Source organism: Triturus cristatus, chromosome 8, assembly GCF_964204655.1.
Source record: "Triturus cristatus chromosome 8, aTriCri1.1, whole genome shotgun sequence".
Lineage (NCBI taxonomy): Eukaryota > Metazoa > Chordata > Amphibia > Caudata > Salamandridae > Triturus > Triturus cristatus.
In genome coordinates, this window is record NC_140591.1 from 1,324,636,949 (window position 1) to 1,324,709,037 (window position 72,089).

Below are 72,089 nucleotides of genomic sequence, written 5' to 3' on the forward strand. Positions count from 1 at the left end.
TTTTTTCAGTGAATTTGAAAGGTTTTTTAAATGATAATTTCTAACTATAACGTGCCTGAAACCTATGGTTTTTTAAGTGAATTTCAAAGGTTTTTTAAATGCTAGTTTCTAACTATGCCTACAGAGGTAGGACATGTGAAGAAAGAAGAAAAAATACACAGAAAGAACCAAAAGAAATGCAGAAAGAAGCAACAGAAGTCCACAAAGACAAAGAAAAGTGCAGAAAGAACCAACAGAGGAGCAGAAAGAGGCCTTGTTGCAAAATCGTCCTCTGCCCACAACTTTTTCAGATGGGTACTGGATCTAACTGACTCTGACTAACCAGGCCTAGAGCCAGTGCTATGCTAAAAGACACTTAGAATACAGTGAAAACACCAACATACACTAGGGAACACTATGCGTTGGGGTACCCCTGTGATTAGCATGACCTCCACTGTAAGTCCCTAGTACATAATATGGCTGGGGGATTAAAACTACCTCTTAAAACATGCTACGGGGCGCGCTTGCACAGTGGTGAAGGGGGAGCCTGAGGTGACATGTGTGCAAACACGCCCTGTGGCCATTTTAAGTTGAGAGATTAAGTCCCCTTGAATCCTGATGGTCCCTGGGGTCCAACTAGCCAACCAGGTACCTCCAGTAGGCGCCACAGAGCTGTGTTGCAAAGAGGAGTAAAAAGGGGCATGGTCTGGCCCACCTCTCCGCAACGCAGCGCAGTGTCACTTACTGGAGGTACCTGGTGGGGTTTTTGGCCCCCAGGGACCCTCAGGATTGAAGAGGAATTATTTCCCCAACTTAAAACGCACCACAGGGCATGTTTGCACACATGTCGCCTCAGGCCCCACCCCCTCCCTTCACCACTGTGCTAAGGCGTCCCGTGGCGCATTTTAAGTTGGCGGATTAAGTCCCCTTGAATCCTGAGGGTTCCTGGAGTCCAACTAGCCCACCAGGTACCTCCAGTAAGCGCCACAGATCTGCATTGCAGAGAGGTTTAAAAAGGGGTATGATCTGGGCCACCTCTCTGCAGTGCAGCGCAGTGCGCATACTGGAAGCACCTGGTGGGCTAATTGGCCCCCAGGATTGAAAGGGAATTAATTCCCCTACTTTAAACGCGCCACAGGGCGTGTCTGCACACATGGCAACTCAGGCCCCGCCCCCTCACTTCACCACTGTGCAAACGCACACCGTGGTGCGTTTTAAGTTGGGGGATAAAGTCCCCCTCAATCCTGAGGGCCCCTGGGGGCCAACTAGCCTTCCAGGAATCTCCAGTAAGCACCACAGAGCTGCGTTGCAGAGAGGAGTAAAAAGGGGCATGGCCTGGACCACCTCTCTGCAACGCAGCACAGTGGCACTTACTGGAAGCACCTGGTGGGCTAGTTGGCCCCCAGGGACCCTCAGGATTGAAAGGGAATTAATTTCCCAACTTTAATCGCACCACAGGGCATGTTTGCACACATGTCACCTCAGGCCCCGCCCCCTCCCTTCACCACTATGCAAACGCGCCCAGTGTCACGTTTTAAGTTGGCAGATTAAGTCCCCTTGAATCCTGAGGGTCCCTGGGGTCCAACTAGCCCATGAGGTACCTCCAGTAAGCGCCACAGTGCTGCGTTGCAGAAAAGTGTAAAGAGGGGCGTGGCCTGGACCACCTCTCTGCAACGCAGGCCTGTGGCGCTTACTGGAGATACCTGGTGGGCTAGTTGGCCCCCAGGGGTCCTCAGGATTGAAGGGGACTTAATTCCCCAATTTAAAATGCGCCAGAGGGCGTGTTTGCACACCTCATCTCAGGCCCCGCCCCCTCCTTTTACCACTGTGCAAACGTGCCCCATGGCACGTTTTAGGTTGGGGGATTAAGTCCCCTTGAATCCTGGGAGTCCCTGGGGCCAACTAGCCCACCATGTACCTCCAGTAAGCACCACAGAGCTGCCTTGCAGAGAGGTGTAAAAAGGGGTGTGGCCTGGACCACTTCTTTGCAACGCAGCCCTGTGACGCTTACTGGAAATACCTGGTGGGCTAGTTGGCCCCCAGGGACCCCCAGTATTGAAGGGGAATTAATTCCCCATTGTAAAACGCGCCACAGGGCGCGTTTGCAGTGTGTTGCTAGGAGGGGGCGGGGCCTCGGCACGATCTCCGTGTTTTTTTTTTTATTCAGAAGGGGGGCTGCGTGGCTTTACGTTTGTGGGGGCCTGGTGACCCCATCCCCCAGGGCCTTACCCCCATTTATATAAAAAATGGGAAGGGGGCCGCGTGGGACCCCCTCCCGTGGCCAATTCCAGCCCCGGGGACCCCATCCCCTGGGGCATCGCCACATAAATATTAATTTTTAATTATGGAGGGGACTGCGTGGCCCCTCTCCTGAGGCCTCTATTGGCCCCGGGGACCCCATCCCCGGGGCCTGGCCTTTATTTATTTATTTGTAAATTTGGGCGAGGGAGGCCACGTGGCCCCCCCTCCCGGGCCACTTCTAGCCCTGGGGATTCCATCCCCCGGGGCTGCTCCTCTCCATTGGGGACCGTGGGAGGAACCCCAATACCCCCACGGTCCCGCCGGCTCCACGCGGCCTGCCGGAGGCTGGTATTGCTTTTTCACATGGGGAGCTGCTAACATGCAGCTCCCCGTGTGGAAAAGCAATCTGCTGTTTCTCATTGAAGCGAGAGCAGGTTTCCCTGCTCTCACTTCAATAAAGCAAAGCAGTTTGCAATCACAGGGCAGGAGCCGGCCCTGGGGGGGTGGAGGTCCCCAGGGCCATCAAGGGCTCTGGGAGGGTGGGCGGCGTGGCCCCCCTCCCACCTATTGCACAGCCCCGGGGGTGGTGGTCCCTGGGGCAGTGGGAGGGCCATGTGCCCCCCTGCAATTATAATCAATAAAAGCCCCAGCGGTGGCGGTCCCCGGGGCTGCGGGGGGGCCATGTGCCCCCCGCACATATTTATGGAAAGCCCCGCAAATACATTTGTGAATGCCCCCGGGACTTGGCCCACCCGGGGGTTAAAGAATAACGAAGCGTGGGCTCCATTTTTTTTGGGCCGAAATTCACGCTGGGTGCGCGAATCTCGATGGTTTTAAAAAAAATAATCTTTTTTGGGCCCTGGGGCGTCCTTGTGGGACCCCCTGAGCAGGCCTAGGGGGTCAGGGTGTTTCTACCCTGCCCCCTTTTCTTTTTTTTGCATTTCTTTTTCTGTTTTCTTGTGCCTCGGTTACCGAGGCACAAGATGGCTGCCAACACTTCCTGGTTTGAAGTGTTGACAGCCAATTAGAATGCAGCTCGGGATCGGGAGGATGCGCGGATCCTCCGCGCCTCTAAATATCGAAACTTTTATTTTTGATTTTCTCAGCAACTACTGAACGGATTTACACCATTTTTAAAAAGATTGCTTTGTGAGCCAAGCAGTACCTTTTTGCCAAATTTGGGGCAAATCCGTTCAGTAGTTTTGGCTGTATCCTTGCATAAAGTTTCCTATGGGAAATTGATTTTTTGACTCTTATTTTATGAGTTTCTCATCAACTACTGAACGGATTAACACCATTTTAAAAAAAAGGTTTCTTTTTGAACCAAGGGCTACCTTTTTGCCAAATTTGGTGTAATTCCGTTCAGCAGTTCCGGCTGTAGTCGTGTCTAAGGCTTCCTACGGGAAATAACATGGAGAAAACGAGTTTTGGAACTCCCCTTTTTTTCTCGGCCCCCACTTGGCGAATCACCCTGAAACTTTCAGGATAGGAGCTGACCAGAGCGGGACCAACGTTTTGAAAATTTCGCGAAGATTCGTCAACCGGTGCAAAAGTTATTGGGAAAAGAAAAAACGCTTTTTGAATAGAAACAAGGTCCTAACTATAACTACCTACTGGGAAGGAAGGAAGGAAGGAAGGAAGGAAGGAAGGAAGGAAGGAAGGAAGGAAGGAAGGAAGGAAGGAAGGAAGGAAGGAAGGAAGGAAGGAAGGAAGGAAGGAAGGAAGGAAGGAAGGAAGGAAGGAAGGAAGGAAGGATGGATGGATGGAGATATATATATATATATATATATATATATATATATATTATCTACTGGCAGTCGCCAGTAGATAGTTATAGTTAGGACCGTGTTTCCATAGGAAATCCGCAACATTCTATTTGGAATAACTTTGGTGCCGGTTGACGAATCCTCTCGAAATTTTCAAAATAGGTGGGGCGCTCCGCTCCGCTCCTACCCTGAAAGTCTCGGGGGGATTCGTCAAGCGGGGGCTGAGAAAAAAGGGGGGTCCCAAAACGCGTTTTCCCCATGCAATTTTCCATAGGGACCTTTAGTCCAAGGTACAGCCCGAACGGCTGAACAGAATTACTTGAAATTTGGCAGAGAGGTAGTCATCAGCTCAGGGAAGTGCCTTTTGCAGGTCTGGTGTCAATCTGTTCAGTAGTTCCTGAGAAAATCAAAAGTAAAATCATATATATATGTGGGCGGAGCCTAACCACACATCTCATCCTGAGATCTGATTGGCTGTCAGCACTTCATCCAAGAAGTGTTGGCAGCCATCTTGGGACCAATATACATGATAGCACCTCATTAAAAAGCATTGCAGTTAATAGAAGGTTTTAAGACTTTAGTTACATTATAAATCATTTGTTGATGGTACCATACTCATTTTAGGAATTGTGGTATGTTCTAAGGTGATTTCACCATGTGAAAAAGCCTTCTGCTGGGATATCATGATTGAGAGAAAAATGTTTTCTCATGCTTTTCCCACAGAGGTTTGGAAGGTGATCTATAAGCTAAACTGAGAGCTTATTTTCTGTAAATTCACATTATCTTTCTCAGTCATGTGAGAATGAAGTCTGACATTCTCAGTAAAACATGTACATCCAACAAGGGCAGAGACTGTCAGTTGATTCCTTTGTGTTCTACTGCAGCTTCCCAGAGTGTTCCAAAGAACAACTAGAGCGCTAACAGTCCTACTTATGATAAACGTATGGCACACCTGAAGCCATCTTGCTTGGATTAAAGTGGTAACTCTTAAAACATTTAATTTAAAAAGGAACAAAATGAGGGGGTTCATTTTTCCATAAAAAGTATGATTAGTGCTGCAGAAAGAAAAATTAGGGCACATTTTGAGTGACTTCTCAAATCCTCTTCTATTTCATTAAAAAATTCTGACATGCAGACTGAAACATGCACTTTCAATACCAGCAGCAGTTTTCCCTGGTGAGCAGTAGCTTTACTACAGTGATCTAATGAGCAAAAAGAGTGCCAACATTCTGAATTTATGGCAAATGTGTGACACATCTGAATGCCTTCTTGATGGAATCAAAGTAAAAAACTGAAAGTATTTCCTACTGAGGAGACTGCAGTAAATGAGGAAATTAGGAAACTTCATAACAAATAAGTCTCCCAAGATGGCCACCAGAGACAAAAGAGCCCAAATGTAGCCCAAATATCACCCAGATGTAGCCCAAGTATAGCCCAATGACAGAATGTCCCAGAGTGTTCTTAAAAACAACTAGAGCGCTTACTGTCTTCATTATGACAAAAGTATGGCACACCTGAAGCCATCTTGATTGGAATAAACTGGTAACACTTAAAACATTTAATTTAAAAAGGAACACAATGAGGGGGTTCATTTTGCCATAGAAATTATGATTAATGCTGAAGAATGAAAATGAGGGCACATTTTGAGTGACTTCTCAAATCCTCTTCTATTTCATTAAAAAATTCTGACATGCAGACTGAAACATGCACTTTTAATACCAGGAGCAGACTTCCATGGTGAACAGTAGTTTTACTACAGTGATCTAATGAGCAACTAGAGTGCTAACTTTCAGAATTTATGGCAAATGTGTGACATATCTGAATACCTTCATGATGGAATCAAAGTAAAAAACTGAAAGCATTTCCTACTGAGGAGACTGCAGTACATGAGGAAATTAGGAAACTTCATAACAAATAAATCTCCCAAGATGGCCACCGGAGACAAAAGAGCCCAAATGTAGCCCAAAATCACCCAGATGTAGCCCAAATATAGCCCAATGACAGAAGTGTGCAAAACACTTATTATTTTGTGTTTTTGCAGTGTTATATAGTGCAGACTTGTCAGGTATTGGAGTGCTTTACATGAGCATTGGTTACATCACACAAGAAAAAATTCATTTTGGTTGTAGACATGGGGAGACTAAGTGATTTGACCAGAATCACAGAATGTCGAGCTGAAGCAGAAACTCCAACCTGGTTCCCCAATTGCAAAGTCTGCAGTTCTGGAAGTAACACCACATCCTCTCCCCTAAGTGCAACATTTAATCAAGTGGTCAACTGGATAAAAAAACATATAGATAACAAATAATTTAAAAGTGCTTTGTCGCTATTTGAAAACTCAGACAATATGTCCTTTTTTAGTCTTTTAGAGCACTAACCATAATTTTGATGCCAATAAGACCCTCTCATATATGTAATTTCTAAAGGAAATGCTCTAGGTATTACAGTTTTGATTACATCAAGATGACGTCAGGCGTTCCACACTTTTGTAATAAATATAGAATGTTAGCAATCTAGTTGTTCATTAGGATACTGTTGAGAGGCAGAGGCCAGGGGCACGGACTCTGAAAATTGAAGGCAGGTAGGAGGGTGCAAAGGCAACAATTTAACCACACTGAGCAGGCAGGAACGGCCGTGGCAGCGCAACAGACTATGGAGGGCAGTGGAAAGGGGGGCAGGGGCAACAAACCAACAATACAGGACTTGCAAGAGAGGCTGTGGCAATGTAATAGACCATTGTGGGCAGAAGGAAGAGGCAATGGTAGTACAACCATACATGCCAACAGACCCGATTCAGCCAGGAAACGTCCAATGTTTTTAAGCTCAAATGGGCTTTATTTGATCTGTCTCCTGTCTACAATCTCCTCTTTTTCAATGTAACTCAAAGGGGAAAATCAATACCCCAGTTTTTTTTCAAAATCTCCCTCTTACCAAGTTCAAAATGTTCGCAAGTATGGTACATTGGATCATGGAAGGAAATGGGGTAGGGACATGGACTTGGATAACAGAGGACAGGAGGGACATGGAGAGGTGCACCAAACTGACCCTGCAGGGCAGGCATCAGGGTTTGCAGCAGCACAATACACCACACAGGGCATGCGGGACGGGAGTGCAGCACAACAATCCATAGAAAGCAAGAGGGAGGGGACAGGACCATGCACATGGACAACAGAGAACAGAGGGGCAAGAGGCAATGGTAGCTAGCTGACCATAACGGACAGACAGGAGAGAAAGCTGCAGCATAACAGACCATAAAGGGCAGGTGGGACAGATCAGGGGCATTACAATGGAACAGACAAGCCAGGAGGGAGGGAGTAGTGGTCTGCACATGTAAACAGAGGGATGGGGGCAAGGGGGCAGGAGCAGCAAGATAGCCATGGAGGTCAGGCAGGATGGGCACTAGAAGCAAGACACACCATGAAGAGCAACAGTGAGCCTGTGATGGCATACACACAGACCATGGAGGGAAGGTGGGAGGGGGTCAGGGGCAGCTAACTGACCACACAGGGAAGGTGGGAGGGGCCATGGCAGCACAGAAGACCATGCATTGCAAGTGGGAGGGTTAGTGGCAGCACAAAGGCTATGATGGGCAAGAAGGAGGGTGCAGGGGCATGCACAAACGACGATGGAGGATAGAAGGGAGGGTCAGGACCTGTGCACAGACAAGAAAGTTCAGGGGAAGGGGCCTCACAACAGACCGCACGGGGCAGGCAGGAGGAGCAGTTGCAGCACAACAGACCAAGGAGGGCAGAAGGGTGTGGCAGTACAATGGACCATGTAGGACAGGAGGAAGAGGATAGGGGCATGGCATGTGGACAGGCAGGGTGGAGGTGGCAGGGACAGGTTACAGTCATCTGACAATGCTAGGCAGGTGGGAGGGGAGTGGCAGCTCAACAGAACACTCAGAGTAGATAGCAGTGGCAGGTCCATGGAGCATGGTGGGCAAAAAGGATGGAGCAGGGGCATGCACAAAGACATCGGAGGGCAGGGGGAAGAAGAATAGGGGCAGCAAGCTAAGCACAGAGTTTAAGCAGGAGGTCAATGATGAGGCATAGAATTGGGCAATGGAGGGCATATGCACTGTGACAAAGATATGGATCCCAGATTGTAATATGTATGGCATAGCACTGTGCGTTATAACATAGGCATTGAGGAAGGCACGTTAGATGGGGCAATATAACCCGTGCGAAGACAAGTGTGGCATGACATATTCATGGGGTGGTGTTACAGTGCACATGGGCTAGAGAGTGTCATAGCATATGCACTAGTTGGTGGAATACAACACAGAGGTGTGTGGCACTCGGCAGGCAATGGTGGGTGTAACACAGCATTGGGCTCTGCCAGGAGTGCGCTGTGACTCTCAAGTGATGTTCGTCCCCTTTCCAGAGAGTAAAATAAAAAGTATTACACATCCGGCACTGGATGTGTGTTTTATTAACCGTGAGGGGGGTTTCTTACATAGTTTTGGTCAAATTTTTGTCGAATCCCCTTTGAATGGCTTGGTGTGCATGTGTATTAAATCTGCCCGTCAATAGCTACCCATGTTTGTATAAATAAACGACAAGGGTGTCTACCGGGATTAGACACGGTAGGGCATCAGACATGTCAGAGCTTCACTAGTGGTGTAAATACATTCCACGTGGATTCATTGTATGCATAGTCAGCTTTTAATGAATATCACACAAATCGTCATGGTGATAGGTACGTACGGTTTGTCCAGCATGTCCTAGGTGTGTCTATAAATATATATTTTTTAAAAATAATAAAAAACAGTGGCCGGCCCTGGGGATTGGGGTCAAAAAAATATAATTAGGAGACAGGCCCTGAGGGATGGGGTCATCAGGGCCAATAAATTAGAATAAGAAGGGGAACCACACAGCCCCCCTTCTTAAAAAATTAAAATAAATAAAAGACTGGCATCGTGCCGGAGGCCACGCCCCCTCCTTGCAACACTCTGCAAACGCGCCCCCTGGCGAGTTGTAAGTTGGGGAATTAATTCCTCTTCAATACTGAGGGTCCCTCAGGGCCAACTAGCCCAACAGGCAACTCCAGTATGTGCCAGGGAGCTGCGCTGCAGACAGGTGTTCTGAGGCCAAGCCCCTTTTTAAACCTCTCTGCAACGCAGCTCTGTGGCGCTTACTGGAGGTACCTAGTGGTCTAGTTTGACCCTAGGGACCCTTAGGATTCAAGGGGACTTAATCTCTCAACTTAGAACAGCCACAGGGCGCGTTTACACAGTGGTGAAGGGAGGGGACGGGGCCTGAGGTGACGTGTGCAAACACGCACTATGGCACGTTTTAAATTGGGGATATCATTTCCCTTCAATACTGAGGGCCCCTGGGGGCTAACTAGCCCACCAAGTGCTTCCAGTAAGCGCCACTGAGCTGCATTGCAGAGAGGTGGTCCAGGCTGTGCCACTTTTTACACCTCTCTGCAACGTAGCTCTGTGGCACTTACTGGAGGTACCTAGTGGGCTAGTTGGACCCTAGGGGCCCTCAGGATTCAAATGAACTTAATCTCCCAGCGGACACAGGGCGTGTTTACACAGTGGTGAAGGGAGGGGACGGGGCCTGAGTTAACGTGTGCAAAAACGCCCTGTGGCCTGTTTTAAGAGGTAGTTTTAATCCCCCTGCCCTATTATATACTAGGGGCTTACAGAGGAGGTCATGCTAATCACAGGGGGACCCCAACGCATAATGTTCCCTAGTGTATGTAGGTGTTTTTACTGTATTCTAAGTGTCTTTTAACATAGCACTGGCTCTAGGACTGGTTAGTCAGACTCAGTTACCACCAGTATCTGTCTGAAAAAGTTGAGGGTACAGGATGATTTTGCAACAAGGATTCTTTCTGCTCTTCTTTTTGTTCTTTCTGCACGTTATCCTTCTTCCTGCACTTTTCTTCGTCTTTGAGGACTTCTGTTGCTTCTTTCTGCACTTCTTTTTTTTCTGTCTGTGCATTTTTTCTTCTTTCTTCACATGTCCTATCTCTGTAGGCATAGTTAGAAATTAGCATTTAAAAAACCTTTGAAATTCACAGAAAAAAACATAGGTTTCAGGCACGTTATAGTTAGGAATTAACATTTAAAAAACCTCAGAAATTCACTGAAAAAACCATAGGTTTCAGGGGTGTTATAGTTAGCTGGACTTTTCACTTGTACAAAACCATTGAAATTCCCCCGTTATAGTTAGTTCAGCTAACTATAACTCGCGCGCCCGCAATGCACTGCTGATGACGTCACATATTACATCACTCATGACATGGTCAGTGACATCACTCATGACATCACTGATGACATCTCAAATGACATCACTGATGACATCATCCTTGTGATAGAGTGGCAGACCTCCTCTCACCCTAATATAACCTTTGATACACACATTCAAAAATAGAGACTACAATTTTCAAAACAATGGACATACCAATACCAGTTACAACAACCTCTTCAGTAATTCTAAGATCCACATACACATCCACTCATTCACCAACAGTCCTATACAGTCACTCATACATGTACTCACTCATCATATGTACTCATACACCTATACATCCTGTTACACAATGCCACTCATCCATAGAGTTACTCACACACATAGTCACTCATGCTAATAAAGAATCAAACATACATTTACTTCCATATACAGTTATACACACACCACCACACTTACTTCTACGGAAACTTACACATACTTAGTCTTTTAAACAATCACTTATAGAAACACATACTTATTCATACAGGAACTCTTTCAATCTCTCACTCTCACATATACTCACTTATATACACCAATAGTCACGTATACTAGTTTAAAACATATGTATTTACTCATAAAGACACTATTGAGACAGTCATTCACTCACTAACACACCCATACACACACTCATCCACCCATACAGTCCTGCACACATGCTGTGTTCAACACATACAAACAGTGAGTCACTCATTCATGCACCTATGCACTACGTAATACCCCCACCGAACCATGCAGACACTCAGACTGATACTCAAAAAACCAACTAATAACCTATATAGACACCCATGTAGCTACTCACCAACCCATGCAGCCACTTATACACAAAGTGAGAGACTGATACAGATATTTACATATTTAAACATTACTCACTAAGCCATGTATTCACTATGATACACTTAATCAGTCAGTTACACAATCAATTTTTCAAAAACAAATCATCCATTTAGACACTTATATACCCATTTATTCTTCCATCGACCTTGAGATATACATATATAAAACATATTTAATTTTCAGAAAAACAGACATTCACTGGATGATGTCATCAGTGATGTCATCAGTGATTTCATTTGAGATGTCATCAGTGATGTCATGAGTGATGTCACTGACCATGTCATGAGTGATGTAATATGTGACGTCATCAGCAGTGCATTGCGGGCGCGCGAGTTATAGTTAGCTGAACTAACTATAACGGGGGAATTTCAATGGTTTTGTACAAGTGAAAAGTCCAGCTAACTATAACACCCTGAAACCTATGGTTTTTTCAGTGAATATATATATACACACACACACACACGTATTGGGCCCGATTCACAGAACTAACTTAAGACAAAATCCTAAACTTACTACCATTTTGGTATTCACAGAAGACACTTACTCACTTCGGTATTCACAGAAGTTAGGAGTCCTAAGTTTAGGACTCCTAAATGCCTTCTGTGAATACCGAAAGTCTTAAAATTAGGATTTTTCTCAGTTTAGGAGTCCTAAAGTTAGGACGCCTAACTTTACTACTACTAAACTGAGAAAAATCGTAATTTTATGGCTTTCGGTATTCACAGAAGGCATTTAGGAGTCCTAAAGTTAGGAGTCCTAACTTTAGGACTACTAAATTGAGTAAAATCCTAATTTTAAGACTTTCGGTATTCACAGAAGGTATTTAGGAGTCCTAAAGTGAGGAGTCCTAACTATACTATTACTAAACTGAGAAAAATCGTAATTTTATGGCTTTCAGTATTCACAGAAGGCATTTAGGAGTCCTAAAGTTAGGAGTCCTAACTTTAGGACTACTAAATTGAGTAAAATCCTAATTTTAAGTCTTTCGGTATTCACAGAAGGCATTTAGGAGTCCTAAAGTGAGGAGTCCTAACTATACTATTACTAAACTGAGAAAAATCGTAATTTTATGGCTTTCGGTATTCACAGAAGGCATTTAGGAGTCCTAAAGTTAGGACTCCTAACTTCTGTGAATACCGAAATGAGTAAGTGCCTTCTGTGAATACCAAAATGGTAGTAAGTTTAGGATTTTGTCTTAAGTTAGTTCTGTGAATCGGGCCCATTGTTTTTTGTGCTTGCATTTATACATTGTTTAGCAAGATGGTGGGACTGTTTATTCTGTTCACTGTCCTTATGCTGCTTATTACTCTAATCTGCTTCTGTCTATTGATCATTGCAGCACATATATTCTATACAAGAAATACGATGGTTCAATAAACATTGAAAAATGCCCCTTCCTGTATTCCTTGTATATTTGCCTGAGAGAAAGAGAGTACGAGTGACTGAGCAAAAAGGTTCTAGATCTGTCACAGCGATTCCTCTAAGGGATCAGGGTTGTTATGTTTTGTGGTTCTAAAACCATTTGCTACCTGTCTAGCTTTAGGGGTGCTTATGGAGGCACTGTGAGCCTTTAGGACAACATGTCCAGAGGGGGTGCTCGGAATCAGTCTGGCACCATCCCAAAGTTTATGTTGCCCAACAAACATGCAGTTCCTACTGGAAAGTTGAAGTTACATGACACTGGGTCCATCAATGGCAATAGAGTCACCTTTAAGATTCCAACTAGAAATAGCCTGAAGCACGGATGTGTCTTAGCCTCCTGCCTATTCAATCTATGCTTGCCCAACCTCGATCGACATCTGGCACAAGTTAAGGGACTCCCTCCCAAATTGGCATCCGACAAAATTGGTCACTTGCAATATGCTGACGACATAGTCATCTTAAATCAGACACCTGTTGGGCTACAAAGGTCAATGAGCGGAACTTAAGCAAAACAAAGGTGGTCTGCTTGGTCAACTCGAAGAAAACATTTCTCAACTGGTTTGTTAAGGACAATCTTATAGAAGTTGTGGCTTCCTACAAATACCTTTAAATCCTCATTGAACGCGAGATGACTTTCAAACAACACTTTCCCATGATACGGGCGAAAGCACATTCACTAACCTTCGCCTTTAATCAGCTGCAAAAATAGCTTAGCTGCCCATCACACCAGAACCTACTTTCAGTTATGGTCGTACAGCTCCTACCAATGGTAGCATATGGCTTGGAAATTATCTATGGAAAAGAAGTGGCCCTTCTAATCTTGTTACTAGCAAACTTTTATAAATCCATCTTTCATTTGCCTAGCGAGACCTCTCAAGCTCAAGTACGGCCTAATGAATTAACAGCTGCAAAGAATGAATGATTTTACAGAACCCTCTGTGCCTCTGAAAGTGGCTCCCTAAACATTTAGTGTTGACAGGAAATAGAGTCTCACGTGTAAAAACCTAAATAAATCTTGGGGAGCATATCTGTTTTCTGCAATAGATGCACTAGGTACAAAGAAAGCCTTGGCTATACCCCTGGAAAGAGCATCCTTCTTCCAGGTAAGCAATGATTCAACTAAAGTCCAGTCACAACTCCAAGACAAGAACACGTTCGCAATGAAACGCCATGCCTGGACAGTTAACACATCATACCAGCTTTTAAAACAGTAGGTATATATGACAACCCACTTTTCACTTGCACTAAAACATCAGTTCATGTTGTTTTGCCTTCGGCAATTTGAAATAAAAGACCTCATTCTGTCATGGAATACCCAGCTGACAAACTTAAGCTGCTGCTTATCTGGGTACAAACAAGAGACGGTAATTCACATTTTTGTACACATGCCTGCATCCTTGGAATTAAGAAGAAAGGGGAAACATCCATTACAACGCAGTCATTACATCGCACTGCTTTTAGAACGCAACTGCCTTTACATCGTATGCCATTAAAACGCATGCCATTACAACGCATGTCACTACAACGCATGCCATTACAACGCATACCATTACAACCCATGCCCTTATAACGCATTATAAGGTAAGTAATGAAGACTTTTAGTTTTAGGGTGGGTTTGGGTTTTGGGGTAGATGGGAATAGTAACTTTTACCCCTACACTATCCAACACTTTCCCTTCTGTTGCACTCACTGGAGTTGGAATAGTAATTTTTAACCCTACACTATCAAACACTTACCCTACTGTTGCCCTAAAAGTATTATGTGTTGTAATGTATGTGTTGTAAAGGTATGCATTGTAATGGAATGCGTTGTAATGGTAGTTTTTAAAAATACGTTGTAATGGCATGTGTTGTAAAATCATGCGATGTAATGGTGTTTGCAATGTAAAAACCGGGTTGTAAAAGCATGCATTGTAATTGTTTGCGTTGTAACGTCATATACTTGAAGGAAGCTACTTAGATCACTCTCTTTGCAATTGCATGTGCACACCTGCAGGCTAGCTGTAATCTGGCATCATAAATCTGGAATAAAGCAAAGCAGCACATTTCATGGGCATTGCATGGGTGCTCCCACACAACTCCCATAGTTTTTGGTCCATTACCAGATTTACCAGAACTGGTAAACCTGGGAATAGGCCAAAAAGATACTCATTCCCAGAGAGGCGTAGCAAGGAGAAATATATTTATTTTTCCTCATTACTTCCTCTTTTTATGTGTGCTGCATTTGCCCCTCATGATTATTTTTGTGCAGGGAGTGTCCCTTCCTGCACAAAAACAATTCTGCATTCAACGGAGACACCCTTGCACCATATTGCAAGGGTGCCTGCATTGGCACTAGGCTGCCAAAAGGGCGCAAGCTCAGGGGAAAAAGGCAGGAATGTGCCCAATTGCCTTAAAATACGCCACATTCCTGCCCCTTCCCTATCACTTAGTGCAGCGCAGCAAGGAGACTTTCTGCGCTGCACTGCATGAGTTTTTCCTAAATGTGCCCAATTTGGAATTATCACTTATTAAATGTAATAAGGTAACTCTGATGTTAGCCTATGGGAGAAGTAGGCCTTGCAGTATTGAAAAACGACTTTAAGAGTTTTTCACTACCAGGACATGTTAAACTAAAATGTATATATTTCAATTTTTAAATACATTGCATCCTGCTCTCTAGGCTGTTCTGGGCCTACAATTGGGATGAATTATATCTATTAAAAAGAAAGGTCTGGGCCTGGCAAAAAGGTTTATTTTTCCTTGTCTAATGGCAGTTTAAAACTGCACACACAGACTGCAAGAGAGACTCTTGACCCTGGCCTGGGACACACTTAAAGGGCTACTTAAGTGAGAGGCACAATCAGGGCTACAGGTCCACTGATAGCATTTAATTTATAGGCCCTGGGCACATGTAGTGCCACTTTACTAGGGACTTACAAGTAAATTAAATATGCAAATTAAGTATAAGCCAATTTTACCATGTTTTAGGGAGAGATCAAAAGCACTTTAGCACTGGTTAGCAGTGTTAAAGCGAACCAAGTCCTAAAGTCAGCAACACAGGAGGATGGTAGGCAGCACGTTAGGGGGAAAACCATGCCAAGGATTCCCGGTTTAATAGGGGGTCTATCTGAGCAAATAACTGAACTGATGGCAGATCTAGTATAGCATGGCGAACTACAAATATGAACTTCCATTGAGTATATCTCCCAGGACAGATCTGTGAGACACATCATGGAAAACATATCTGTCAAGCTTTTAATGACCCTCTTATACAACATGCCAGAAAATTATGACAAATAGAAGATTAGAAGCCATACCAGGAGCAGCATCTTCTGTACTTATCTAGCCCCTTTCCAGTGGCATGTCACTCCAATTAATGTGACACATTTACTTCTACACAACCTCACAGGCTCAGATTGTACAGGACAGAGTATTCATTCTAGCACATAGATCACTACTCACTCTTACAGTCTTTACAAAAACAGAGATGTGAAATGTGCTAAATTACTAGATTACCGATAATCTTCCCATTGCTTACAATTGCAGTGGTGAAGTCCCACCTCACCGCACGCAGAATCCCGCACCCCAAGGAGTAACTTTCTTCCTTTCCCTCATTATGCACTACCACTTTAAACTAGGGAATAATGCTACCAAGACATCCTGTTGTTCCAAGTACCTAAATACATTTTCACCCACAATCACATAAGCAATGGAACGAGGAATGTGAAATTGGAATAATACAGATCCCTGATTTGTTGCCTTCTTCATTCACATTAGGATGTTGGACGGACCTCTGTACGTCTGCTATCCATTCGGAATGGGGACCGCCTGCCTACAAGGCGGCGGACCCATGCGCCAAGTTATAATGCGATCGCATTGAGGGGGTGGCACTGTTCTCAATGTGGATCTTGTGTGGCAGCTGCAACCTGGTGAGAGAGAGAATGCACAACATCAGCCAATCCATTGCAGTAATCGAGTATCATATCATCTGTGATGCTCGTAAGTGCATTTGCAGGTACATTTGCGGTCGCAATGTCTATTCATTGTACAAAAAAATGACATGTTACATATCTCTGCACTACGTGGCAGGCACCATGCTGTACTCTGTTGCAATGGTGACCGAGTTCCCTCCCTGCCAATACAGCAGTCCGTCCGCTGCATTTCCATGCGGAAGCACGTTAGGGTTAATCATAACAGAATACTCTGTCTCTGCCATGATTAATCCTCTCTGACAGGCCTGGGGAGTCAGGGCCATGGAAGAAATGGTCACATGTCTGCCCAACCAATTTCGATGGGTGGACATATAGTCTGTCTTCACTGTTCTTTGGTAAAGCACAGTAAAAACGTTACAATGCTCCCCTTGCCATGAGTGAAGGCTGCCATTGCGAGGGGAGCATTACTTTCTTCTTTTCAAAAAGAAAATCCTGTTTCAATATTTCCTTTTTGAAAAAAGAAAAGAATACTATTTGCTACAGGGCTGCATCTTTCTGATGCAGCCCCGTAGCAAACAGTAAAATGTATTAAAATGAGCCGCTTTGACCGTGGTTGCTGCCAATGCGTTTATAAATGATCACCAGTATTTGGATTAAATTATTAAAAGAGGACAAAGGGCAGGAATCTTCCAGTAGGATCATTGAGAGGTGGAAGAAGAGGGAAAATATTGAAATCAACCAGTACGTATGGGATAAGATAAACAAATTTAATAAAACAATTTTCCGCTGCGCCAATTTTAGACGCATGCAATTTTATAATTAAATGGTTGATTTATAGAACTCCTTCTTATCTCCACAGTATCCTCCCCCTAGTTGCCGATAAATGTTTCCGGTGTGAGGAGAAAGGGAACTGGAAACATATTGGCTGGGAATGTCCAAAAATCCAGCCATTCTGGAAGGAAATTTAAAAATACCTTTCCCTGGAGCTTAAAGCCATTATAATCTTTGACGACTTAGTTCCTGTACTAGGCTGCTCTATGAGCCACACTCCATACGACGAGTCCCTTTTCATAGCCTCTTTAATAGCCAGATCCCTTATTTTGCAGTCCTGGAAAACCGATCAAGTACCAACCTTTTAGGCTTGGAAGGCAAAATTATTACGAATCCAGGGCAGGGAAAGGAAATACGCACTGAGATCAGGGGCACTTAAGAAATATGAGAAGTTTTGGAGGGTGTTTGAAACCTAGTGTTTTTTTTTTTTTTATCTTCTGACAGCATTTAAAAAATTTTTAAATGTTCAACTATATTATCTTCACTAACAATCTGCTAGATTGTTTCTTCTTATGCACTTTGCACTTTATAATTAAGATCTGAATCGTTGAATCTATTTTTACACTTTGCACTTTATAATTAAGTTCTGAATTGATGAAATTTGAAAATATTTTTGTACCAACATGCTCCGTACCGTATTAATTAATTCTATTACAAATGTGTTCTGTATCGATTGATTTTGTTTTTATGAACTCTCAATAAAAAGATATTTAAAAAAAAAAAAAAATGATCACCAGGTAGGCGGTCATTTATAAATCTGGCAGTGGAGCCGTTTCCGACAGGCAGATGTAATGGCCGGCACCAAGGCAAGGGACAAAACTCCTTTTCCCAGGATATTAATCAGGCCCTGTGTCCAGAAAGAGAGAGATGAAAGAAGGAAAGCAACCCCTATGTAGGGCCGAGTAGGAGGGCAAGGCATAAGGCAGTCACAGAGTACGTAACATGGCCTACGTGAGGTAGATAGGGTAAGGGTTTGTCGGTCGCCCAGTGTCTGAGCTTCAAGGTTACAGAAGAGGCATCAGCAGGAGCCCAAATGGCATAATGTGGTGTCAGCGCTAGCTAAAGGCAGGGGTGAGGATGAGTCTGGGGCAGCCGCAGTCTGAAGGATGATGCCGAGGGAAAATGAATTATTTATTTAATTTTCCCTCTACATCATCCCTCGAAATCCCACCACAGCTGTTACCTGCATGGACCGCGGCTGGTCTGGGGTGGTTATTTCCTGCTAAGGAGCAGGGTGTCCCACCACATTGCAATAACATATTGATGAAGCCTAGTGGCCTCCTCACTGTGGAGCAAGGTGCTCTCAGACTCAGGCCCAGGCCAGGGTCAAGAGTCTCCACACCACCGAAGTCGGGGGCTGGTCAGATCGCCAGCGGCACTATAATGCATCAGGCCAGAAATATAGCCAAGTCTAGGAAGCATGTCTCGACACGCTGCCCCGTAGGGCACAGGAAGCTGTCTATGGCGCAGGCTTCCCAAGTATAGAGAGGGACCAGGTCTGTTGCGTGAGGTGGGAGGAGATCACCGACTAGTAATGTGTAAGTGAGGCACACGCCCAGAACATGTGGTAAAGGTCAGCGTGACACGTGAGTCAGAGGAGCAGGTTGCAGTTGCAGTGGGAAGGTATTGATTTATTCTCTTTGGGGTTAGGTCGGACCTGTGGAGCGTGAAGAATTGCAAAAGCTTACATCAGGCGTTTCTCTATAATGTTGCTGGGTATTCTAGGATTCTATCCCATTCTTCATCAAGAAGTGGTCTGTCCAGCTATGCCTCTCATTAGTCACGTAGGGTTACCTAACTAGGATTTTACAGTGCCCCACATAGCCAGGTAATGAGGCGGTTATGAGTTTCTAATCTATGAAGGTATCGAGGAGGATACTGGACCGGGGTTCAGTGTCAGCAAGATGCCATGTAGCGCAAAGCGCACAGGACATGGCATGATGTATGAGAAAATGTTCCCACAGGGTGTTGCAGAGTTCTGCAAGTACATCATAGGGCATGCGGATGCTGTCCTTAAAGAGGTTGCACAGGGTCGTGATGCCCCCTGTCTACCAGTCACTGAGCAGCGATGCCGGCTTCGGTCCCCAGCTGTTCAGAGATCCCCACAGCGGGATGGCCAAGGCGTATATCGGCATCGATTTAGTGATCCCCTACTTCTTCTGTAGCCTAAGAACATGAGGAGTTGGTGGTGGGGGCTTCAGTCTGGACAAGATAGAAAAGGCAAAGCATGTGGCCCAAGTGCCAAGGTGGAGAGGTCAAGGCAGTGTCATCCAGATGGCGCTCGGAAAACTACCAGCACACCTACTGAAGTTTGGAAGCTAAGAAGTATTGCTCATAGTTAGGGGCTATGAGTCCTCCCCACATTGTGGGTGAGAATAGTTTAATTAGGGCCACTCTGTGGTGGCCCTCACTCCAGATAAGGTCACCAAGGATAGAGTTTAATGAACGGAATAAGGCAGCAGGTGGTACAAGAGGGGAGTTGGAAAAAGTGCTGGAAATTATCTTTTTGAAAAGTGCCACTGAGAAGGGCAGTGTGCACCAGAAGGGACTCTGGCTATGAATGCCAGACACTGTCTGACCAAGGTTACCGTCCCATAGTGCCTCCTCCTCGTGGTAAATCTGAATTCCAAAGAAGCAAAACGTTTGCCAGAGCGACAGCACACCTCCTACATTCACACCAGGATCATCCATAGTAGGGTGCAGTGGGAATAGGCAGGACCTCTGCCAATTAACTGGGAGACCAGAGATTTGGGTAAACTTCTGTGTTCCTGGTTCCACTTTTTTCCTCCATTTTCCCTCCTCCCTGGCACATCATCCTCCCGTCTTCCTCTTTTCCATCCTTACTCTCCACTTGTAGCTCCTTCCTTCTCCTACTTCTGGGCTGTGTTCCTTGAAGAACAAAGCACAACTCCACCTCCTGCTCAGTGAAAGTGCTCTTTTTTAGTCCTTCGTCCCTTTCCTCCTCTTCTGTCTCTTTTCATTGTTTTTATTCTGTCTTCCTTTTCCTGTCCAAGTTATCTTTGCTCTTCCAACTTCACGGCCAGACATGGCATTGGATCCACTACCTGCAATCCCCCAGATACAGGTAAGTCCTCCCTCAAACATGAATACATTATTTGAGCACACCGAATGTTACCTCTAATGTCCCACCACAACTTTCTAAAGCTCAGTGTGGGAGGGACGGGGCTAAGAAGGCAGCATAGTAAGATGCAGAACGTGCTTCTCCGCCTGACCCATTGTAATATGTGGTCATCCACTGCCACTAACCCCGCTGTGTCCAAACACAATCCCCAGGAATTACTCTGCTGCCCCTTGTGAGGTATCCTGCAAAGCCAGGATGGCAGCTGATCCACGGTGGGAACAGCTAAGAGACACAGAGGAGCCACACGCTGCATTCAAAATGGTGGCTGGGCTTCGCTGACTGGAGGACTGGTGCCCAAAGAACCCCTTGTGGAACAGAGTACTGGTGATGCTACGCCTGGCAGGACGAGGTGCGAAGGGATAGTGTGAATCAAAGTCAGTGATGCCAGAAATACTCCATCAGGGCATAGACTGCATGATGCCAGCCACATGTTGACCAGAGCCCATTGACCAGAGTATCTGAGCCCTTGTGAAACACCTGGGAAGGCAGTAGTGAGGGGCATGACCGCCGGCCCTCGGACAACAACCCATAGACAGGTGAGTGCATAGAAAAGCCCATCTAGTGTTGGTGAAGACCTGAGAGCAGCAATACCCGTGGATGAAGCCTGTGGAAATACAATGCAGACACAATGCCTATCAGTGGAGACCAACAGATTAGGCAATAGGCGGCCAATACTGGTGACAGCTTAAAATGGCCCCACTGGGCTGGACTGCAAGTCAGTCGCAGCTCATTTGCTAAGGCAGAGAAGCGTCGCCCCACTGCTATTCAGCAGTGTAAGAGAAACATAAAATGATAATAACTCAGGGAATTACACATTAGCAAAGGACGGGGCACTTCACCTTTGTTTTGTCGATCTAACAAGTGCCTTCGACCTAGTCAACCATCAAAAATTATGGCAAACACTTAAAGGATTAGGGACGCCCATTGCCATAGTTAAAATATTTGTCCCAGATTTATAATTTCCTGAACTCCAGGGTATGGTTTGGTAATATGGGGGAATGCACATTGGATTTTAGAGTCACTCGTGGTATCAGACAAGGGTGTGTGTTAGCACCCCTTTTATTTTCTCTTTACATTAATAATATAGACCATTTTTTACAAAACCTAGCTGCAGATGCCCCGAAAGTTGGAACACGCCCCACGCCAGTATTACTATATGCAGACGATGCTGTCCTAATTTCTAGGACATCTAACGGACTGCAACTCCTAATAAATAATTTTGTATCTTACATGACTGAAAAACATTTACAGCTAAACTTAAAGAAAACATTTGTCATGACATGTGGGAGTAACAGATCTAAGAGTAGACCACACCACGTAGGCGGGGTTATTATTAACAGAGTCTTATCTTTTTCATATCTGGGGATACTTTAATAGGAACGGTTCATGGAACACACATATTGAATCATGCCTTTGCGCAGGGGGCCGGTCTTTTCGCTGCCTGGCAGCCAAGTTATGGAACTCCCTGCCTGTTCAAATCCGTAGGATGGACTGCTTGCTGGCCTTCAGGAAAGTGATTAAAACTTTCCTTTTTCCCCCAATTTAGCCTTCTTGGTCAACCTTTCTATTCTTGATGTTCTACTGTTTTAGTGTTTGGGACCGCTCTCTGATGCTGCAGCGCCGGGACGCCCTTTTGCTGGGACAGCTGTGTGCTATAGAAATCCGAATAACATAACATAACAACATGACATTTTTAAGAATCACGGACAGTATTTTTAGATTCTCCGCGAAACTAGGAAATAAACCCATTCGTGAAATCCTAACCTTGTCCCGGAGCAAATGTGTCTCAGGGCTCTGCTATGGAGCTGCAATCTGGGGGAGAGCTAACACCGTCTCCCTACAAACCCAAGAAAACAACTTTTTTTAAAGATTGTTGGCAGTCCCTAAGGCTACAGCTAACTATATAGTCCACAAAGAATTGTCGGTTTCATATCTTAGTGACACGATTAATATGGCTGGCCTGACATTCTGGAGAGGGATATGGGCAAAGGAGGAAACAAAATGTACTCAAGACATAATAATGGACTGTTTAAACCTAGACCATAGCCGGAAAATACCATGGTTGGAGCACATTTTTAATCTGTTAGCGAGCTATAAAGTTGAAACTGATAAAAGGAACCCTACATCTCTTCTAGAGCTCAGTAAAAGCGACCTGAAGCTCAAATATGTAAATGTTATGGAAAACAAAAGGATCCGGGTTGCCAGCAAAAAATCTAGTGTTGTCTCATATGACGTTACAGCCCTACCTAATGCTGGTAAGAAATACCCAACATAGATTTTACCTAACCAGATTAAGCATGGGGACATTACACTTTTTATTTGCATTTCCAAAAATGGAAAAGTGGGGTCATAAATTACCAAATTGCCTGTGTGACGGAAAAACAACACAATCCACGTTGCATTTTTTTCTGTTTTGTAGTTTTTATAGAGATATCCGCAAATCAATTTTAAAGCCCCTTTTTTTAATCGAATAGGCTTTTTAATTATAAACAAGCTTTTAACTTTATTTGCTGTCTGGTAAACTTGAAAATTATAAACTCTGTGATCCGATATGTGCAACTAACTATTAGAAAAAGAAAGGATTACACATATTTGGATGCTATATGAAATAACGAAGGAAAATTGTTAGATCCTCCCATTTTAGTACTTATACAGAAATGAAAATGCACTTGCACTTTATGTAATGTCATGTACTTACGATTCTCTATACTGTCTAGACAATGTATTAAGGTAACATGTGGCACTATGCACTTTACGTATCCTTATGCACTAAATAGGCACCAGCACTTCTTTAGAATGAATTATCTTGTACAAATTGTTTGCGTAATAACTAGAACTGTTTACAATCTCTAATGGCTGCTTCATTACACTTCTATGTTTTCTTTTATACATTGTATATGCATTAGTATTAAGCTTTGTTATACCTTAACTTGCATAAATACAATTTGCTATTTTTACTATTTTAATTATGATGAATGTAGGAATGTTTTTCTTTGAATAGCATGCTTTTATGGTGGTTTTACTTGCACCGAATAAAGCTGAATTTGATTTGATTTGATAATAACTCAATGTTATTATCATTCAATTGTTTCTTGTTGCGGACGTAGCAGCTTTGGGAAGTGGGACAGGCAGGGCTGCTCTACTGAAGGAGCATGGGAGAAGTGTTTTTCAATCTCTATGTGTGCATGAATGTTTAGCCAGCCGTCTCAGGCCAGCCAAACATTCATGCCCACATAGAATGTTCTCCACCAGGGTGCATTACAGCCTGGGTGGAAAACATGCCCAGGCCCCCATTCCGTGTCTGAACGCTGAACCACGGAGCTCAAACCAATCACAACACTGCATTGCAGCGTTGTGATTGGCTCAGCGGAGCCTGGGTGTTTTCGGTTTCTTTCCTGTTCCGTCCAGGGGAAGGTGTGGAGAGACATGACGAGGACGACAGAAAGGAGGTAAGTTTTTAATTTTTTATTTACCCTCATCCCCTCCCCCACTCTGCCTCCCTGCTCACCACCCCCAATCAGTGCTGGCCGCCACTGGGCTTTAGGAAGCTGAGATCCCACACAGAACAGAAACAGGCCCTGAAAATCTGTAAGGGGCTATTAATCAAAGTCAATAGCCTAATCCCTCCAAAGAGACATTATTTTTACCGGAGAGACGAGCCAGACCCAGCTCGCTATTGGTATGCTTCCTCGTGCAACTGAAAGCTGAGGACAAAGATTGCCAGGAATTATTCAGCATATTCAATATAGCTAGCCACCAGAATAATAAGATATAATTCACTGAGTGGACTAGGGGATTCAAACCCTCCAAGCAGGAGCTTCCCAGTGGAGAGGCAGTATGGGACCCCCCTCTAATAGGATTTTTGATTCTGTACTCCGGCCAGCCAAGACATGATACTACTAACATCTCTTGATGGTGCGCACAATTGTGATGGCTAGAAACAAGAAAGACTCTTTCATCAAAGACATGCTGTCGTGCACTGGGTCAACCAAACTAGATTCCATGGCTAAAGAAGCTAGTAATTTCCTGCTGTGCTACTTAACACCACTGCAAGATAGCAGCCCCCCATCCCAAGGAACCACCAATTACTAGCACGTTTATGGGGGAATTCTTCAGGAGCCTGTGCGACGACCTCCAGATGCTGAAAAACGAGGTCCACAAGATGTCCACACACTTAAACAAGATGTTTTTGACCTCTGAGCCAGAGTATCTTCCTCTGAAAACACAGGACACACCCAGGAAATAGAGGTTCTAAGGCAGAGGTCCTCTTGCTGAAAGATCAAGTGCCAAATTCCCAACTTCTCCTAGAGAACTATGAAATCTTTTCCGGGTGACAGAATATCAGGATAACAGGTGTCCCATGGAACGTGGAGGACTTAAACTTCAAAGCATATGTTAAAAGAGTGTTTCTCTAGATCTACCAGACCTCAGAGAGGAAGAAATTTAACTCGTTCATACCCACTTCACAGGGACAATCAGGGGCAGTGGAGAGTAAGCATCAGACTTCCTGACTTGCCTACACTATTTACTACAGAAGGAAACTGGTTTGGCAGTGACCAGGGAAATGAAACAGATCATCTTTTCATAGCTCAACGTGGCCCTTTTTCAGGATTTCTCAACTATCACCTTACAAAAGAGATGAGAGTTTAAAGGAATTACAGACTTTCTGATAAGTAAATAAATCATCATCTTTACCTGGCAAGGCAGTCAACATTAAATGAGATCACTAGCAGAGACTTGCCGAATACTCAACTTTGCAGTCCATGAGTAGAGACCATCGAAATCGGGAGGGAAAGCCCGGGCCGCCTCGCCAGGTTCTACAAAGCCAGAGAAATGGAATCGGTAGTGAACCACACAACACACAGCAAACCGTCCAGGAAGATATGGGAAGCAGAGCTCCAGACCCTACCATTGCGATTACGCAATGGTAAAGACTCTCAGGAAACCTGCAATAAAGACTCAGCCTGAGTCAAAACAAGGTGAAAAAGGGGAGAGCACGGGAGCTTTCATTAAGCAATTGACCCATGAGTCTGATCGGAGGAGCAGCAGGAGATAAGTTAGGGGTGAGAAAAGGGACAATCATACTCACAAATAGGTCAGTTACTGACTCATTCACCCCATAAAGTCACATCAGGGGGCCATAACTGCATTTGTTTCTGTTAAAGGTTTTGTTGTTGTTCAGTGAGGGAGATCCGGGGAGCTCGTATATGCACTCACGTCTAATGTAGGCAGTCACACAACCAAACCCCAAGCAATGGATGCCCTCGGGAAACCATGCTCTACACTACACAACAAGGTCCAGAGTAGACTCAGAGCACATACTAAAGGGGCGCATGTCTGACCTTAAGATTCTGTGCTTCAATATTAGAGGCCTCAATGCAACTGTTAAGAGAGCGGCAGCCCTCTCGCTGCTAAGAGACTCTGGCCACCAGTTATGTCTCCTGCAGGAAACCCACTTAATCAAGAAGGTCCAAATAGTTTTTGCAAACTTTTATATCTTCAGACAAGATTAGGAAAGCAGGGGTGGCCATCCTATTGTTGAACACCTTCAGAGGGGAAATGGTAGCTTAGATTCCGGGTAGACTGCTGCCTGTTAGAATAAACCTCAGAGACTACGGGCCCGATTCACAGAACTAACTTAAGACAAAATCCTAAACTTACTACTTTTGGTATTCACAGAAGTTAGGATTTTGCCTTAAGTTTGTCTTAAGACAAACTTAAGACAGACTTAAGACAGACTTAGGACAAACTTAAGACCGATTTAAGACAGACTTAAGACTGACTTAAGACAGACTTAAGACTGACTGAAGACAGACTTAAGTTAGGATGTTGTCTTAAGTTTGTCTTAAGTCTGTCTTAAGTCTGTCTTAAGTCTGTCTTAAGTCTGTCTTAAGTTTGTCTTAAGTCTGTCTTAAGTCTGTCTTAAGTCTGTCTTAAGTTTGTCTTAAGTCAAACTTAAGACAAAATCCTAACTTCTGTGAATACCAAAAGTAGTAAGTTTAGGATTTTGTCTTAAGTTAGTTCTGTGAATCGGCCCCTACACGTTTACGTTGGCCTCGATATATGCACCTGCCTCTGGGCAGGAGAAATTCCTTTGAACCACAATCCCTCTCTTATTACAAAATCCAGGGGGAAGATAACAGGTAACTATTGGCACCTCTGGGATAATCTCCTCTTCAGTGAAACTAATAGAGATGAGGTTAGAACAGCACTTAAAACATATGTACTAGAAAATGATGTGGAAGGGATACAAATACACACCCTGTGGGATGTGCTAAAGGGCACCAAACATGGTACATTGAAAGCTTTAGTTGCTAAAACAAAAGGGACATCCTGAAAAGAGGCAACACATAGAATCACAATAACAATCTTTAGAAAGAACACAAGCAGATAGGATCTCGTAAAATCTACCGCAGACTTACGGCATTTAGACACCAGCTCAAAGCACTGGATACCGAGTATGTTCTATCACGGACCAAGCAAAACTACTACCAAAGTGGCAACAAAGTGGGGAATCTCCTTACCTGCAAACTCAGGCTTGAGTCATACAGAGCCACACTGTGACCATTAAAACAGAAACAGGCCAGTCAACTTCGGATGAAGTGCTGATCAAGTGCATATTTAAAGACGCATATGAAAAACAATGTAGGGCAGCAAACATTTCCAAAAAGAACATGGCTTATTTCCTAGACAAGATAACCCTTCCTAGGTTGACAGACTCCCAACCTCAGACACTAGAGTACCCAATTACTTTGGAAGCAGTGACACCAGTCATAGCTCGTATAAAGCTACAAAAATCACCTGGGTCTGATGGGTATTCCTCTTTATTCTTTAAACATTTTGCCATATTATTGCATCCATACTCATCTGTATATTTAAATAAAATAGGGGACACATCCTCCATCATGCCAACAATGCAAGAGGCAGCTATTATGCTGATACCCAAACCTAGAAGAGACCTCCTTGTCTGTGCCTCAAACAGACCCATCTCCTTACGTAATTTGGTTGTGAAGCTGTTCAGAAGCATCCCATTTAATAGATTTTGAGCCTATATGCCGACCCAGACAAAGCAAGGTTCATATGGGGGTGAAACTGTGCTGATAATACTAAACATTTTTTCCCTATTACTGATAAAGTAGGAAGGGCCTGAAAAGAGGTACGTACTCCTTTTTGCTATAGATGTTGAAAAATTGTTTGATCATGTCCATTGGCCCTTCCTGCTCGCCACGATGCAACGCATAGGGATTGGCCCGAAAATCATTACATGGAACTTTCGTAACTACACAAATCCCCCGGCAAAGGTCAGAATAAATGGAGCCTCCTCGTGTCCACATGCGATTCAGCAGAGAATGAGACACAGATGCCCACTGTCGCTTGTCCTTTATGCCATCTACATAGAGCCACTAGCTACCACAATTAGGCAAATCAATTCAGACAAAGACATTAAATTTGGTGAGAGAGGACACAAAATCAGCCTGTACACTGATGATATAATTGTGAGGATTTCTGATCCTGTAAGATCACTTTGTAGTAACGGTCATACAACAATATGGAAACGCCTCAGGGTTCAAAGTGAATTTCCAAAAATCTCATATCTTGAACCTATTGGTGGGCACACCTAATGCATTGGTGTAGCAAGGGAGATGAAGGGGTGGTCTGCCCCGGGCAGTGGGAGTTTTGGGGGTGGCAACACTCCCCTGGCTCTTACCTGCGCCATCGCGGGGTGGCAGATGTAGCGACCATCACCATCCACACCGCTCTCATCTGCGGCCGTCGTGGGGCAGCAAACGCCACGACCGCCATGGGCAGCAAAAGGGCTAGCTACACCACTGACCTAATGTGACTGACCTGCAACAGCAATACACAATCAAGTGGGCCAAGTAAAACATGTGTTATCTGTGGAAAACACTACCCCCATCCAACACTAAGACAGGATGTATAAACTACAGGTCCCTAATGAAACAACTACAGAAAGACATCTAGTCATGGCATGGAGAGGACTCTCCTGGCTGGGGAGACTGGCTGCTCTTGGGAAACAGCCTTTACAATGAGGTTATTTCCTCGTTGTGCCTTTACCCCGCATTTTTTAGCACCCATATTTTTACCATGAATATGCATTTACAACGCATGCCAATCCAATGCATTTAAGGAAAGTTGGGGTATGGGGTGTCTCCCCCACAAAAACATTGTTTTCAAATCTAAAAAGAATGCGTGGTATTGGTATGTGTTGTAAATGCATATTCACGGTAAAAACATGCGTGCTACAAAATGCGTGGCAAAGGCACATGATGTATTTACATGTGTTGTACTGTCGTAAATCCCCTGCTCTTAAGATGACTGCACTTTCTCAGTTCCTCTATGTAGTACAGACTCTCCCACTGTGATGTGCCAGATATAAAAAAAGTGTTTACTAATTTTGTATGAGCGGGCAAGCGACCATATACAGCTGTGAAGCAAATGCATAAACTGGTGGAGGAGGGGGGTCTGGTATGCCATGGTGGGCGTGTGCGTCAGACGTCTCCCGGCCGTCCTAGCACCCGCCCATGGGGGAAATACTGGTGCACCTCAGTGGGCCACCCTTCATGCTGCTCCCACTGGGGAGACAAATGCAAAAAAAAGAGTTGATGAACAGAATGTAGAACAAAGTCATACATTCACCCCAGTACAGAGATCTGGGTCTAATACCATCGGTTTTTTTCTCACCATGCCATTCCAGTTTGAACACAGCCATATGCAAATCAGTCTTGACCCTGTGCCTCATGAGAACAGTCCAGCCCTAACTGCCAAGCCAGGTCCTCCCTGGACTGGAAACAAGCATCCTAGGACCGGTTTTGGGATTCACCCCTCATCAGCCAGGATAGCTTGACTTCAGTGGCATGGATAGCACGGGACCCACGTCTGGTCATACCCGTCCAACTCGAGGTGACAAATGCAAAAAAAACCAGTTGATGGACAGAATTTAGAACAATGTCATACATTCACCCCAGTACAGAGATCTCGGCCTAATGCATTGTTTTTTTGCTCACCATGCCATTCCAGTTTGAACCCAGCCGTATGCAAATTAGTCTTGACCCTTTGCCTCATGTGAACAGTACAGCCCGAACTGCCAAGCCAGGTCCTCCCTGGACTGGAAACAAGGATCCTAGGACCGGTTTTAGGGTTTCACCCCTCATCAGCCAGGATAGCTTGACTCTAGTGGCATGGAGAGCACGGGACCCACGTCTGGGCATACCCATCCCACTCGGGGTGACAAATGCCAAAAAAACAGTTGATGGACAGAATGTAGAACAATGTCATACATTCACCCCAGTACAGAGATCTGGGCCTAATGCCAACATTTTTTGCTCCCCATGCCATTCCAGTTTTAACCCAGCCATATGAAAATCAGTCTTGACCCTGTGCCTAATGGAAACAGTTCAACCCGAACTGCCAAGCCAGGTCCTCCCTGGACTGGAAACAAGCATCCTAGAACCGGTCTCGGGGTTTCACCCCTCATCAGCCAGGATAGCTTGACTCCAGTGGCGTGGAGAGCACAGGACCCACGTCTGGGCATACCCGTCCCACTCGGGGTGACAAATGCAAATGCAAAAAAAAAACAGCTGATGGACAGAATGTAGAACAATGTCATACATTCACCCCAGTACAGAGATCTGGGCCTAATGCCACCGTTTTTTTGCTCACCATGCCATTCCAGTTTGAACCCAGCCATATGCAAATCAGTCTTGACCCTGTGCCTCATGGGAAAAGTCCAGCCCGAACTGCCAAGCCAGGTCCTCCCCGGACTGGAAACAAGCATCCTAGGACTGGTTTCGGGGTTTCACCCCTCATCAGCCAGGATACCTTGACTCCAGTGGCATGGAGAGCATGGGAACCATGTCTGGGCATACCCGTCCCACTCGGGGTGAAAAATGCAAAAAAAAACTGTTGATGGACGGGGAGGGCAGCAGAAGCCCTTCTGTTGCCCCCAGTCCCTCCTCCACGTCATCTAATGACATCAGCGCGCACCACGCTCAGATATCATTAGGTGATACCAGACGCACTGGAAGCCATTAGCTTCCAGCTCATCCAAGGATTAGAAGGTGAGTTTCTCCTCGGGGAGGGTGAGGGGATTTAAAAAAGAGGCATCGGAGGAAAGGAAAGGGTTTTCCTTTCCTCAGATGTCTCTTTTCAGCATTCCTGCTGCACGATCACGCATGGGGCACAATCGTGCAGCAGGAATGCCCACTAGACAACAGGGATTTTGTTTTATTAAAAGTATTGTGATGTGAGGGTGGCCCCTTGGGCAAGGGTCGCTCCCCTTTGGAGGCCAATTTGTTTGGCCATTTCTGCCCCCTGAGGGGGCAGATTGGCCCAAATAATGTGTGCGCACTAGGCCACCAGGGATTTTTTTTATAAATATGTTTGTGGGAAGCAGCCCCTTAGGCAAGGGTCGCTCCCCTTTGGGGAGCATTTATCTTGTCCTGGGGGGCAGGTAGGCCCAAATAATGTAAAAAAAAATTTTGTGTGCTTAGTAGGCCACCAGGGTTTTAAAATATATATATATATGTTTGTGTGGAGCGGCCCCTTAGGCAAGGGTCACTCCCCTTTGGGAAGATTTATTTTGGTTGTTTCTGCCCCGATTGGGTGCAGATCGGCTGATTTGTTTTTTAGTTTAGTGTGCCCCACTAGGCCACCAGGGATTTCCTTTCTTTTTTATGTTGGGGAGCGGACCCTTGGGCAAGGGTCGCTCTCCCTTATGGGGATGAATTATTTGGCCAATCTGCCCCCTTGGGGGCAGATTGGCCTTATGTTTTTAGGCCCATCTGTTCCCAAGGGAGGCAGAAGCCATTAAACACCAGGTTTTAAAAAAAAAAAATTGTTGGGGAACAGCCCCTTGGGCAACGGTCGCTCCCCTTTATGGGGTGATTAATATGGCCGTTTCTGCCCACTTTGGAGGCAGATAAGCCATATATTTTCTGGCCCATCTGTCCGCACTAGACACCAGGGTTTTTTAAATGTTGGTGTTGGGGAGTGGCCCCTTGGGGAAGGGTCGCTCCCCTTTTATGAGGGTGAATATTTTGGCTGTTTTTGCCCCCCTTGGAGGCAGATCGGCATTATGCTTTTAGGCCTACCTACCCCCCAGCTTGACTGGTGGATTGTGTGTGGACTTGTGCATTATTTGCACATGTAATTGTAATGTTTTATTTCTCCTTTTTATTCTAGAGCAAAGCTTTTGATTCTTTGTTTGCGGTTTCAGCAGTGGTTGAGCTGCAGTTTTCTGCAGTTGCATTTATATGGTTAGAAAAACATTTTTGCTGTGTTTACACCAAATTAGTATTTTTGTCATGCATGAATACATTTTTTGTAAGTGGTGTCAGAATAGCAGCATATTTAGTTTGTGTTTTGGGAGTGAAATTCTTAGCGATGTGTTTTGCATTGTCTTATGTGTAATTTCCTTTCTTTTTTAGTGGGCTATTGGTGGTCCTTGCTGTACTTGTACAATGTAGGTTGTGGTGAGTCTAGCTGCTTCTGTCAAGTGAGTGGTATCGTTTTGGAGTATATAGGTCTTTGTGATAAAGCCACATTTTGTTTATCACTTATTTTACAAAGTGTTTGTTGTTGTTGACTTGTTTGACAAGTTACCTTTATGAGAAAGGATTATGGCTAGCTGCAGAATTACTGTTTAGCAGGTGGTTGGTATGCTTTTTGCATCTTCCTCTGACCATGATTATGAGACTGACAGTGCGTCTGAGGGAGAGGAGGAGGTGTGAGATTCTGGCAGTGAGTTTTCTGTCCACAAGAAATCATCGGATGATGAAGCTACTCTCAGTGCGGATGAAGTGCCTGTTTTAGAGTAGGACACTGATGTGTCGATGGTGCAGCAAGAGGCATCTGGATTACAGCCTGGGGCTCCAAGGTTTCCCATTGGAAGTGCTTGACTCTGGGTTGATCCAAACGTGGTGATGCAGGGTGTAGAGTAGATTGTGATTTTATTTTGCCTATATAGTTTTTTGTGGCTGATGTATTTTTGGCTGAGATTGTTGAGCAGACTAATATGTATTTGAGGGACAACAGTGCCAGAATTAGGCCTCACGCTAGAGCTACCCAGTAGACTCCCACGAATCTGGGTGAGAGGAAGAAGTTTGTGGGTTTGGCTTTTTTGATGGGCTTGATAAGGAAGTTCTCCCTGGCTTCATTTTGGTCTACTAGCCCATTGATGGCAACGGCCTGCAATTATGAGTCATGATCGGTATTTACTTTTGCTTTGGATGCTGCATTTTGTTGATAATGCTTTGGAGTTGCCACGAGATCAACCTGGCTGAGACTGTCTTTTTAAGATTCGACCTATTCTTGATCACTTTGTAGATCGATTTTCAGAGACCTATACTCCAGGGAAAGAAATAGCTGTTGATAAGTCTTTGGTCCTGGTCAATGGCCTTTTGGTTTTTAGGCAGTACATTCACAGAAAGAGGGCACGTTATGGAATTTAGATGTATATGTTGTCTGAGAGTAGGACAGGATATGTCTATAATTTCCGGGTGTACACTGCTAGGGATTCCACTATTGACCTCCCTGGTTGTCTATCCACTTTCGGAGTTTTAGAGAAAAGTGTGTGGGAACTTGCTAGAGGACTTTTTAACAAAGGTCACCATTTGTACCTAGATAACTTCTACACTGCTGTACAATTGTTTAAGGATTTGTTAAACGTGGACAATCTTGCTTGTGGCACCATCCGCTCTAACCGTAAAGGTAACCTAAAAGAGCATGTTTGCAAAAAGCTTCAGAGGGGACAATGCAGTGCCTTGCATAGTGATGAACTACTAGCTGTGAAATTTGTGGACATGAGGGATGTGTACATGCTGACTACCATCCATGATGTTAGTACTTGTCCAGTGACTGTTTGGGGTCAGGTTGCTGAAGTACGCAAACCTGTGCATTGTAGACTAGAATAAGCAAATGAGTGGTGTTGATAGAGTAGATTAGAGGTTGGAACATTACACTGATGTTCGTAAGGCTTACATTTGGTATAAGAAGTTGGCCATCTATCTTTTCAATTTAACCACTTTTAATGCTTTTATTGTGTTCAAGGAGTGTTCTCCAGCATCAAAGATAACTTTTGTTCAGTTTCACAAGTCTGCGATAGGCAGCCTTGTTGTAGTGGAACAAGCAAGTGTTCCTGGAGTTGGAGTGGTGGAGGATGTGGCTAGATTGAGAGATCGCCACTTTCCCGATTTAATTCCACCCATGCCCCAAAAAAACAATCCCTGTAAGAGATGTAGAGTCTGTTTACAAAGAGATATGGGGAAGGTGAGTCGTATGCACTGTGCTGATTGTCCTTCTAATTCTGGGCTGTGTTTGCCCACATGTTTCAGATTGTATCACACTCAAAAGCGTTTTGGGAGCAACCATGAGTCTAATAGTGTACTGCCTGGTCTGTATGGTTTTATACTTGTTGTTCAGTTTCACAGTTGGCATTAGAATGATGTCTTTAGTTACCGCTGTTGTGTTTGTAGTTATAGTTTTGTATCTAGTTCCAATTGGTTTGTGTTTTCTTTCTTGTTAAAAAAAATTGATGACGGTGTGCGTGGACTGGTGTTTGGCTGGTAATGTGAATGGACTGGCGCTTCGATGGTGGTGTGCATTGACTGGTGCTTGGCTGGCAGTGTGCGTGGGCTGGCAGTGTGCATGGGCTAATGCTTGGCTGGTGGTATGCATGGATTGGCGCTTGGCTGGCGGTGTGCATGTGCTTGCGCTTAGCTGGTGCCGTGGGTGGGCTGGCACTTGCCTAGCTGTGTGGGTGGTCTGACATTTGGCTGGCAGTATGTGTGGACTGGCGCTTGGCTGATGATGTGCGTGGGCTGACATTTGGCTGACGTTGTGTGAGTGGTGACTTGCTGCTGGTCATTACACACTCTGCTAGCCGAACACCACTGCACACAATATGTCAACCACCAGCTGGTGTGGTTGCTGTGCCAGTCATAACATAACATGTGTATTTGTAAAGTGCATGTTTACCCCAGCGGGGTCTCTTGGCACTGATTTTTATTGTTACCTAACTCAATGGTACTCATTTTATCGACCTCAGATGGATGAAAGGCTGAGTGGACCCGCTGGGATTTGAACCTGTGACCATGAGGTACAACACAGGCCCCTGCAGTGGATGCATTAGTCCACTGAACCACCAGACCTGGCTATGTGGGCGTTTGAAAGTGATGGGCCCTTGAATGGCACTGTCTGTTGATGTGAATGTTGTAATGTGCTGGGCCCACAGCTGGCGGTGTGAATGCTCTTGTGTGTCATGTTTGGAAGGTGTGTAAATTGACTGTAAAGAGGTTGGTGCCTTGCTGTGGCTTTACAGCTCACACACTGTGAGTTATTGGTTAATAAAATTTTACGCTCTGAACCTTCACTCACACTCACTCTAGTGACAAATCCAACCAGTATGTGTGTACTTAAGGAATAGTTTGTTTTGAAGTAATATTTGTCTTATCTGTTGTTCTTTGCTAAGGTGTATATTGTCTCTAGGTAAAATTTGCCAACTTTAGATATTTTTGTAAACCCCAAAAAATGGGGAGTACTGGTTGGAGTACCTTTCATGGATCCCAACAAGTTTTTTTACTCACAATGCCATGCAACCTCAAAATGTGACTATAGTCACACATTTTTCTTGCATTACTGTGTCATAGTCTTCTGGTATCAGAAAAACCACAACTTTCCTACAATCCAGCACTCCCTCCAGGTCTCCTGATAAAAATGGTACCTCACTTCTGTGGGTGGGCCAAGTACCCATGACAGGCAAGGGCACAAAGCGTATTGTGGAGACATCAAAATCACCTAACGAAAAAAACAACCTGGTTTTGTCAGAGGGGGTCACCTGGGTTTTTGGCCCCAGGCTCGGCGGCCATCAAGGGAAACCTACCAAATCCACAAATGTTTTACAACTAGACACTGGGGGGGGGGGCGGGTCCAGGGAGGTATGGCTTGCTTGGACCCCCCCAACATTTTCCTACTCAGAATCCCCTGCAAAATCAAATTTTTCACAAATTTCTGTGTGGGAAAGTTGTGGGATCACCGGACTTACACAAACTTCCTACCACCCAGCATTTCCCCAGTCTCCCAATAAGAATGGTACCTCACTCGTGGGGGTGGGCCAAGTACCCGCGACAGGCAAGGGCCCAAAATGTATTGTGGAGACATTAAAATAACCTGTCACAAAACGCCCTGGTTTTGCAAGATGGGTCATCTGGGTTTTTGGCCCCGGGCTTGGCGGCCATCTAGGGAAACCTTCAAAACCCACACATTTCTGAAAACTAGACAGCAGGGGGAGTCCAGGGAGCTATGGCTTGCATGGATCCCCAATGTTTTCCTACACAGAATCCCCTGCAAACCTCAAACTTAGCTGAAAGAAATCACATTTTTCACATATTTCTGTGTGGGATCACCTTGCCGGCACAAATGTCCCACCACACAGTGTTCCCCTCAGTCTCGCAAGTAAAATGATACCTCAGTTGTATGGGTGGGGGAAGTGCCTGTGACTGGGAAGGGCCAAAACATAGGGATTAAGGGTATAGCACAGCGTATTCTTAGCACTATATTTTTTAAAAAATACGTTTTTTTGCCAATTTTGCATTGGACACCCACATAAGTGAAGTTTTCAGAATGCGTTAGAAGACTTGGGCAAGTACCATTCCACATCTGTATGTATTGCCAGAGATCTGCACAATTATTTTTGTAGGAACTGTTAGATCTGGGGGTCTCTAGTTGGCAGAGGTAAGCACCTTAGACCAAATAGGGACCCTTGCTTCTAGTCAGGGTACAGGGACACACACGGTAGATAACCCCTGCTCACCCTCTAGGTAGCTTGGCTCGAGCAGACAGGCTTATCCCCCAAGGCAATGTGTAAGGTATTCGCACTTAACAGCTACAATGACCCCCCTAGTACACCACAAACGTAGGCCACACAGGTAAGTATATCAAAAATATAACTTTATCTAGTTTCAGCAGTGGAAATCAATTATCATAGCGTTGCACATCAATCTTTTTCTTAGGTTCTTAGGAGCGTAAAAAAGATAGTCTCTAGTCTCTCGTGGGACTTCGTATTCAAAGGGAAGGAATACGTTCGTAGGCTTCCAGTAGTTAAATACCCACGTTCCTCCAGCGGTGCCTCTTGCACTTAGAACTAAAGCGCTCCTCTCAGGCTGCGTGGTGCAGGGCTTTCACAGCTCCCGAGCGATGGACCAATCCGGTCGCGGCTCCCTCGACGAGCCCCCAGTGATGATGTCGACGTCACCGGAGTCAGCCACTCGCAGCGCGGCTCCTCCAGCCAAGCCTCCGGTCAGCAACCAATCAGGTCGCAGCCTCCTCGTTCTCTTCTCCGCGGCTTCGCAGAGCGGGAAGTGCAGCTCTTGATCAGTTTCAGGCCCCCGGGCCACGGCGGTGTATCGCGGGCAGAATATTTCACGGCGCCCCGTGTCAGCGGGTCGATCGTGACGCCGCCAAGCCGTACAGCGGCCTAGTTAGCATGAGGGCGCCCTCAATCCTGCGGCCACAGCAATACACGTGCCGATGAGCACGTCGGTCTTCACAATGCGGCAACCGGTGTCAGGCCAGAGTCAGCGCGGCACTCTCCAGCAAAACAGAGAGCAGCCAGCGCACTTTCCGGGGCAGATGTTTAGAAGCTTGGTAGAACAGTCCACGGTCCTCGCAGCACACAGCAGCGCAGATGGGACACAGCAGAGTCTTTAAAGTCTTGGCAACCTTTCTATCCCTGGGTTGCAAACCAGGAGGCCAGCTCTTCTCAGGCCCTTGGAGATTCAGAGTTGAAGACACAGCACACAGCAAAGTCTTGTTAGGTCAAGTAGGTAGGGTCACAGCACACAGCAAGGCCCCTTCTCCTCCTCAGCTTCAGTTGCACAGCAGAACAGGTCAGCCCTTAGAGCACACAGCAAGGCAATCTTCCTTTAGTCCTTCAGCAGTCCGTCTTTCAGCAGAGGTTCCTCTTGATTGTAGAATCTAAAAATCTGTTGTCAGGGGTCTTGTACTCATACCCCTAAAAGTCTTTGAAGTCTTTGTGCAAGTGGGTCCTGAGCCCGGTCTGATCCAGTTCTGGGTGTTGCTGGAGCACTTTGTTTTCCTGGCTTCTGCTTTCTTTTCAGAGTGAGGGGCAGAGTCGTCAGCCGCCCAGCAGGAGGTGGAGCCAGCAGTGTGGCAGGCAGGCACATCCCTATTCACTCCCAGGTGCTATCTCCTCCCTCCACTCTACTTGCAAATGTCGCCATTCAGCAAAGGGCTGACTCAGCCAACCTCCTGGGGAAACCCCGGCCCCTGTCACTCTCAAGCCAGACAGTCAATCCACAAGCATGCCCAGGCACACAGAAGGGTCAGACAAGAGAACAGCTACTCTCTAAAAAGTACTATTCTCCAACTCAGGATTTAAAAACAACCTCTCCTAAAAGATGTGTTATTAAATGCTGAGCTCAGGGATATCAAACACTCATGTCTTATCTTGTTCCTATGGGAAGATAGGCGGATAGCCATTGGCACCAGCCTCCCCCATGTTAGCCTATGGAGCAAGATAACCTTGCAGCAGTGAACACACAAAATGGCCGCGGTTCACTACCAGAGTATGGTACCTGCACTAGTACATGCTCTACCTCTTACATACACCGCACCCTGCCCAGGGGGGTACCTCGGGCCTTCCAGAGGGATGACTGATGTGCACAAAAAGGGAAGGGTTAGGCCTAGTCAGTGGGGACACTGACCAGGGTGACATGGCAGTCCGGGGACTGCAGGCAGGCAGGCCTGAGACATCATTTTAGGGCTACTCATGTGGGTGGCGCAATCAGCGCTGCAGGCCCACTAGTAGCATCTGTCATCACCAGCCCTGGCACACACAGTGCACTTTACTAGGGACTTCATGGTGATACAAATATGCCAATCAGGTATATCCAATCAATATGACATTTTACACAGGGAGCACTTACACTCTGGCACTGATCAGCAGTGGCAGAGTGTCCAAAGCATCTAAACCAGCAAAAATGAAATCCATAACAGCATCAAAAATCCAGGTAGCAGAGGCGAAAGATAGGGGAAAAACCCACGCCAAGGATGTCAGGTCTAACAGGAACCAAAATAAGACTGAAACAATTGAGATGTATGTAGATAACCTGAATAAACTAGCATTAACATGCAGATTTGGGTCTCTACACGATGAACCAATTAGAGATAAATAATTATGCATGTAAATAATGAACATGTGCAGGAGAAGTTGTGGGTGCATGGAGAATCTCAGTTGGAGGATGTTGTGGCGTTAGTTAGAAAACTGAAATATCTTACAAGTCACTACTAACGGTATGGATGATCAAAAAGATGTGGTTAATTTGGTTAAATACAAGGTAAAGAAGGAATCCCATGGTCAGGCAGAACACAAAAAAGGGGATACAAAGACAATAGAGAAATATGTGCATGGGGAATTATGGATCATCTTCCATATAGCAAGAAATGCCTGGCGCGGAACAAAAATTTGCGGCATGTGGTGTCAAGGGACACTGAGCTAAGGTGTGTGGAAAAGGAAAAAGTAACAAGAATGTGGCAGTAGTACAGGATGAGTCAGGTTCAGATTCAGAGTCGGAGGTATAAGCTGGTGAGGGCACTTATAAAGATTATGATTGCTTTCTAGGCATTAAGGAAGCCAAAGTCTCCGGGAACTTGGTTGTTAATCTCCTTAGTAAACCACCCAGAAATAAACCCATTTGCAAAATAAGTTCGGGAGGTATAAAAGTTCTCATTGTTGCAGACTCTGGATCTCCCAATACTATAAGTTACAAGAAGGTATATTAAGAGAAGTTCATTGGAATTTTAGGAACATTCTTAAACCCTTCAGATATAACTCCAAAAAGCTTTACTGGGGAACCAATGCTTATGTTAGGTTACAAGAAGGTTACCTTTGAATTTAAAGGGAGGAAAGCTATTGGAAAACTGTACTTTGCAGAGGAGGGTCCGTTTATGTTGGATTGAATCGATCAGAGCGAATTAGATAATATTATTGATCCAAATAGTGTTGAACAAGTTTTAGTCATGAGTGAGAGTGAATGTTGTGGAATCCAGCTCAAGAATGAATTCCCTGAGGTATTTTCTGTGAAAATTGGTGCACGTGTAGGATCATTTTGAAAACCAATGCCATTCTTAAAGTACATAAGTCTAGAGACATTCCTTGAGTTCAGAGAGAGGAAGTGAATATAGAACTGGATACCTTACTAAAAGGGGGAATTATCAAAAAGGTGGACGCTTCTGAATGGATGGCACCCTTAGTTATTGCCCGCAAGGCCAATGGCAAGATCCGCTTATGTGTAGATCTGAGGGAACTTAATAGGAAGATTGTTGTGGAGGAGTTCCCGCTACCCAAAATTATCGAGATATTGGCTCTTTCGAAAGGCATGCAAGGGTTCTCATCGATTGATTTATCATCAGTGTACCATCAAGTAAATCTGCACCTTGAGAGAAAAAGCCTAACAACTTTTATGATTAAACAGGAATGTTACAGGTACGTTTGCATGCTATTCAGCCGTGCGTCGGCTGTAGCTGTTTTCCAAAAGCTGATGCATATACTGTTCAAGGACATGCCTGGCATAATATTCTTCCAAAACTATATATTGTTTATGGGGGAATCGAAGGTACAACATGATGTTAGAGTGAATAGTGTGCTAGGGAGATTGCAAGCAAGTGGCTTAACAGCTGAATATGCTAAGTGCAGGTTTGGAGTACAATCCTAGGATTATTTGTGGCACAGAATTACTGCTGATGGAATTTAACTCAAGAAGGCATTGTTAAATGCTGTAAAAAATGTACCTACTCTTAGTAACAAGGATGAGTTACGATCATTTCTAGGGCTGGTCTAATTTTACACAAAATTCATAACATATTTCTCTGACAAAAAATACAATTTGACGCAACTGTTAAAATATGTGTAAGTTTGTGTGGATGGATATTTTACAGAGTGATTTTGAGAATTTCAAAGAATATTTTTGCAAAGCAAAACACATGTTTGGGTGAAATCACTACTGATGCAAGTAACAAGGGTGCTGTGGGGATTGAAAAGAATGTATGATAGTAGTTGCGGCTACAGCATTGTCACCAGGGGAAGAACGGTACTCCGTTGTTGAAAAGGAGACTCTTACTGTTGTATGGGGCCTGGAACACTTCAGGAACTTTATATGGGTTTCCAGGTTGAAGTAAGATGTGTTCACTTTTAAAGGTATTGTCCACTGAAGGGTCATTGAAAGCTACACCTAGGATTGCAAGAATTTCTGTAAGGTTATTAGATTACAGGTATTCCTGCCAGGTGTCAAGGACAAAGTGGTGGACTGCTTGAATAGGCTTCCATTACCCTTGGAAAAGGATCCTGGTGATTGGGCGGAATTAAGTGTGGCATGGGCAGATGAAAAAAATCAGAAATAACGCCATTAGTGCCATGTAATGAAAGGATGCTTCTTTGCTGGGTGATATTCTTAGTAACATTAAAACGTTCATAGTGAAAGGGTGGCACGGGAAAAGAAATGTTAGAACCTGATTTGAGAATTTTTGGGGAAGTGCACAATGAGCTTTCTCTGGTGAAACAAAATGTGTTGAGAGGAGAACAATAATTCTACTCAGGAGCTTCAGGGAAACTCTGCTGGTTTGATATTATGGAACCAATCATTCAGGAAAATGAAAGATGGTACGTACTAGTGGTTATGGATTATTTTTCAAAGTGGCCTTAGGTCTAATTTGTAAATGAGGACAATACTGAAAATATGATTTTGTTCATGGATTAATTTTTCTATAGGGAAGGTCTGTCTGAGAGAGCGATTACAGACAATGAGGTACAGTATAAGAGTGTGGAAATGGAAAGTTTATTTAAGTGGAATGGCATTGAACACAAGGTGACCTCATTTTATCATCTTAATGGCAGTAAAGAAGTGGCGAGGTATAATCGGGTGGTGAAAGATTAATTGAAATTAGCTATGAGTAAAAATCTTAACTGGATGCTGGGTGTCAAGAAACTGGTATGGATACATCATACCACCCCTACGGTTACACAATATAGAGCTAGATGTATTACAGTTTTTAGAAGTCACAATGGGGAATTGGGCTGTTTGCGACTGCTAAAACAGCTTTCAGCATGTACTAATCCTATTTTCTGAGTTTGTAACCTATTACCGACTTGCAAAATAGGGTTTGCAAGTCAGTATTAGGAAGGGCCATGCCAAGGGCGTCCCTTCCTAATAGCGAGTCACAGGAGCATGTATGAATGTTTTGCGACAGGAATGCGGTCGCAAAACATTAATATTTTACCGACTCTGTGAAGGAGGAGGTAACCAATTTACCGACAACATTTGTTAAGAGCAGGCAATGATTCCACGGACCACTGCCTACTCTTAATTCTTTAGAGAAAATAGGCTGCATTTCCATGAAAAGTTACTTTATTTAAAAAGCAATCACAGACATGGTGGCCTGCTGACCCCAGTAGGCCACCATCCATGTGATTAAAGGCCATTCCCAATGGGTCAGAAATTGCGATTTACCTGATGAATATTGATGAGGTAGGTCATTTGGGACCCCATTGGGAATCACTAAATGTGTCGGAGACACATTAGTAGATTGCATTTTGCGAGTTCTTAATTGCAAGTCGCAAAAATCGCAATTAGAGACTCGCAAAATTAAATGGTTGTGCATCTGGCTGATTGTCCCTTTAATGTTATGAAAGGGAAAGTTAATTTTTCTAAGGATAATCAAGAGTGGTTGCTCAATTCAAGGCTTAGACAGTGATCTCCTATGGATGCTAAGAGGAATATTTTGGAAGATCAAGAGAAAAGAAATATAAGAAGCACAAAGATAGGAAGTGTGGCACAAACGATTCTTGTCCGAAGAAGGAAGATGTGGTACGTGTTAAATTTCCATTTAAGGTTAAGAAGGGCGAAAGTCAATGCTCAGGTCCATTGGAGGTCTTAGAAATCTTTACCGATTCAGTGAGGTTAAGTAATGGATGTGTGGCATTTGAGTTCTTTTGTGAAATGTAGTGAAAATACGAAAGGTTAGTTGGACAATGAAGAGAAGGATTACAATTGGCTGGAGTCACACATAGTTGATGACACAGAGAGTTCACACCAGTAGGGGACAGATGAAGATGTGTCCGGTGAAGTTATCCATGGGAATGATGAGAGTGAAAATGATGTTCACAATTCTGAACTAATTGAAATTCACACTAATTCAGGGACTTCCTCCTGTAGTAAATATAGTAGAGAAATCAAACACCTAATGTACTTGCAAGATTATGTGACTTAGTTTATTACATAAGTAACAGCATATCTGTTTCTATATAACATAGTATCTATTATAAGTAACAATGGTGTATAGATTTGTCTTTTCCCCTCCTCCAACCCCTAATATATTTCACCATTTAGTAGTAAGTTTGTTTTTGTAATTAATAGTATTGCTTCTTCTTTATAGTTCTATTTCTTTGGAGGGGAGTGTAATTGTCTTCCTTAAAGAAAGAGATGTGTTATGTTTACTAGTCATAATGACACTGGTAAGAAAGTTAGTAGCAAACGTGTTGGCCCTTCTTGTATTATACTTTATTAAAAGATACAAAAATTCTACATGCGTGGAGTAATATTAACACTGGACATCTCAAAAACCAGAAATGCTAGTGAATTGGGGATTTCTTTCGACTAGAGGAACTCAATGTGTTCGAATGGTCTGGAGAAGATTACAGCATCCACGAATACAAATTGCAGAGCTACCTGAAGATTAGACACTGGGTGCCCCAATGAACAATGACAAGAGCAGTAAGCCATATCCTAACACCCTTTGAGAGGTATCTGATCACAAAAAAAGGGGACAAACACATACTGTCAGAAATATATCAACTTCTGAGAGGGGAGCACTCAAAGGGAAGAAATCCGAGGCAGACACAATTGGAGTCAGAGCAAGGATGTGCCCTCACACAAAAAGAATGGCTCATCATCTTTCACAGAGTGAAGATTTCACTCGCTAGCACCTCCATAAAGGAAACACTCATTAAGATTTCCCACAATTAGCACAGAGACTTCACACCTGGTTAACACTAGATCTAAAGAGTGCTGGTGCAGCTGTGCTGGCATGGGCACCCTGCTCCACATACTGTGGAAGTGCCCAAAACTCCAGTCAGAAGTAATGCAACCAAGCTATTGAGAGTCCCTGCACCAATAGTAATGTGAGTAGTGCATAGCTTCTCGTATCCTCCAAGATCACTAAAGGGCAGGATGATAACAGTGCTTCTAGCCACTTCTAAACCAATTAGTTTGGCAGGATGGGGAACAGATGGAATACCCGACCACAGAACCTGGATATATAGGGTTTGAGAGGTTGTGGCAACAATGAGGTAAAATGTTTGAAACACTCTGGGGTGTATTCTTATAATTTCTTTCAACTCAATTTAGAGAAATCATATGCCCCAAACCTTAGGGTACTCAGACTATCAGCACAGACAACGGGAACTGTTGTGGGGAATTAACTGATTGACCATGTAGCGATGTTATCACCCAGATAGTGCCATATGCAACAATGTGACAGTGCAATTCTGCATACAAGTGATCACTCTGTGTAAGGGCTGTCTCTGGCACATAAACAGAAAGAAATTGGATTTACAGGATCCAGAAGGGGGTAAAGGGATTGAGGTTTTTCATGTACTTGTTAAATACCATTATAATATGCTTCCCTGCCAGCCATTGGTAGCAGGCACGAGTATGTATCTTGAAAACTCTAATAAAAATTGCTTCTAAAACTCAGTATGGGAAGCTACTACGATGAACCTGGAAACTATTCCTGGCCCTTTAGAAATGATGATCTTTTAAGTCTCACACTTGGTGTATTTTTGTTTTAGTAGCACTGCTACCTTGCAGAGAGGTCATCAACCTTCAGATCTGAGTCCATGGATTTTAATTGCAGGAGACAGACATCAACTCCCATTTGAGATCTACAGGAAAATTTACTGTTCAAACTGGTCGACTGTATTTCTCCAAAACAAGCATTATCTCCGCTGTCCTCTGCATTACTTATACCGGCCAGTCAGAGGAGGAAGGTTCCAAATAGGTAAACAGCAATAATATATAGTTGTAACTGTTTCACCAGACTTCTTTCAGGCCAGCAGTAATTCCATTTATCAAAGCAATTGTATAACCCTGGATCACTTAGCTCAGTGCATTAAAGCATGAAAGGAAATCACTGCTCTATCGATTGCCATCACTTGACAAAGGCCTCCTGTATTAGCTCACCCCATTCAGGGTGGGAAACATCTGGTATCAATATTTAAATTTCTACAGAGGTCCATTCACACTCAAATGTGCCACTTGGCTATTGTAGTGTTGTGTGAGTTTGCAATGACGGAACCCTTCTGGCTCCTGATGGACTCCGTAGTACTGCGATGTAAGCATCAGAGTCTAGTGAAGTGAATGCAGGTTTCGAATTTTGAGTTCCCAGTTACACGCAGAAGAATAAAGATGTATTATACTAATCTCCATGAGTGGCATAGACATTGGCAAGTACCCAGGCTGGGGAGGATGCTACAACTGGAGACGAGGATAGGGAATAAGTAACCCAAAGATCAACAGTGCTCTCCCAGGGAGTTTGCTGCTGCCCAGCAAACTGCTTGTGAGTGCCACGTGTGTCTCTGTCAAATTGCAGAATCGAGCTTCGGCATGTGTGAAGTCAAAGCGCAGGCCAAGTCGGTGTAAAACAATTGAAGATAATGAAAGCTTCAATGAGAAGTCTACACATTGCTAGGAAGACCACAAAGAAAGATACTGCGCTACTATGCAACTCAAACCCATACATTATACGGAGTAATAATGCAATAAGCAACGATCTCAGGTGTCAGACATCACAAAGAGGTACCTAAAGGCCCCAACTTATGCCATCTAAACCTAAGATGTATACTTGGCTGCATCAACGCCACTAAAAAGTCAAGGTTCATTTGTAGCACCGATGAAACACAAGAAAACAAAAGTACAAGCACCCATTCATGTAATACAAGATATGGCATCAACCACCTGTTTACTCAGCTTCAGGACAGAGTCTGATATGCGACTGATATCCATGAACTATAACATAACTAAGACTAAGTTTTGGTGTGTCATCAGCTGCAGAACTATTTCAAGATGTCATTTGATGAATCATACAGCCTGTCATGAATGCTTTTAAATATAGTGATGACATATTGGTTTTTGGAACTGCACAGAAGGCCGTCACTCAAGTATGTTATTTACTCGCTGATGGTGGTTTACCTTTGAATCCTGAAAAATGTGAGTTCCATAAGACAAAGTTAAAGTTCTTTGGCCATTTCTTTTCTGATAGAGGCATGACACCAGATCCAGCTAAAGTGCAAGCGCTGTCAACTGCCAGTCCCCCACAAGATGTTTCCATGTTACGTTCATTCCTTGGCATGGCCAGATATTGCTCTAGGTACATACAAGCAGGCCCGGACTGGCCGTAGCAGGCACCGGACAATCCCCCGGTGCGCCGCATGGGTGGGGGCCGGTTTTGGGCCCCTGGGGGCCGTTTTTGTTACAGGGCCGTTTTTGCAGCATAGCTGCAAAATCGGCCCTGTAACAAAATCGACCGAAAACGGGCCCTGGCAAAGAGTTTGGTGGCACCCCCAAGCCCCGGGGGGCCGGCCGAGCACTTTGCCAGGGCCGGTTTTGGTTCCCAGTCCGGCCCTGCATACAAGACTTTGCCACTGACAGGCGCCATTAAGAGACTTGACAAAAAAGAATGTTCTATTTCTTTGGTCACATGAATGCGAGAAAAGCATCCAGAAAATCAAGAAAGCTATTGAGAATGCGACTGAAATGGCATACTTTGATCCAAAGCTTCATACTAGGTTGTTGTTGATGCTAGCCCTGTGGTGGTAGGTGCCATCCTTGTACAGCACTGATTACACTCAAATGCTCAAACACATATTGTGGCATATGCAAGTCAAAGTTTGTCCGAAACATGCTTATTCACAACCTGAGAAAGATAGCTTACCAGTGATATGGGTTTTTGAATATTTCCATGTATTCTTTTATGGGAAGCCCTTCGTGCTTATGACGGATTATCAAGCATTGTTGACTATATTTGGCAATTCAAAGGCAAAAATGGCTCCTTTAATTGAATGTTGGGGTCTGCGATTGCATGAATAAATGACACCATCGTGCATTGTCCAGGGATAAATCAGAACACTACTGACTACTTCTCATTAGTGCTTTTAAAGTGCCCAAGAATCCATTCTTAGATGACTGAAGCATGCATCAATGTAATCATGAAATCAAGCACCCCTGCTGCCATTTAGTTGGAACAAATTGTCAATGCCACGAGTCACGATAGTGACATACTTAATCTGAAAGACATTATTACACCTCAGTCTAGGTACCAGCACCCTCGACCTCTTACAAGTGACAGTGACAATCAGAAGTTTAAAAATGTTAAAGATGAACTATCTGTTACTCAAGAAGGTATAATTCTAAAAGGTTTGAGAATTGTCATTCTGTAGAGTCTGCAACAACAGATAATTGAAGTGGCCCATGAAGGACATCGTGGAATTGTTGCCACCAAACGAACTTTCTGAGACGAGTGTGGCTTCCACATCTCTATAAGAGAGTTGAAAGAGAATTGAAGGCCGGTCATCTATGCAGCTGCTTGTTATCGAACACCATTCAACGCACCTTAAACATGTCAGAGATGCTTACGCATGCTGGGAATGAATTGCTGTTGACTTCTTTGGTCCTCTTGACAATGGACATCACCTGATGGTGATCGGTGATGAAAACTCCCATTTTCCTTTGATAGATGATCTATCATCTATCACTCAAGGAAGAGTCATCGAGAGATAAGACAGCATCTTCGTTATATGGAGTGTTCCTACGATCTTAAAGTCTGACAACAACACACCTTTCAACAGTCAAGAATTCAGAGACTTTCTCAGTCATCTTCATGTGAAGCATAAAAAAGCACACCTCTTTGGCCACAGGCCAATGGCATTGTTAAACCTTTCATGAGTACTCTGAAGAAAGCTGTCCAGAGTGCTGTGCTGGAAAAACTCGACCTTAAAAATTCTTACATTCGACTCTTTGAGCTTACCGTTCGACCCCTCACTTGAGCTCGGGTGAAAGCCCTGCAACCTTGATGGTCGGGACAGACATGACGGCCAACTTACCTCAATGGACCAACAGAAGATCAAATACTGAGAAAGATATCCACATGAAAGACTTGGATTATAAGAGGAAAATGAAGGACAAATGGAGAAAAGGTTCGACAGGCAAAAGAAGTTACCTTCACTAGAGGAGATCAAGTGCTTGTTCGTCAGCATAGAAAACAAAAGTCTGATGATCCTTTTTATGCTAAACCATTTCATGTTGTGACCAGCAAAGGACACATACTGACTCCCCAACATCCTGGGAAGTCCATTACACAAGATTCCTCACATTTCTGACATGTGGCTCATCATTCGGCAGACACTGATCTCAATGCAGATACTGGGTCTCAAAGGACAAGTAAAGACCCCCTGACTGCTGCTGTTCCTACATCACCAACATAGGTTATGAACAGTTTTACTGCCTGTCCCCAATTTTCATGGACATGGTCAGTACATGTGATCAAAGCGCCACAAAGACTCTTTGAAGACATATGATTGTGTATATATTTGTAAACAAATTCTAACTTTTCATTTAACATGGGGAGATGTAGTGTTGTGTGAGTTTGCAGTGATGGAACCCTTGTGGCTCCTGATGGTCTGCATACAACGTGACGTAAGTGTCAGAGCGTAGTGAGTGAATGCAGGTTTAGAATGTTGCTTTCACAGTTACATGCAGAAGAATAAAGACGTGTTATACTAGGCTCTGTGTGTGGCATAGTCATTGGCTAGTACTCGGGCTGGGGAGGATGCTACAGCTATCACCTAGAGATTATTCTCTAACATTTTAGGTACTGTCTGGACAATCCTATTACATTGAAAATGGCAGGGCCTGCTTCCCACAGAATGTGAAGGAAGTGTGATTCCAATGTGGGTCCCTTTGTAGTGCACTCAGCTGAGATAAGGCGCAATATATCTCATATTCTCAAACATGTATAAGGCTAACAGATGATTGGAATATAAGTTCACTACTTATCTTCCAACCACATCACATTTAGGCTCTGAATTTGGTTTTAGAACTTTCTCAGGAAAGGTACCAATTTAAAGTCTAAACTCATTTTACACATTTGAAAAATGTCCTACAGGAGGCTGCTTGGAAAGGTAACAGACAGTTTAAGATCACACTAATTTTGTAGGGGTAGGCTGGAAAAATATCTGTCCTACACCCAACACCTGTACTCTACGCAATTGTGTAGAGGACTTGTCCACAAATCTTTCACTTATGTGAAATATAATATGGCACTTTGAAAATAAACATGCTGATTGTCTTCCAAACAGAGCACTTCTGGACAAGGCTGATTTTGGTCCTCTGAAAAACAAGGGAAGCATGGTGTAAGTGTGGGCCACCCTGGAAAGGAGGGAAAATTATGCAGATTCAAATTGTATGGTTCTTTTGCTTTTTTTTATTCTCTCCTTTATCACGCTTAATTTAAAAAGAGGTGTTTTTCTCTTTACAGACAGTCTTGAGAATCGCTTATTGCTTCCTCAATCTCTGACATACTCTTTGTTTCTTCCCGGACAGCAAGCCTTCGAGACCAGAGACACTTGGAAGAAAGAGGGAACACAGCTAAGTGTTATTTCAACATTTCCAAATTCCTCTCTCTCCCCCTCTCTCTCTCTCTCTCTCTCTCTCTCTCTCTCTCTCTCTCTCTCTCTCTCTTTCTCTCTCAATCATCTATTACTATTCCCTTTAAGGTATTCTGTACACTGCAGGTTTCTCTGTATTATTTATACTATAACTATATATCCTCAATTATACTTGTTATGGCTCCTCCTATTTTCAAAAGAGCACTCAACTTTAACTCCGGGTGGCTTTCTTAGTGTAATCTTTCAATCCCTGTGGATTTTTTCTCCCAAGTCTTATTTTGCCTTCTTATCATTTCTTTTTCCTTTTTGGGTCAGGGCTTGCTATGGGTACCACTCTGCACTTTTTTCACATATTTGATAAATATTGTTGTTGGGCATTATCAAAGTTATCTGCTGCTAAGCTTTCCCAGACCAGGTGTTTAGTTGGACTGCATAATCTATGAACAGGGTTCCTGACACCTTAGCCCCATTACAATTAAAAAGAGTCACCAAAAAGAACTCAAACCCTTGGTATGATGGTAGACTAAATGAAGACAGAAGAGCACTGAGAGCGATTGAAAGACAATGGAGAGCCGCCCCATCCACTGCCCACCTCAAACTACTACGATGCACCAGAAATGCCTACTACAGAAGGATTATACGCTCAAAAGCTGACTTCATAGGTGTACAACTAGACCAAGTCAAGAATCGCCACAAAAAACCGTTCGAAATAATCAATACTCAGTCTAAGGGTGGCCCCCACTCCCCCCAAGCCAATCCAGATACAATCCCCAACTGTGAGGATCTTGCCTTCTTTTTCACAACAAAGACTGACAAATTAAAGACAGACTTACTTAATGATCTATTATCCATTACCAATACACACTCAATCCCCTCACGGTCCACACCAAGGACCCCGCTTAACTGTCCCATAATACTCGACCTCAAGAACAATTCCTCCTGGACTACCTTCAACCTCTACAGCGAAGAAACTATCCTAAACACGCTCACCACTCTGAATCCTTCCAATCATTTCACAGACCCCCTTCCAGCATCCCACTTAAAGACCTTCATGCCACTGCTAGTGCCCCTATGGACTAGATACATAAATTCCTCTCTCTTGCAAGGAACCATCCCTGACATCCTCAAAGCTGGTCAGGTAACCCCCATCCTTAAGATAGTATCAGCGGACCCATCAGACCTAAACAACTATCGCCCAATATAAAATATCTCAACCTTGGCCAAACTACTCGAAAAATGTGTCCACATGCAGCTTAGTAAGCACATAGACCACTTCAACCTGCTCGACCAATTCCAATCAGGCTTTCGATCAGGGCACAGTACCGAATCAGCCATGACCCACATAATTGATGACGTGTTACAAATACTGGATCAAAACAAAGCATGCTTGCTAATCCTACTTGACCTCTCTTCAGCGTTCGACACTGTCAAACATGACAATCTACTTGACCTCCCGAAGCATGGAATGGGGCTATCTGGAACAGTGTTAAACTGGTTCACCTCCTTCCTCCAAAACAGAACACAAAGATTCAAGATCAACCAATCTTTATCCAACCCCACCCCAGTCACCTTGGGAGTACCCCAGGGCTCTTCCCTCTCCCCGACACTCTTCAATCTGTTTATGGAACCACTCACAGAGCTTCTCAACTTCGAAAATATCCAATATCACATGTACGCAGATGACACACAACTGTACATTAAGATCCAATCTCTTGAAGACATCAAGTCCCTTAACGCAACGCTCCAAAAGACACAGACCTGGCTAGCTAAGAATCATTTAAAGCTAAACACACTAAAAACAGAATTTCTCCTAATCGCTCCCCCCAACCAAACAACGATCATCCGTGAGTGGATGAAGCACCTAACTGCACTTGACGGTCAACCTCTCATCATTGACTCTGCTAAATCTCTAGGAATAACCCTGGATAATAAGCTAAACATGCAGAAGCACATTAGCGCTGCAACAAAGGGAGCAAACTTTCAGATTAACACACTGAGAAAATTGAAACCCTTCATTCCCGCAAAGGACTTCAAACAGGCGGTTCAATCCCTAGTAATTCCCAGAGTTGACTATGGGAGCGTCGCTCTCTGTGGTCTCCCCAAGGCAACGACCGCTCCTCTCAGAGCATCAATCAATACAGCCGCGAGACTCGTTACAGGCACCAAAAGAAACTGCCACATCTCTCCTGACTTGCATGCCCTAAACTGGCTACCTTTTGAGGCCAGGATCCAGTTAAAAATCGCCTGCATGACTCATAAGGCACTACACTACAAAACCCCGAGGTACCTAGCTGAAGAACTGGTACTATCAGGTGGTAACAGGTCTACCAGGAGTTCTAACAACCTCTTACTGAAACCGCAACGTTTCTCCAAGAAAAAAACGTACAATCGTACCTTCTCAGGAATCGCCCCCAGGATATGGAATGCCTTACCCCCAGAAACAAGACTCAATCCATCTACGGCTTTTTTTAAAAAAGAAGTGAAATCGATTCTCATGTCCAAATTCACATGAACTATAGCTATCTGCCTTTCTCTGTATTATGTATCTTGTATACACATAACTCTGTATTTATATGTACACGTCCTCCTTTTTTCCTATGTTTGCTATGTGACGCGCTCTGATACCCGCAAGGGTCTTGTTCGCGCTATACAAAACCGTCAAAATAAATAAAAATAAATAAATAATCTAAAAGTGTTCTCTCTTCCTGTTAATCTTATTTCAAAATCTCTTTTGTCATCTACAACAGAGTTCTTGTTTTTGGGCCGAGGAGTAAATCAAAAGATGAACAGCCCAGGCTGCTTTGCACCTGATTCTGTATAACAAATAAGGCAAGTGGTAGCAGATGGTCCAAATACTTTCCCTCTTCTATGAATATTTTTTGTGTGTCAATTTCAGGGTTCTGTTGCATCTTTCCACCAGACCAACGATCTTGGGATGGTAGACTTAGATACATAAAAGTTTTATATCCAGCTGCTTACAAAATATTAATTTCGATACAAAAGGGGCTCCCTGATTAGTGAAGATCTTTGATTATAGCACTAGCAATCACTTTGGTAGTAGTCTCCCTGAGAGGAATGGCTTCTGGATATCGAGTTGCATAATCAGCTAATACAAGTACATATTTATAACCCTCACTAGAAGGAGTCAAAGGCCCTATGAGTCCTACCCTCTCAAAGGGATTACCGATAATGGCTATGTTTTGAAGGGGAACACCTGGAGGCCTATATGGAGTCTTTCTTTTGCATACTTCACATTTTTGAGAGCATATCTTTACCTATCTTATATTGGGCCAGTAAAATTGGTTCAGAACAGCTCATGACTTTTTTCTGATCCGAAGTGCCCGGCCTTCAAATAAGAGTGAGCAAAAAACAGGATTTACTCTCTAAATATAATGGGGACCAGTAATTGGGGTGAATTACCAAGTTTCTCTATTCTATATAACAACCTGTTGCGGATCTTAAGCAAGGGATATACCAGTGAGCCTCCTTCTTCATCTCAGGCTAGTTACCAACCATACTTAAGGGTTGAGCCATTAATCTGGACTGCCCTAATGTTTGTGTCCAATTCCCAAGGTTCTGAAACTATCAAAGCATTCCGAGAGGGTTGCTTCTATTTTTGCTACTGCTTCTCTTTCTTTGATTTTTAAATCTTAGGATTTGGCACCTCCTCCAAGGTTTCTTGGGAAAATGGGGCTTCTCAAACCAGGATTTAATTTCAGTTAGGGATTCTTTAAGTAATATTGGTAAATCAGGTTTGTCTGCGCCTAATATCACCTCCTGTGACAGGTTAGGTAAAACCCCAACTTCTACATGAACTTCGCTACAACCTGATTACTTCACAAGTACTTTACCTATATGGTATGTTCTTTGATCCTCATGAACATATCTATGATTTGGTGAGAAAGAACCAAGCTATCTCCAATAACTGATTCTCAACGTGTAACAAGACTGTGATCCACTTTTGGTTCAATTGCAAACTCACATTATTACTGAGGCCTGTCTCATGTGTATAATCGCTGAAGACAGTTCACTTCCAACAAAGAAATATGTCACCATTCACCACTTTTAAAGCATTGAGGGGCTGATGGATTGGAGGGAAGGAGACTGTTTGAGAGTAAACTGCCAGTTTGCTGATGGAGGTCATAACATCGAGTTTGAGGGAGTAACGGTGACTGTTCTAAGGACCTTGAACCTTTGTATCCCTCCACTGAGGGTATTTGTGCCCAAGTGTACATACAGGCCATCTCAACTGCATGTTCTAGAATTAAGCCTGGATGTTGTCTCAACCATATTGGTGTTGTAGGAGGGAGGGCTTCTAGATTTTGTTCTAAAAAATTTCTTGCATTATTTGCTCCTTCAAGGCCTTGTGGGCTTTGAGCCATCTTTCTGTGGTGCACTTCATCCTGAAACTCAAAGTCATAAAGGTGTCCCCAGGTTTTCTCTCTACTTACAGAACAGATGTTGATTTGTTTCCTAATCAACTCCAAGTCTATTCAATATTACTCTTTTTACATCTTCGCAACAGGTTGTTCTCCTACGGGATTGGCAGCCTGATAATCTGCTTGAGCTTCGCCCACTAAGAGTGGAGCCAAATTATGTCACCACCGGTCCACAGGTCAGTGACTAGCTCAAGCTGGTCGTTCAAAATTCACAAAGGATTGTCTCGTAGACTTCATCTGGAGTAAACCTTTTTAAGAAAATGTTTGGACATACAGGTATTAGTTCTACACTCTGGGTAACTCCTTTAGCTAGTTGTAGTTGATTTTCTAATACTTGTTGCAGCTGTTTGGTTTTATTTCTTGAAAAATGCCCCCCTCTGCAGCTTTCAGGTGCCGCTCGAGCCCATTTGCACTTCTGCTGTCCTTCTACAAGGTGATGTACCACATTCATCAACTTGTTTCATATACAGGATCCCACTTGTGATACCATCTGTGGTCGTGGGCCAGCCGGGAAAGGAGGACAAAAATATTCAGGTAGGAATTGTATGGTTCTTTTGTTTTCTTTTTTATCACGTTTACTTTAAAAAGAGGCATCTTTCTCTTTACAGACAGTCTGGAGACTTGCTTATTGCTTCTGCGGTCTCTGACATACTCTTTGTTTCTTTCAAGATGGCAAGACTTTCAGATCAGACACTCTTGGGAGAAAAAGGGAATACAGCTAAGTATCAGTTATTTCAAAATTTCCCAATTCCTCTCACACTCTTGATTATATATTTCTATTCCTTTTAGGGTATTCTGTAACCTGTAGGTTTCTCTGTAGCCTTTCCTTTCCCTATATATCCTTTCTTATACTTTTTTGGCCCCTCCTATTTTCAAAGGACTGTACAACAACCCTTCCATGTGGATTTCATGGTGGCCTCTTTCACTGTATGTGGAGTTTTTCAGCAAATTTTATTTTGGCTTCATATCATTTCTTTTTCACTTTTGGGTCAGGGTTTGCTATGGGTACCATCTCGTTGTAAAGTGATATACATATTTTCCTTTGGTTCTCTTTAGCTTCTTGCGTCTCCTGATACATACCATCCCACCCCCCAACCCCGCAGGTGCGCACCCACCTTGGTAAGCCATCCTTCCCCAGGACCATGGAGGTTTCTATGCGCTTCTCCGGTTGGCTTGGCCATCTCCTGCTGTCACCATGTGGCACATTACCAACATCCTTTTCAGAGGTCCCTCTCAGCTCAGGTTTCTCTCTCTGCCTCAAGTTCTATCCCATGCCTTGAGGGCGTCTTCTTCTACATTCTTTGTGTCATTCTCGCTTGTTTCCCCCTCCTCCACATCCCTTTCTTCTTCTGGGTCAAATCCCTTCAGAAGAAACTGAAGTCTTTCTTTCCTATCTGTGTTTTTTAATTTCCTTTTTTTTTACCTTCTTTGATCTTGCTGTTTTCTCTTTCTTCTGCAGGTCGCTACCCCGAAGAGGCTGTCCCCATTGACCCAGGTAAGCCTTCATCCCTAGCCTCTTCGGGCAGGGGAAAATTGTGTCTTTTCTAACAGTGCCCCAAATGTTACCCTACAAAAATGAACATATTTTCACAAAAAATACATGTAGTATCCGAATATTCCAAAACCAACAACACCATTATTGCTTAGACCAACACTGCAGATTTTAAGAAGGCCAAAGCTTCCTCTGTGGCCAAGGTAAACTGATGCATTTCAGATCTGCTCCTGCAGTTTCAGGAACAAGAGTTTACCATCCTCTTGTGAAATTATTTAGAATGTCAAATGTCAAAAACACAAAGGTGATAGGTAGAAGGACTTCAAAGTCTTCAGGCACTAGCAATCCCTTTCTAGTCCATATTTTTTTTTGTCTATTATGCCATTTAAGACTCATTCGTAAACCAGGATGTGCAGCTCACACACTAAGGGCCAGATGTACAAAGCTTTTTTAAGGTCGCAAAGGGACGGATTTGCAGAATCAGGCTGTTTGTCACTCCAAAAATGCATCTTTTATATACAAATGCCAAATTGTGATTCGGTAATCACAATTTATTTATGATTCGATATCCGGAAGGGGCACGTTTAGGGCATCCCTTCCAAATACCGAATCGCAGTGATATGTATTAATGTCTTGCAACTGAATTCCAGTCGCAAAACATTAATATTTTACCCCATTAGCAAATGGGAAGGGATCCCAAAGGGACCCCTTCCTCTTTGAGAACGTACAAAAAATACAACTGCCGGATCTTAAAAAATGGAAACTTGAAAAAAAATCCCATTTCTAGGTGGCACTAAAAAAAACTTGCTTTATTTAAAACCAATCACAGATATGGTGGTCTGCTGAACCCAGCAGGCGACCACCCCTGTGATGTCAGCGATTCCTAGTGGTTCCAAAATTGCATCCTACTCCATTAACATTCATGAGATAGGTTGATTTGAAACCCTATTAGGAATCACAATTTTTAAATATATTATTTTGTATATTAGGAATTGCGATGAACCAATTGCGATTCACACAATTTGGAAATCGCAATTCCTAATTTTTGCCCTTAATGTTTTGCAAATGGGAATGCAATATGCGTCCAATTTACTAATAGGTAGTATGACAAATTACTAATTTGCATCAGGATACTAAACAACATGCATCATTATTAATTAGGCAGGTCACAGTTTGAAGCCTCCTGTGATTTAATTTTCCAACTCCTAAAATGGCTTTTGATCATTTTAGAAACCCATTCTTCAACCCAAAATCCTGACGTTTGGTGAATCATAGGGTCTGTGACTGTTAAAGGGCTTTGCACATTTGGCAATGGATTCTTATGTCTTTTGAAAGATTTGTAACCTGTTGAGAGAGGGTCTATTTTATATCATAGGGTAGCCCAGGCCCGTTCTGTCCACACCTGAGGTATAAGACCCTTGCCCTTGCCCTGCCAGCCTAATATGTAGGCCGTGTTAAATTGACCGTAGGGTCCTGTGTTACTATATAACAAATACCCTGGGCCATCCTTGTCACTCAGCCAGTATGAACCCCTAAGTAGGCCCTGCCAGCCTGATCTGTAGGCCTTTTGTTAAGTTGACCAGAGTTCTGCACCCATTTTACTGAACAGCAGGCTCTAGGCTTGTCTGACCAAGAATCTCAGCCAGCCTCTCTCATCGAGGCCTCCTGCTCCAAACCAAAGAGCCCCCACCCTACCCGTGTGCAAAGTTCACTGGCGCAGAGTTCACTGTCTCTCTATTCTGTCGACATATAGCACATCACATCCTGGGTCTGTATATGAAAATAGAGAAGTTCCTACCGAGCCGCGTCAAGCTGGGGTGATGAATAACCAAGACACATATCCATATATGTATATTTTATTCCTTTGCATTACATATTTTCTGCCTGCCCTATGCAATTTACGACGAGCGCTTGGCCTGAGCATATAACCTTTCACCTAGTCTACGTTCTGCATTTAGTAGGATAGACACGACACGTCTAATAACGTTACTGTAGGCGCTTCTCATAGCCTTAAAATGTATAAAAAGGGAGCTCACACAGTCCTCGGCGGACTACCCCACCCGTCTGTTAGTAGATGGCATGCGGGTGTGGGTGCTCCCCAAGAGCTCTTGTTTTTTGTTTTTAAGATACAATTTAACTTGCCAATATATTCGCTGTATATGCCATGTATGCTATTTTGCTATGCTATTTTGTCCTTATATTACATTTGCAAGGCTGCTTTCTTTTAGGTTTTGCAAAAACAACAGTTGATGGACAGAATGCAGAACAATGTCATACATTCACCCCAGTACAGAGATCTGGGCCTAAATCCATCGTTTTTTTGCACACCATGCCGTTCCAGTTTGAACCCAGCCATATGCAAATATGAGACCCTGTGCCTCATGGGAACAGTCCAGCCCGAACTGCCAAGCCAGGTCCTCCCTGGACTGGAAACAAGCATCCTAGGACCGGTTTCGGGGTTTCACCCCTCTTCAGCCAGGATAGCTTGATTCCAGTGGCATGGAGAGCATGGGACTCACGTCTGAGCATACCCGTCCCACTCGGGGTGACAAATGCAAAAACAACAGTTGATGGACAGAATGCAGAACAATGTCATACATTCACCCCAGTACAGAGATCTGGGCCTAAATCCATAGTTTTTTTGCTCACCATGTCATTCCAGTTTGAACCCAGCCATATGCAAATCAGTCTTGACCCTGTGCCTCATGGGAACAGTCCAGCCCGAACTGCCAAGCCAGGTCTTCCCTGGACTGGAAACAAGCATCCTAGGACCGGTTTCGGGTTTTCACCCCTCTTCAGCAAGGATTGCTTGATTCCAGTGGCACATGACGTGAGTCCCGTGCTCTCCATGCCATTTCATATTGTCCTTCAAAGGGTAAAGAAATTAATCCGTGCTATGTGCTTCAATTATCAGGAGCAGAAAGTGTGGAGTGTCAACAGTTTTTGGGAGCAAAAAGTTACCTTTGTAGCAATTGCCATGGCCCAACAATGTCCAAACACCAGATGAAAGTTTTGCATCCTGTCTCAAAATTTCCTCAAGATCTTGCTCCCAAGAAATATATTTCCCTCCAGACCATCATCCTTCATTCGTTTCAGTCCTGTATTATCATTGACCTTCCCCCTTGTCTCTGCTTGCCACAATGGACACCCTATTCCTTTCACACCTACTAATGCCTCTCATGTCACTTCTCTCACTAAGCAAACCCATTCCAGATAATGAACTTCAAACTCTACACCAGCTCCTATTTCTCCCCATCTTTTACCTCTGCACTGCAACATTCCTACCTCCCTACAAAACACCACTGCAACTTCAGGTCCTGCCTTCAGCTTAGATGACTTCTTACCAGTGCAAAATCTATGGAAACAAGACACTTAACTAGTTTCAAAATTCAATCGGTAGCTCATGTTTGGTATCAAAACCTGGCTGGACAACACACATCCCCGATTCTTCAGTAAGCCATCTTCTTGAATACAGAATTCTCACAAGAAACAATCCCTAGAAGACTGGAGAATGACTAGCAGTCCTCTTGTAAGATACCTTACATACAACAAGCTTGCAACTGTTTTCCATGAACAATTGTGAATAGGTTCACATCCGCTGCTCACCCTCACTGATAGTCTCATGCTATTTTCTGTTGAAATTCAGATCTTTGACAAATAACTGAGCAATTTCAGATCTTTCTTAGAAGGCATCACCAACATCTCCATAAACTGTACCAAACTTTACATTCTAGTAGACAAAAGTATCTGATTTTAACTACCAAACCCCATTCAAACCAGATGCATGTTCACAAACCTAGAGACTCTCAACTTCTATCAGTTTGTTCCAGGATCAACACATTCAGTTGGACACTACTTTGGACACAATCTTCTCTCCAAACAGAATCAGTACAATAAGAGGAAACCTTCCCATCATCTAGAGGAACTTTCACATCATTTCCTTTCAGGTCCATAAGCTCACAAGAAAAAATACTATAAGAACATGAATCAAAACTATCTGAGCTAACCTTTTGTGCAGGATCCAATGGAAGTCATGTTTTATCCCTCTCTCATCATTCCGTCAATGACCACATACACTAGATGCCCATAGAGAAGTGGAGAAAGGGGTATGGGATAACAGAGAAAATAGAAACACAGGACTCTGCATTCTGCCTCTATAGTTAAATAAGAGATGGCTTAAGCAACTAGTCCTTAGAAAACTAAACATAATTCTAATTGTGAACAGGTATACCTTAGCACTATCTCTGTATAGCCAACAGTCTATACTTTGATAGGAAACTGGGAATTCCTGAAAACAAAACACAAGTAGACATAAATATCTCAAAAACGCATTTGCTTGAACACCTCTCCCTTTATTTAGAACAGCTACCTCAAGCTTTGTCATTATTTACTATTTGGAAAGCTAATCATAGTTTCTACTTGATCTTTGTGTAACTGAAAAATATGGAATAGCATTAACATCATGTTGGTCCTGGTATGCACTGTAAATATTGAGCCCACAATATCGGTGGACAAAATACTGAGGACAAAATATCGAAAACAAATATCAAAAGGTAAGTAGGTCTAGATTTTCTATACCTGCTCCAGATATCTGTACCTACACTGTAATATGTGTCAAGGTGCATAGATGTGGATTTAGGAATAGTAAATGTATACTTCCCATATGAACTTACATTTCAAAATTATGTCCCTCTTCATTCTGTCCACAATAGTTTTCTATTTTGATATTGTTGGTGTCAATTTTCAGTAGTGCAACCATTGGTCCTACTCTTAGAAATTAATACACAGGCTGTAAACCTAATAACTTCTAAACAGCATTCACAAAAAAATAAACAAATGCAATTGTCCTTTTAAGAATCCATCTTGTGCCATCACGAGCACCTAAAGCAACACTCACAACCCCAATATTAAGAGTTCAAATAAATGTGGCAGGAATAGTTCAATATTTCTTTTTAACAACACACAACTCCAGGACACTTCTCTGCGATCAAAAATGTCTATAAAACGATCCTTTAACCCTTTTGCTGCCAGGCCTTTACCCCCAGTGCCATGCCCTTTTTTGGCTATTTGGGGTAGTTTGCGCTTAGGCCCCCCATAACGTTTTGTTCACATAAGGTATCCACACTAAATTTGTGTCCTTTTTTTCCAACATCCTGAGGATTCTAATGGTACTCAGGGATTGAGGAATCCCCAGGAGAGTACCAAAAAATTAGCCAAAATACAACTACATTTTGAATTTTGAGGGAAAAGAAGAAAGAGTCTGTTTTTTTCCCTGTATACGGTATCAACAAAGGGTTTGTGGGGCTATGATCACCATCTTCAGGAACAGACAGACTTTTGTCAGAAATCCAAAAGTGTCCACACAATTTGGGCATTTTTCTGGGGCATGCCTATTTTTTGTGCTTTCAACCTCCTTCTAGTTAGTGGTGGAAATGGGTGTGAAACCAATAATGGATCCCGGAAAGCTATACATTTCTGAAAAGTCTACAAAATTTTAAATTCAGCAAGGAGGGAGGGGGTAGAGGAGCCGTGAAAAGACATAACAGTGAAAAACAAAATTGAAATTTAGTTGAAAAAAACAGTAACTGTAATTTCTTTTAGCTATGGTGGATTTTTGAAAGCAATATACCTTTGCGTTCGCTGGACCCTTCTGGTTGCGGGGATATATAGGGCTTGTAGGTTCACCAAGAACATGAGGTACCCAGAGCCAATAACTGAGTTGCACTTTGCAATGGTTTTTCATTGTGTAACGGGTACAGCAATTCATGTGGTAAAATATAAAGAGTGAAAAATAGGTACCAAGGAAACCTATGTATTTCTGAAATGGGAACAATATATGGAGTTTAGAAGCAGTGGTTATTTGTGCATCTCTGAATTTGTAGGTACCCATATTAGCATATAAATTGGAGGGTTACTTTTCAAAATGACTTCTTTTTTTACACACTGTCTTACATTTGGAAGGCAGAGAGGCATAGAAAGACAAATGGTAATAACACTTGTTCCACTATTCTGTGTACACCCTAAGTCTCCTGATACAAATGGCACCTCACTTGTGTGGGTAGGCCTAGTGCCCGTGACAGGACACGGCCCAAAACCCACATGGGCACATCACATTTTTCCAGTGAAAACTGACCCTTTTTTTGCAATGTGCCTAGCTGTGGATTTTGGGCCCTAGTTCAGCCAGCACCTAGGGAAACTTAGCAAACCTGTACATTTTGGAAAACTAGACACTCAGGGAAATCCAGAAAGGGGTGACTTGTGTGGCTCTCACCAGGTTCTGTTACCCAGAATCCCTTGCAATCCTCAAAACTTGTAAAACAAAAGCACATTTTCCTGACATTTCTGCGATGTAAAGTTCTTGATACCTCCCTCAACTCCCCCAGATGTCTAGTTTTCAGAAAGTTTTGGGTTTGGTAGGTTTCCCTAGATGGCTGCCGAGTCCGGGACAAAAAACACAGGTGACACCCTTGTTTTTTGATCAATAACTTTGATGCTTCCACAACACATTTTGGGTCCTTCCCTGTTGCGGGCACTTGGCCGATCCACACAAGTGAGGCAGCATTTTTATCAGGAGATCTGGTGGAACACTGAGTGGTAGGAAATATGTGCGGGCCCAGTGATTCCACAACTTTCCAACACAGAAATGTGAGTAAACATGATTTGTTGTAGCTGAATTTGAGTTTTGCAGGGAATTCTGGATAAAAAATAACATTGGGGATCCATGAAAGCCACACCTCCCTGGACTTCCCCAGATATCTACTTTCCAGAAATGTCTGGGTTTGGTTGGTTTCCCTTGAAGGCGCCCAAGCCCGGGACCAAAAATGCAATGATATGTCACCTGTCTGCCTAGGTGCTTGGGGGTCTGAGATAGCCTTGCGCGTACATAGGCAGTGAAAGAGAAATGAGCCGATTGGCCCATTTCATTTTCACTTTAAATGTAATGATGTTAGCGCGCCAAGCGCGATCGTCATTACATTGAAAAAAAATGCCTAGGAAGTTGGGGAAGCTCTTCCTCAGCTTGGGAGGCTAAAAAATGAAAAGGAAATGTTTACAGCAGAGGGATTTCTGTGTGGTGTGCAGAGGACATAACGGTTACGTCCTTTGCACACCAGCACCACAGCGGAGGAAGTTACTGTTACGTCCTCAGCACGGAAGGGGTTAAGCAACAGGTTTTGGCACTTGAAATGCAATATTCATGTAGTGAGTTCCTAGCTACAGGATTAGTCGAACATGATTGCCTAGTAAAGGAAAATTATACCTAAAGAGCTCATACCTCCAGTTTTGCCCAAAGACCAGAGCCAGTACATGTCTAGGAAGCTGCCAAAAGTAGGCACAGACAAAAGTGCCCCCTGCTCTGAAGCAAGCAGCAAAGCCCTCCCTATGGTGTGCCTGCTGACTCTGCTGCTATGCTGTGAGGCAGGTCAGGCTGGAGCCTGCTGGCTAATTGGGAGGGAGGGGGTAGAGGAGCCGGGAAAAGACGTAACAGTGAAAAAGTGAAACCAGTGCAGCGCTCGTGAAACAGGTGTTGCGCTGATAAAGTATGTGTGTCCACAATTGTTAAAAGTACATAAACAAACAAATGCTGGCGGCAACCAAAAGCGGGCGGCAGCTATACTAAAGTGAAAGCACGCCGTGCCACACACTTGTATAAAATTAAATAAACAAGTTGTTCCAAACAAACACAGCATTTAGGAGTGTAAGGAAACTGTAATTGGATGGTGCTCCTCGCGTAAAACCTTAAATGATGTATCAGAGCTTTAACCAATAAAGAGCCAGGAAAATAAAGCAGTGCAGGAGTGAACCAATTACAAGCTGCAGGCTAAATTACACTTGGTAGTGTGATTACAGCAGGTCTTGCAGTCCGTGCTTGCGCGCTGATGCTCAACCTAAAAATAGGACCTTCAGACCGACTCTTCATTTCACTACTGGACCAGTGGAAGGACTCTCAGAGGACTGCCTGCTTCTGTGATTTGCTATGCACTCTTCCAGACTGCTGCTGTACCTGGGAGGACTGCTGTGCTGCCTGGAGCCTGCCTTTAACCTCAGACGGCAGCTCTGCTGTTGAGCCATGCATTTTCACCTGCATCCAGGACTACCAGAATGTTTCCATGGGCTAGTTTACTGGCCTCCTGTTCAGAGCCACAGGGACATAAAAGGCTCCTACCATCTGAAATCCACACCTGGACCTAGCCTGAGTGAGTCCTGAACCCCAAAGAGGTGTCCCACCAGTATTGGACCCTTGGTTGTGGAGCTAAAGGGGCCCAGATAGCCAAATTCCAAATCTGAGAACTTAGAACATTTTTGGCCAAAAACAGCTCTAAGAACCAGGTCACCATGACCAACCTGCTCGCCTATCCGCCCATGGTGTGTCAGTGGTTAATCAACTTTGTGACTTCTCCCCCTGCGTTCTTCTCTGCAGCACCAAATCCTTTTCAGCGGTCCTTTGCCAAAGGGGTATTCAACCTCGCGGAACTGTCTTCAGCTACAGCCCTCTGCCTCGCACTGCTGGAGATTTTTTGCTTCCATTCGATGACTAAGTCCGAACATAGAAATCTTCACTGTGGCTTCGAACCAAAGCCATCTGATGATGACGCTCCGCCCTCGGAAAACTCCTGCAGCCTAGCCCCACTGAACTTTACTTTATCAGACACTTTTTCTCAGAATTTCTTCTAAGTGAGAAGGTAAGTGCTGACCGGGCCTAATCCACTTCTTGTATCTGAACCGCGCTCCATCATGGTCGGTCATATTGTTTTACTTTCCCCTGCTCCTGCGCAACGAGATGTCCGCGGTTTGTGTTTCGGCACTAGTTTTTACTAAAAACATTAAAAATTCATAACTCCGATTTAACTGATTGGATTTTTGTCACTGTGATGTCAAATAATTTATTAAATTGTAATCTATTTTTGTAAATTGCTTTTGGATTTTTCTTGTGTTGTTTTTTTACTTTATTACTGTTTGCATACTGCATAAACACTTTACACATTGCCTCTAAGTTAAGCGTGACTGCTTTTTGTGCCAAGCTACCCAGTGTTAAGCACAAGTTAATTTAGTGACTTTTTGAGGTTCACCCTAGAAAGGATGGTGGTTGTTACTTGGCCAGGGCTCACACCCCAGTCAACCACAGCCCAATTTCTTACAAGTACCTCCAGCTGTGATTGCCGACACTTCCTTCAGACAATAGCCCAAGTACAACCTTATTGTCCTTGACTCCCGCTTACTATACAACCAATTAATTGAAGAGCAACAACATAACTGACTTTCTGACGGCTTCAACAGACCAATTACCCTTCAGAGGTTTACATACCCTAATCAGCAACAAAAGATCTCATGGATCAATGAAAAAATAACATAGCCGAAGATGAAATAAATTAGAACATTACAATTCCAGTAAAAGAAATCAAACAACCAAAAGGACAAAATATGCAAAAGAAAACACATCAGGGTTATTAATCGCCCATATAGAAGGCAGAAAGACTTCAATTTAGTCTGTGTCATTCCACTCCAAAGCTAAGCACCATTACAATGAACTGTAAAGATCTTAATATAATCCCACAACACAGAGTGCACATCCACAAACGTCCCTCACTCTCAAATCATTTGTGAGGTATTTGACATCATGAAAGTTCACCTTATCTCAAAACCAAAGATCCCGGAAACACGCCTCAATAACATGATGCACAGAAACCTCACTCCAAAAACTATGATGAGAGACCTCTTCAAGCTTTAACCAACACCCTCTTCACCACAAATTATGCCACCCGAGCAAAAACAAATGCTAACACGTCTTTACATTAGGCAGCTACCCCATCAACCTCAAAACAAGGACTGGAAAAAATTACAATTTTGCCGTTGTAACACAATTAATTTTAGCAATTTTGCTCTTTTACACAAAATTCCTGAAAATTCGCCATTATACCACTGCACATAATTATGTGCCATTCTTGGTAAAAAAATAAATGTAAAGTGAATGCAAGAGAACAACAAAGCACAAGAGGCTGTTCACAGTGGTTTGGTCTATGGCCTTACTGAAATGAGGTTCTAACTTCAGAGAATAGAATAACTACTACTCAATGACTATTTGGCTTAGGAATCTGGCCATCCTCACCTGATATCTATGGAAGTGAGAACACTGGGAGTGTTCATGCACTCATCCCTCAAATTAGACAAATTGAAGCACTTACTACACCACATGAACTCTTTGATGCATCCTCCAAGACCTAGGTTTCCCACAAAAGGTGGAGTCAACTATCACCATAGTCTTGTCCAAACTAGCCAATCAAGCCTTCTTCAAGGCCCTCTGCGCTGCCCACACTAACATTTTTGCCAGGGTTTATACCTGTAGGAATTAACTCTTCACTCTGCACTGGCACCTGCTGATTACCTCCCTTACAACAAGAACCTCCTACTCCGCACAAGCAGCAATACAGTGGAATTCCTTCAGGGCAAAGCCAAGAAACAGTCAAGATGACCTGGAATTTAGGAACGTGGTATATACCCAGTGCTTCTCCAACCAATGATTCAGGCTCATAATAAACAAAGACCCAGAACCAAGGGGCATATTATCAAGCACGGCGTTAAAATTTATCGCCGCTTTAGCGGCAGAAAACTGCCGCTAAAGCGGCGATAATGGGCTTGATAATATGCCGCAGAGAATTCCAATAGAAGCCCATGTTGACACCAGAACATGGGCTTCTATGGGAATTCTCAAAGGGCATATTATCAAGCCCATTATCAACGCTTTAGCAGCAGTTTTCGCGCCGTTTAACGCAGTTTCCTGATAATATGCCCCTAAGTTCCCACAGAAAGATGGTATGCACAGCAAGACACCCTCAACTGTCTTTAACCCATTCCACGGGTAAGCACAGCTTCATGGATGCAGTGACATGAGAAGATTAAGCTGCTTTTCATCTAGTAACACACCAAGGCAATTCCCACATTGGCCAAATTGCAAATTGCACGCGCTTCCAACCATTCATAATCAGACTATGTAAGATTAAACATTATGTCTTTCACTCTTCTTTGCTCCACTGCACGATGAATTGCAGTGAAATGTGACATGATGAAAGCACCACCCTGGGTTCCACATGCCATACCAAACCACTACATATAAATATCACTCTAGAAAAGTACCACCAGCACTGATCAGTTAGGGTGTTATTACTTAACAATTCCTATGTGCAGCTTCCGTACATGCTTTGGTTATAAAAGACTGACTTGTGGGGAGTTTTCTATGATCGTGTATTTTAGGAATACATCTTTGAATGAATACCTCAGTGTGATGAGTACAGGCCCCAGCTAGGCCCGCAGAATACAAGGGTTCGCTCTCCTGTAACAAAAGCTAGAAGGAAGTTGGCACGGAAACTGCAAATACAAAGACAGAGTTTATTAACCCTTAAGGGTGGTCCTACAACCTACACAACACTCTTCAGTATTGCATAGAGTAGCACAAAGAACTTGCGTACGCGGTCCCCTTTTATACACAACCGAGGGGCTCATAAGTGGGTGGATACAACATAGAGCAAAATTCATTACCATTTATGGACATTTTCGATACAGGATCAATATATGGGCGGAGTTAACAGTTTCCTGAGCCCGCGAAAACATGGTCAAACAAGGACTAACTGATAACAGATGTGGTCAAGTCTGGGCATGCGCCAGACGGACAAAGGAGCTATTTATAGACTGTTACTAGGCAGATTACAAGAGCAACTAGCGAAAAGGTAGGACTCTTCTCGTGCAAAGCACGTGGAGACATGACAATACAAAATGGAGTCCGGATATTAGTCAACATAAGACAAGAAACATGTTTTAACTAGAGAGAATTCATGTCTTTAGTGAATGCTTAATCATATCGCTGTTTTAGTTTTCAACAGACGACCCTTTCAGCATTTACTGAAGACATTCGGCTTGTTAGGATAATCATCATATATGTCAATTTTCATCATCTCTTCCACCTCTTTGTTTAAATTTTTCTGATAAATGACATTGGCAATAGCTTTCTTATCAGGAATACAGAATGACACACATAAAGAACAGAGTAAAGGACCACACTGAACACAGATGCAACAGGAAAACAGAACTGCTACAATAATACAGAGACCAGTTAAAACTTTCCATCCCCATGTAGTAATCAATGCCCAAAACCATCCAGAAAAGGTCCAAGTGCCATTTTCTGTATGGATCTCAGCTGCGATTTTATGCAATTTATTAATAGCGTTATAGACTGATGGCGTGTGGTCAGGAATGAATACACAACAGCTACTTCCGATAATCCTACATGCTCCACCTCTGTCTGCTAACATAACATCTAATACCATACGATTCTGTAACGCAACAATTCTAGTGATTTGTAATTCTTCCGTAAGATTCCCAAGAGCAGCAGCAGCTTGATTCGTTACAGCCTCTACAACTCTTGTTAATCGGTGAACCTTCCTACTATTTAGAGCAGCTCCAACAAAGAAAAACAATCCTAAGTTAAAATCCACATACTGCTGTAAGCTAGTGTCAGTTTGGTCAACATCATCAATAGATAGAGTACGTTTATACCTATTTACAGTTACATTGTTCAATAATTTCAAATCTTTATGATAGGATGCAGGCGCTAAGAATACAGGGGGTAATAAGAACGCTACATAACATACTCCGGACCAGCCGGCTGGTAAGCGATAATAACCCTTATTCCCACATACGAAATACGTATTATGGGAAGCTAAGAAAGTGCTATTATTTAATCCATCTATATTCAAATTGTTCACTCCCAGCAGTGTCTCTGGTGTTCGTGAAGATGTAGGGGATCGATTCATTATCTGGTCGATATTCTTCCCACTCCGATATTGTCCCATTCGCTTGTGGATAGCCTTCTTTATCTTGATGACATTCCCTATTAAGTCTAAAAAGTAATCGTCCCACTGTAGGTTTCCGTGTGGCAAAAAGCAAAGTGTACCATGCTCTACAAGAGCCATTATGAGAGAAAGGAAGAGGTATGAACGGCGTTCCTCCTTTCTTCTGATGAGCTGGCATCATACCACATATCCAACAGTTCGTAGCATTTGTAGCAACATGGGTATGATGCAACATCTGGATAAAAGTGTTATTCAAATAAGACTGACAATGCTTCAATTCTTGATACGGAAGGGTATAAAAGTAGTGCTCCTCAGGCACTGGAGTAGTCAAGACAAGCAACTCACGGGCAGGAGTCACATCCTCAACAAACCACGTGGTTATACCAACAATAGCTACAATGATAATAAAGCTTGTCGCACAAAAAATCTTCTTCTTCTCCATTTTATAATAAAAGTCAATATCTTCCTGAAACTAAAAGGTTGTCAGAACTCTTCCCCTTAGGCAGCCGTTGATTTCTTCACCAGCGGGCCAAGACGGGTGTCACTACACTAATGCAGGGCTGATCCCCCCCCCTTGCCTCATTGGCTCTCCGTTTCACTAACCTAAGGGCCGCTCTGACAACGTATCTGGATACAGAAAAGAAATCACTTCCTCGGTCTGAGATGATACCTTCCTCCTCCAGGAATCGCTTGGTCCGGGAAGAGCTCCTCAGTGTCGTTCGGTTCCACAGCACGGCCTTTCTCTGCAGTCAGGATTTCTCGATGGTCGGTCAATACAGAAGGCTCCACTAATCCAGGCGGCACTTTACGACAGTGCAAGGAGTGGATCCAGTTCTTCCGATTGGAGACTCGCACAGCTGTCCTCGTTGTGAGCAAGACTTGCTCAGGACCAACTTATCTCGGCTCCAGACTGTTCGTCCTTTCAAACACCTTGATCATAACATGGTCTCCAGGCCGGAGGTTATGTCCTTCACTTGTGGACCGATCAGGGAGCGCTTCTCGAACCTGTTGATGAATAGAAACCAAATTATCCGTTAACTGTGCCAGATAATCATTCATCATTACACAAGGTACATCATACACTGACTTCGGTTTCGGTGGACCCCAAATATTCATTGTGCGTCCAAACACGATCTCATATGGCGTGAGACCGGTCCGAGAATGCGGTATCGATCTAATTGATAATAATGCCAGCGGTAAAGCGTCTGGCCAAGTCAAAGAAGTCGAAGCTTGGATCTTAGCGATCTTAAGCTTCAAAGTACCGTTATATTTCTCAACCAATCCCGCAGACTGAGGGTGAAACACTGCATGAAATTTCTGGGTAATTCCCAGTCCTTTCAGGACATACTTGATAACGTCTGCTATAAAATGAGGTCCGTTATCACTCCACAACAATCTACAAACACCATATCGAGGGAAGAACTCCTTCAATAGCATCTTTGCTGTAGTCATTGCAGTATTGTCTTTCGTAGGGTATGCCTCAACCCATTTGCTGAAGGCACAAACCACTACTAGAACATACTTCAGATTGTTACAGCGCTCAAGCTGAATGTAATCCATCTGCAAAACCTCAAAGGGTGCAGTGGGTGTTGCAAATCCTCCTGCTGGAGTTCGTGTACCCTTTCCTGGGTTGTACCTCAGGCTAATCATGCAGGTCTGCACTACCCTCTTTGCCGTGCTAGCGATCTCCGGATGCTCCCAAACTCGTGTGAGTAATTTGACAATTGCGGAACCTCCGACATGCACTAGTCCATGTGCCATCTGAACCATAGGTTGTACGAAGGCTGTGGGTAACTTCCATTTATCCATCTGCTTACTTCTCCAACACCCTTCATCATCTAATTCTCCATCATTGGACCATTGCTCCTGTTCCTTATCGGAAGCGGTCCTCTGTATCTCCAGCACTTCTCTCCTAGCATCGTGCCATCTTTCTGCCTGTGACTTCACAACATACATTGCAGTAGAGCCAGGCTGCATCGCCGTCTCTCGTGCCACCCGGTCTGCCAAAGCATTCCCTTCTCCAACTTTATCAACCACCTTTTTATGGGCACTACATTTAACTATAGCAATCTTCTTTGGATATGTTAATGCAGTCAAAAGGTTGTGAACTAACTCTCCATACATTATCTGTGCTCCATGTGACGTTAGGAACCCTCTCTCCTTCCAGAGTAGGCCAAAATCGTGCGCTACTCCGAAGGCATAGCGGCTATCTGTATAAACATTCACACACAATCCTGCACTGAGCTCACATGCTCGTGTTAATGCTATCAGTTCCGCTGCTTGAGCTGATTTCTGCGGTATGCGTGCTGTCTCCACTATTGTTTGTAATGTGGTAATTGCATACGCTGCTGAAGTCGTACCATCTGGTAGCTTCAGGCATGATCCGTCCACCCACAGTTCTCCATCTACATCTGTAAAGGGCGTATCCTGAACATCAATACGACCCTTTGTCTGTTCCTCAGTCACAAGAATACAGTCGTGTGCTTTTCGTGCTTCAGACTGAGTTTCCGGAAACGGCAACAATGTGGCTGGATTTAACGTTGCACACCTCTTTAACGTAATATGAGGAGCCAAAAGCGTCAACTCATATCCCGTTAAACGAGCACTGGTCAAATGCTGCGTCTTTGTCTGATTAAGCAGAGCATCAACAGCATGGGGAACTAATACCGACAGCTTATGAGATAACACAATTCCCTCGCTTTGGCGTATTGACACAGCTGTCGCCGCAACCGAGCGAAAACAACCAGGCAATGCTCGGGCAACAGGATCAAGTACAGCTGAAAAATATGCACAAGGGCGCTGCTTGTCGCCGTGCATCTGCACTAAAACTGATAATGCACATCCATCTTTCTCATGTACATACAGTGTAAAAGGCTTCGTATAATCAGGGGTACCTAACACTGGTGCTGAACAAAGGGCTTGTCGCAATTGCTGAAAGGCAATTTCACACTCATTTTACCAGGGAAGAGGAATTGGGGTATCTTTTGTCAACAGTGCTAACAATGGCTTAGCTATGTGTGAAAACCCCAATATCCATTGCCTACAGAAAGAAGCAAGACCCAAAAATGCACGCACATCCTTCTGTGTGGAAGGTACTGGTGTGTCCAAAATTGCTTGAATGCGATCTGGTGTGAGTGCACGCCCCTCCTTAGACAAAAGGTGACCCAAATAAGTCACCTTTGGTCTACAGAATTGCAATTTCTTCTTCGACACTTTGTGATTGTGAGATGCCAAAAAGGAAAGCAAGGATAACGTGCACTTCTCACACAGCTCAGGAGTGTCGGCCGCCAACAAGATGTCATCGACATATTGTATAAGGGCGACACCATCAGGCAGAACAAAGGAATCCAATTGTCTTTTCAATGCTTGACTGTAAATACTAGGACTCTCTGTATAACCCTGAGGGACTCTACAAAATCTATAAGACCTATTATTCAAAGTAAAGCCGAAAAGGTATCGGCTATCGGGATGAATGGGAATCGAAAAGAAAGCATTTTTCAAATCGATAACTGAAAATGTGGTCGCCGTTGGCGGGACCAGAGTAAGTAACGTCGTGATATCAGAAACCACTGGATACTGGGGTATCACTATCTTATTCACTTCCCTTAAGTCAATGATAAAACGATAAACCCTAGTATCGGTATCTTTCTTCAAAATGGGTAAAATAGGACTGTTGCAGACATTGTAGGGAACTTCCTCCACTACTCCCACCTTAATCAAATCCTGCACAATCTGTATGAGTGCCTCCTCCCCCTCCTGGGAAATACGATACTGAGGGAGGTGCGGTAACACCGCACCCTCCTGGACACTAATGTGGACAGGCGAAATCACCATCTGTCCCACATCAGTATCCGAAGTGGCCCACAAAGTACGAGGGAGAGAAGCTAACACAGTATCCTCTGCAACCACACACATCCGTTCTGTCAGAGGGTGATTATCGTTTAATATCACACGTACTCCAGTAGGGGAGCAGCGGATCGTTGCTCTGAAGTGCTTGAGCATATCAAGACCCATAATGTTGTCAGGCGTGTTCGGGGCAAGCAAAAACGGACAAGGTGCAGAAAGTTGTTGAACAAGAAATGCAAGGGGTCGGGATAGAGGGCTTCGAGAGAGTGTACCATCAAACCCTACCGATGTAACCATTAAGCCAGATGGGGGAGCCCTCGGAACCAATTGTTTGGACAGCG